Source organism: Ornithodoros turicata, chromosome 1, assembly GCF_037126465.1.
Source record: "Ornithodoros turicata isolate Travis chromosome 1, ASM3712646v1, whole genome shotgun sequence".
NCBI classification, from domain to species: Eukaryota; Metazoa; Arthropoda; class Arachnida; order Ixodida; family Argasidae; genus Ornithodoros; species Ornithodoros turicata.
The window spans coordinates 4,355,931-4,428,019 of record NC_088201.1 but is presented as its reverse complement, the minus strand read 5'-3'; the positions used below and the strand labels follow the sequence as shown (position 1 = coordinate 4,428,019).

Sequence of the window (72,089 nt, the reverse complement as noted above, 5' to 3'; positions counted from 1 at the left end):
CTACCTCCATAGGTTGTTCTCTTGCTTGATGACAATACACACACAGTTTCAGTCATCTCAGTGCCAGATGGCATCCCTGGTGTGGCAGTGGAGGCCGTTCTTACTGAGTACGGTCCTGTCACCAAAGTAGCCCGCGAGACCTTCCCTCAAGGAGCTATAGGGGGTATTGAAACGGGCAACCAGCACGCTTTTATGAAAATCCGGACCCCAGTTCCGAACTTCATAAGTGTGCGTGGTAAGCGTTTGACCGTCAGCTATGATGGTATCAAACGAGTTTGTATGTGCTGTGGCACTTCAAAAAACGCTGCGCGGTCCGAGTGCGTGCTCGCTGTGGTGACTTTGGGCACGAGAGGTTTTATGCTTCATGTAAGCGCTGTGGTGAGGATCATGCTGTATCCGAATGTTTGGCTACAACATGGGCATCCCGTGTTTCTGGTATAGCGGGGTGCTATCAACTGCTCCCGCTGGAGCGCATCCTGTGCAGGCGCTAGCAGAGCAGAGTGCCACGGCTGAAGTGGTAAGTTCAGCGGGAGGGACTCACGATACCGTTAGTGTGGAGGAAGAACCTCTCGCTGTTAGTGCTGGCAGTAATGATGGTAGTGGAGACGCAGTTAGTGGTGACGATGCGGATACCGACGACACCGTTGCAGGTGTCCCTGTTGTTAGCGCCATTAGCAGTCCTGCTTGTGCTGTTAGTGTCGCAGCTGTAGTAGTGAGTGGCGGTGCTCTTGATGCAACAAATGCTTCTCAAGTTGAGCGCACGAATGCTGTCGTTGGTGGCATTCTGGCAGGGTGTAACTGCCAGATTACCCAAGTTATCAGTGACGAGGATGACAGTGTTGCGTCCTCAAACTCCGAGCGCTCGGTGATTGATGAGGACCCTATAAGATAGTGCACGTGGGTAATAAGGATTTTCCGGCCTCTGTCGCTAAACGTACACGTGTGTCCTCCGACGGCTCCGAAGGGCATGATGACTCTCAAACGGACGATGAGTCGTAGTGTTCAACTCTCTGCATTTCCTTCCCTTTCAATGTCTATGTTCAGTGTTGCAACCTTAAACGTCCGGGAGTGTAGCAGGGAGGCCAAGCAGGTGGAGGTTGTCGATTGGGCAGAGTTGGCGGGTGCGGACATTATCCTTCTTCAAGAGGCTGGTTGCCTTTCCCAGTAAACCAAATATGTCCCAAGGATATCCTGGGGAAGAACTGAATTTGACATTTGGATATCCCAGGGATGTTCGTGAATGTCCCGTTTACGCCCGTGCGACGTCCCTGGGGACAGACTTTCTTCCTCATTTTGCAGTCCGGGGGACGTCCTATGAACGTCTCCGTTAGATATCTGGATGTGAATGGGACGTTTATCGTTCTTTCTGGGTAATTCTAGCCTAATAGTTTCTTAGGTCTCCCTTCAACTCCGCGTAAGCGGTGGAGGGAGACGAAAGTGAGCTGGTCGTGTGTTTGTGTGTTGTGTTTTTGCCTAGCGTTCTTTTGATGCTCTCCCACTGACTCCACTGACTATCGACTCCTATTCAGCGTCGTTCATCATCTCATCATCAGGACGCATCTCATCCTATCCATTGTGCCTTTTGGGGTAGTGGGCCGCACCTCAGGTGGCGAATTTCCCCAATTCATCGTCATTAATTTATCTGTTGTTGTTGCTCCTTGCGATGGTGCACGCTTTGCGTATTCCGGAACACAAGAACGCAGACCTGTCATTCACTTGGATGCGAGGTTTTGCAAACACCAGCGAGCAGACGACACACAGAGGCGGAGAGAGAGAGAAAGGTAATGAGATTCCCATTTTTAAACAGGGCGACAAGTCGCCTCTCTTAAATTGCCGTCCGATCTCCTTAACAAGCATATGCTGTAAAAATCTTGAACATGTCATCAATTCGGCTATCTCCTCTCATCTTGAAAATAATAATTTTTTCTTCAAGCACCAGCACGGTTTCCGCAAGGGTCTATCGTGTGAAACACAGCTGTCTTCGTTAAGCTCGGACGTACATTCTAATATGGACCAGGGTATACAAACAGACGCCATCTTCCTAGATTTTAAGAAAGCGTTGGACTCTGTTTCACACTGTGGCCTTATCCATAAACTGTCATTACTTAATCTTCACCCGGATGTTGTCCAGTGGATCCAGTGCTATCTTTCCGATCGAACACAGGCCACACTTGTAAACAACTCCCTTTCTTCCTTTGTCCCTGTTTCTTCTGGTGTTCCGCAAGACTCTGTTTTTGGACCCCTTATGTTTCTTATCGTCACTAACGATCTTCCAGATTCTTTAACATGATCTGTCAGACTCTTTGCAGATGACTGTGTTGTTTACAGACGCATCCACACTCATTCCGACCATCTGTCTGGCCCTTCAGCAAGACCTTGACTCCAGTACTTGCATGGTGTTCATCATGGCTTCTTCCCCTGAACTCTACAAAGTGCCATCATCTTCCTTTTTCTCGCTCTAAAAAACTCTTAACGTTCCAATACCACATTGGACACACTCCAGTTCCCTCTTCTTCCTGTTACAAATAACTAACCTCTCCTGGGCTGACCACATACACAATGTCGTGAATGATGCTAACCGCACGCTCGGTTATCTTCGACGCAATCTAAAACAGGCACCGACCGATGTGCGATTACTTGCTTACAAAACATTAGTGAGACCCAAACTAGAATATGCCTCGACCATATCTGGGATCCCCACCAAACTGGCCTTATATCAATCTCCTCGAATCTGTCCAAAACCGTGCAGCTCGTTTTATTCTCTCTGACTACTCCTATCCTTCAAGCATTACATCTCTTAAGTCGTCAATTCATTTGCCTCCGCCCTCCCTTCGTATTTTGTATTCTTATTTTCCCCGTACTATCGATGCTTGGAATGACCTTCCCCAGTCTCTCGTCTCAGTCTCTGACGCTGCTATATTTCGTAGCAGGTTGTCTATACACTTTGGTTTTTGATCTGGTTGTTGTGTTTGGTTTTTTGCCGCCACTACCGCAAGTTCTTGCTTTTATGCAGTGATGGCCAGTAGTTAACCACATGTAGTTAAACTGCCTGATTGTAGTTAAAAAGTAGTTATCAACTACTTGCAGTAATGTAGTGGCAACTACTAGTTAAACTACTATTTCAATAGCTAGGTTACTGCAGGCGCCAACTACTTCCGACTTTGCCGCCAGCTTTACGGCACGATTGTGCTTCCGACTTTTACCTTGAGCTACTTGTTTGATGAGAACAGACCCAGTAAACCATTTACATCCAGGCAATATCTATGTGATCTCTAATTCCGGATATTCGGATATCTGCTGGAGGTTCGTGAGGATCCAAGTTACATCTACAGGACGTCCGTGAGATATACATTTTAACCCTCCTTTGTCATCACAGATATGTCCCCGCAAGGTATTTTAGTGGATATCTGGACACAAATTGGACGTCACAAGTACTTCTGACTTAAAATTTAATATTAACTTGCACATACTTACTTTTAGTTTAATATATATATATCTCAGATGACGACGCCTCGCTGATGTAAACGGAAAGTACATATTTATTGCCAAACATATTACATAAGTTAATTATCACATGTTTGTTGAAATGAACGCCTCGAACATCAACAACAGGGAAAAAAAACAAATCCAGGAACTGTAGTGTGCCCGCCAGCGTTCGTCCACACTCCGACACACGGTCCATTAAGGTCCACCCTTTTGCCCCCTCCACCGCGTACGCATTTTTGAAGGGAGGGCACAGCACAACAGTCTTCTGTATTGGCATCAGAGCGGAAGACCAGCCACACAGACTGGCTCCCTCTAACGTTTCACACGGACTAAACTAAGGCTACGTAGATGCCAACTCTAGAGCAATATGATCTCTAGATTAATATGTGTGCTGGACGTCACCATGCAACGAACGAAGACTCGCGGAAAGCTGCGAACGTGACAACGGCACACTGTACTTGGCCACCTAAAAGTCCCTCTATCACCTTCATCATCACCTATCACGTACCTCTATCATCTTCAAAGAGGACCGAAGATCTCTGCCACCGTCTTGCAAAGTGCACAGCTCCCAGCATAGCTCTCTCTCTACGAAGAGCGCGACGAACCCCTGCTCGAACAAGATTTAGCACTTCTGCTACACTACGGATGCGGCCACCCTGTGCTGCAATGCAGCGAGAAATCCACACCTGGTAGTTAATCTCAACTGCCAGAACAGTCTTGTATCGCCAACTGTAGGATGGGACAAGCGTTAGCTTGCCCACATCACGCAGGAAACGTCTTTGCTGACAAAATGGTTAGACCATACATACTGAAATACAAGCTGCTGGGGCACATTCGTTGAGTTGTATTGGGCCGTGATACATTTGTAGCGGTGAGGAGGTGCTTCTTTCCAATTAACCCGTGTCTCTGCAGAGTCAAGGCATAACCAATAACGTGTCTCACATTCCTTCCTGTCAAATACTATGTTTTTAATTCAACCTTTTGTCTATAATGCGATTAGCTGTTTAGTGGAGCTGTAAAACTGATCCAATTCCATTGTTGCTTGACGAGCATTACGCATAGATAAATACTTTCACGGCAAGCAGCACGCGAACGATAAACATATATAACGATTTTCCTTGTTCCCCCATATCCAGTTAGCATCCAGTTAGAAGTTTTTGCTTGCTTTCAGCACAACAAAAATGTGGCTGTCAGAACAAGATGTCATAAACTTCACATTTATCTGTATATCTCCAGGCGACATCCCTGTGACGTTCAACCAGTGCCCAAAATCTCGTGTACTGGATCTTACATGGATATCCCAGGGATCTCCAGGCTGCATCCTCCAGTCAAATATCCAAAACGCGATATCCTGCAGATGTGCCTACGACACCTGTTAATTACTGGGTAAAACCGAAACGCGAATGTCGTTCTGAGACATCCAGTAGATATCGCATGGTTGTCGAGATATTCAGGACGTTCGCGATCTTATGGGGATGTCCTATGGATATGAATGGTTTACTGGGTTCCGGGCGTGCGATCAAGTCCCTTGAGCGTTCACATGAGCTCAGAGCTTTCTACAGTCCTAGCTCACCGCACAGGGCAGGCGTGAGTATTCTAGTGTTCCCGTCATTCCGGGGTACCGTCCGATGGCTCGACACAGACACCGAAGGTAGGCTTGTGGCGGTGGAGTTCGAGTACGGCAGTAGTGCTTTTCGGATTGTTCATGTTTACGTCCCTACCCGTCGCAGTGACCGCTCACATTTCTTTCGCACAATTGACCCTTTTTTCTATGGTAACCAAAATCTACTCTTAGCGGGCGACTTCAACTGCACGATAGACCGACAGCACGGCAGACCAGCGAATACAGAACTTGAGCGCTTAGTGAATTCTGTTGGTTTCATTGACGCTTGGTCGCACGTCAACGGGAATGCCTATGAATTCACCTGGGTTGATTCCCGGGGCCGCCACAGCCGATTGGACAGATTTTACGTCTCGCCAGGACTGTCGGATTTCATCTCCCGCTGTATGACGCGACCTGCTGGGGACCGCACGGATCATGTTGGTGTTCTGTTATCTTTTATCTGGCCTGCTAAATTTTCGTTCTGGCTCCAGTTTTTGGCGCCTCAACGTGTCTTTGCTCAACGACCGCGAAATTAAAAACGGACCTCAAAAATTGGCTTGCGGATGTTTGTTCCGCGCCTGCTTTTAGGCCTAGTCACTGGGAGGCTCTGAAGCTGGATGCAGCACACCGTTTTCGGCGCTGGGGCAGACAGCGCGCGCGTGAACACCGGCAGTGTAGAGATGCACGCAAGCAGGTGTTAGCTGTGCTTCGCCACCCTGACTCACGCAGTCTTGAATCTGCGTCAAATATCGAGGACGTGCGTAGGCGCCTAGCCTCTTTCCGAATGCAGTCCTGGCGCAAATTTGTCGCGCAACGCAATGTGGTGCGCTGGTGCCGGGAGACTTATTGCTCCCGTGTGTTCCGCAAGCGCCATGTGGCCAAAAATCCGGACTTAGGAATAACTGAGCTCCGGTCAGCTGACGGCTCAATTCTGACTGATCCCGGTGACATTCAGGAAGCAATGCGTGAGCATTGCGCGGCCTTTTATCGGGAGTCACCTCACGACGAGCCTGTTGTCAGCCGAGAGTGCCCACTGCCGGCGAAACAAATGGAGCATGTTGACTCAGGGCCGCTCACGCAAAATGAAGTTTTTGCGTCTGTCTCCTCAATGACGAGCGGAAAGTGCCCTGGCATTAAGGGCCTCCCAGTTGAGTTCTACAAGCGCTTCTGGAGCGTGATTGGTTCTTGCATGACTCGGCTTTTTAAAATCTGCTTAACCCGGGGGTTGCTATGCCGCAGCATGCAGAATGGTGTTGCTGTTCTTCTGTGCAAACACAAGTCTCGAAAACTGGATCCAGATGCTTATCGTCCGATTACTTTCTGACGAGCGATTATAAGAACTTAGCTAAAACTCTTCTATTGCGCGTTACACCTTTTGGAGAAGGTGTTACATCCTTGCCAAGCATGTGATGCCTCTTCAGCCTTCCTGAAGCGTGCCTGAGCTCTTCGTGATGCCATCCACTGGATTAACAGTGGCCATGCCCCCGCTGTGCTGGCGTCCTTCGATCAGTCCAAAGCATTTGATCGTGTGCACCACGCATACCTGTTCTCTCGGCTAAGGGCATATGGGTTCGCCGTTTCCTTGGGTCATGGTATGTGGAAACGTTGTATAAGGGCGCTAAAAGCGTTGTCTCTGTCGCTGGCGGGCTGTCGTCCCCCTTTGATGTAACTTGTTGGGTCTGTCAAGGATGTCCTCTCTCTCCCTCCTTGTACGCCATCGCCATCAACCCTCTACTCGAGAGACTGTGCTCGCTTCCTGTTACATTGCCACTGCCCAATGGATGCCCTCCACCTGTTTTTGCGTTCGCGGACGACATCTCTATGATCGTTTCTCGCGAGTGTCCCCTTGGGCATGTTTTGAAGACGTTTGAAGATCACGGAGCTGTTTCAGACCAGGGCCGGCGCTAGGGGAGGGGGGACTAAGGCGACCGCCTTAGGCCCCGCGATGTGCCTTTGCCTCAGGCCCCGCACACCCATAGCACCGGCCCTGCAAAAAGTGCAGCACTGTTTTTAAACCTCCAGCCTTCATGCGGGGCTTCTTTCCGTGTTCCAGTGAGGCGGGAAGTCAAAATTCTTGGTGTGACATCTGATTGCGCTGGCATATCTAGCGTAAATTGGCCACGAGTGTTTAATCGTTATGCAGAGCTGTCTTGTGGCAGCTTAAGTTTGTTGATTTGCCCATCTCTTTTCGCGCTCATCTGCTAGTGGCCTGGTACTACTACACTCGCTTGTGGTTCCTTGGAGTCGTTGCCACGCCGCCACCACTAATTCGTACTGCCATCACAAGGCACGCGTTCCGTTTCTCTGGGGCGGTTCGGTGGAGTGGGTCGCGAGGTCCCGCTTGTACCGTACAAGTGACCAGGGCGGCTTAGCCTTGCACTTCAGTCGCGCGTCTATTTCGAGGCATGCACACTCCCGAACACCCAACGTGCGCATTAGTGCAGTACTCGCTTGGATGTGCCACCAGGTGGTTCGTTGAGAGCCCTTGGTTTCGGCCTAGGTCAGAAATGCTGCCCCATCAATACAGTGCGTGTGTTGACGTTGTAAGGCGTTTACGACTCCAGCTTCCGGACGCTGACATCCAGTTATGGGCTGCCAGCAATTTTTATACAGCTATCAGGGAGTCGTAGTCCGGTCCCGACGGAGTCCACCCGGTATCCATTCGGTGCCGACGAAGCTGTCTTGACGTCGGATCACTGCGGGCTGGCTAGATGCCCGCCGTTCCAGTCTTCAGTAGAAGTTTGCCCACGATGTTCTTACTCTTCGTGAGCGACTACACCGTTTTCACATCTCTCGCTCTGACGGTTGCCAGTCTTGCGGGATGTGTGAAGCCAGAGATGTGTGAAAAGCAGAGGAAAGAAGGAAGAAGTACTTCCATCGACGTTCGGCGGGAGCCAGACTTTTTCAAATTTCGAAAGTCGTCTTTATGATTCTACACTCTAAACCCGGTCCCCCTTATCGTCCCCCTTAACGGCCTGTAACCTGTGTTCCAGGGGTTACATTGGCATTTCCCCCTTATAATCATGGGTTACTTCGTCTAGAACCCATTTCAAGGGTTACATGCGCCCGCTGTAACGCTTCGGCACCGTGATACAAGGGTGACAGTGACGTGTCATCGATGTCACCCTTGAAATATCACCCTTACGTAATTCCAGTCACCCATACTCTCAACCGTAACCCTTATTACGAGGACAAGAACGAATTTGCTACCAGTTTCGCGTCTTCTGCGCCTGCGCTTAAACATTCAAACTGAACGGACGCGGACGCTCGGAGCTTCGAGTCCAGGCTTGGATCAAGTTGCTGCGATCCGTTGGCTTTGAACTCTTCCGTCTTGTTGTTGTTGCTGTTGTGATGTTCACTTCCGAGGACATTCGCGGCAACCTTCGTGGTCGCGGTGCAAGCAAAATGAGTGTGATTGTGCTGAGTTTATGAGGAAGATTGAGGATCATGCCGGCGACCGCACTGGGTGGTGTGTGTTCTGCGGCCATTCACCTTCAACACAGGGGTGTCTTAAATCAATTGGTGAGTGTCTTCCGCAGTTATTAAAGACATGAATTGTGCTGTCGCAAAACAAACAAGGGCCGGTGCTTTTTGTAGATGTGCCTCGCGTTGAGGAGATGGTTGTGGCCACCATTCGCGACGAAACAGTGACTTTGCAACGGTGTGTATCTGTTCTCTTTTTACATTTGTCCCTCTCTTTTAATGTGCGACCGGCTTTTGTGAGCGAGTGTAGCTGTCTGACGCAAACTAAGGCTTGTTCATGCATGTGTCATTTCAAGATGCAGAAACAGTGATGACCTGAGTACACCGGGATCGAATTTCACGGCGCAGTCAGCCTCTGTGTACAACTGTTCGACTGTTCTAGTATGGTTGAGAGTACAAGGTACGGTACACCACCAGGATCACTCAAGCCGCAGAGTGAAGTCTCATGCAATATCTTGCATGTACTTGTCAGCATTTCGTAAATGGTTCCCAGGAGCAGATTTGTTGTCAGTAATTCAGATCCGTCATGTTGTCAGTATTCACATCCGCATTAACAGACAGCTTGCTTGACGAAGCAAACTAATGTTTCCCGACTCTGAGTAGTTGTCAAATAATTTTGTAATTTGCCATTTAGCCATAATAAATGTATGTGTTCCATACTCGGATTTCATGTACAAGTGTGCATGCGTTTACTTTATCACAAACACAATTTTATTTTCATGCCTGTACACTGCCACTTCTCTACACTCTTAGAAATGAACTTCACCGCATAGCACGTTCCTAGCCAACCATCATCTCGAATGATATCGTTATCTGTCCTGATTTGCTGAAAACGGGAGGCGTACGCCATTTTTGTGACAATTATGAACCGCATAAGTGTCACAAAAAAGGCGTACGCCTACCGTTTTGAACAAGTCAGGGCACATAGCGATATCATTCGAGTTTATTGTTGGCTAGGAGCATGCTATGCGGTGAAGTTCATTTTTAAGAGTGTAGAAGTATATGAGCTGGGGCCACACGGCGATGCACTCAGCGAGCGGACTTCACCACAAGCTACACCGCTGTGAAGGGAAGAGCGCTGCAGAGGACTGGTAACCCATAAAGCGGGCTTCAGCGCCTATGGGAAGGGTTACGATTCGTAACCCCTAAGGCTAAGAAACTGCGGCCTTGAGTGTCACCCTTATGTGCAGGCCACGCCTACATAACCCGTACAATAGGGTTAGACCATAACCCCTGATGTAAGGGTTAAAAAATGATCATTTTTTAACCCTTACTATGGGTGACCAGATTTAGAGTGTACCTTCGTTTTCATATGAGATATTTCACAACTGTGTTCAGTTCGTGTAAAATGATTGTGGGAATACAGCTAGCTTGAAATCCATTAGGTTCCGAAGTTGCTCGGTAAAAGTCCGTGCATGATTTTGTTGATTCGCTTGCGGCACACCATCGTCGCTGTATGTCTAGCAGTCACATACTCTTTCGACGCACAGGCGCATTCCTCGAAACATTTACTGTAAAAGTCGTATTCTCCCTTTCACGATGATATGATGCCAATACATATATATATATAATTTGATGCCATCATTATCTTGCTTGATGACAATACACATCATTTGATGCCATTTGATGCCAATATGGCTGGTCTTCCACGATGATGCCAATACATGGATTTGATGCCATTTGATGCCAATACACTCCTTATCCCCTATATGGGTGCGCTTCGTTGAGGTGCTATACAAAGGCGCAAAAAGTGTTGTTTCCGTAGCTGGTGGTCTATCGTCTCCGTTTGACGTTACGTGTGGTGTCCGACAAGGATGCCCTCTCTCCCCCGCCTTGTATGCCCTTGCCATCAACCCTGTCCTCGGGAGGCTGCGTTCTCTCTCAGTTATCCTAAGGCTACCTAATAGATGTCCACCACCTGTGTTTGCGTACGCTGATGATGTCTCCGTCATACTACCGCGCGAGAGTTCCCTAGAGCCAGTGTTGAAAGCGTTCGAAGACCACGGTACAGTTTCGGCGGCAAGATTGAATAGGTCCAAAAGTGTCGCTCTTTTTTAAATGTTCAGCCAACCTGTGCTGCACAGTTTCAAGTTCCTGTAAGACCTCAAGTTAAAATCCTGGGAGTTGTTTTTGACAGTGCAGGGGTCTCAGCTGTCAACTGGCCTCGAGTATCCAGCCGCTGTAGTGCTGTGGTGCGAGAACTTAAGTTTGTTGAACTGCCGATCACTTTTCGGGCACGGCTGTTAGCAGCATGGTATTACAGTCGCTTGTGGTTTTTAGCGGCTGTTTCATCCCCGCCAGCGGTAATACAAGCAGCTATCACACGACACGCGTTCCGCTTTCTGTGGGACGGATCCGTTGAATGGGTCTGTAGGTCTCAACTCCACGGAAGCCGTGATCTGGGTGGCTTGGGAGTATCGGCTGTGCCAGAAAGGTGCTTGGCGCTTCAATCGCGTATTCTCTTTGAGGCGCTCCGTGCGTTAGAGCACCCGGCCTGCGCAATTGTGCAGTATTTCCTAGGATACGCCACCAGGTGGTTCCTCGAAAGTCCCGAGCTTCGCCCCAGGGCAGAAGTACTCACTGCTTATTTTTGTGCTGGTGTTGCTGTCGTGCGGCGCTTGCGTGTCGAATGCCCAGATGAAGACATTTCCTTGTGGAGCGTCCGTGATTTCTACAGGGAAAATCGACCGGGTCCCGCAAGGCCAGCAGTACCAACGAAATTCGCCTGGCGGCGTATCACTGCTGGCTGGCTTGATGCACGGCGCGCTAGTCTCCAGTGGAAGCTGGCCCATGGTGTCCTCCCACTGCGTGAACGTTTGCACCGTTTTCGGATATGTCGCACGGACGGTTGTCCGTCTTGTGGCATGTCTGAGACAGCAGAACATTGTTTTTTGCGATGCCATAATCCACTTTTACTGTAGAGTGATGCGGCGCAAATATTTGGGCTCCCAGCAGTTGACTGGGCCACCGTAAGGTACCTGGAGCCGTTGCCGGTCGCACGCGCAGAGCGGAAGCAACTAGCATTGCTGACTTCGGAAATTAACTTCCAAATTTGGATTCGCCGATGCCGGCTGTCCTTTGGTGGCCCAGATGTTGGGAGCATGGCTATTTTTCAGGCAGTGAGAGCCGGGCTGCGTGGACATATCATCCGTGAGCAGTCATTATTTGGGTCTGTGGAGTGCTGTCGCCGCTGACTTACAGCGACTCGGCTCTCTGATCATGATCAAGGTGAGTGGCATATCAAGTTCTAGTAAGCCCACTAGGACTGTACTGCCCCCCGTAGCGACTCTTCCGGAGTTACAGGATTGTTCGCAGGGTATGGCACGTACAAAAGCAATCTCCCTTTGGAGCGTTGTTATCTGGTATGTAAGATAGAGTTTGTGTAAAAGAGGCTACCTCCATAAGTCTTGCTTGATGACAATACACACACATATCATGGATTGTTCGCATATGGTATGGCCCGTACAAACAGCAATCTCCCTAGGAGCGTTGTTATCCTGCATTTTAGCATAGTGCGCGTCTAGTGTAAAGGAGCCTATACCTCCATAGGTATAGCTCTCCTACTTGATGACAATACAGGTGTATAGACATACATATATAGGTCTCCCCTGTCCTTCGCGTTCACACATGTTCATTATGATGGGATAAAACAATGTTCTGCGGCTTGCTTAAACTGCCTATACGCTGCATGGAGTAGAAAGGGTCAATGTAGTCACGTTGTAGCGTCGAACGCTGCACGATTTTCGCCCGCCTATGGCCAGAGTTATTCGCGGGAACTTCAATTCACGATTTTGGAGGAATGCGCGAAAAATGCGAAAAATAATTCCGCGCAAAAAAATAAAAAATAAAAAACACTTGTACAGTATAAAACTTCCTTGCAGCACCCAGAGAACTGAGGGTCCCATCGTCCAGGTACGAAATATCCTGAACAGTATGTTCAGATTTTCCACGAATATTAGAAGCATACTTTCTATGTCGGCATTAAGTTCCTGACAGTGTCCGTAGATACATCCATTTTTCCATTTTAACTGAAGAGTGCACCCTGGCTGTTTGAAATGCCGCTCTCCAACCGACAAAAGCATGGAGAGGGTTGAGAGGGTGGTGCTCCGGCCCTCCAACAGATGGCGCCACGCGTCCTTAATCGCATTTTCAAATTCGCGCGCATTTTCTACCTCGGGCCGGAAACTTTGGAACCACTCTCGTACATCCACCCGCTGTTTGAGCTCTCTGACCAATGATGTCTCGAAGTATCCACCCCCTTTCCCGAAATATAGGCCACCTTGTATGACGGTGACTCAGGTTGATTTGCTGAAGCGCTCAAGAAATGTAATCAAGACGGGCAAGCGATCACCATTTTGCCTCTCGTACATCTGGGAGCAAAGATAGAACTTTGTCTTTCCGTGTCACCTCCGTAAACCCCTCCCCCATAAAACTATAGGTGCCACGATAATAAGACTCGCGTCCACACCGTCCATGCCGGTCCATGCCCACCAACGGCTGAGCGGCTGTCCTGTGCCTGGCTGTGCAGATGGTCGTCTCCGGACAGGCACGCGATTGGTCAAGACAGACACGTCGCTTTCCGCGCTTGGCGCTGGAGCTCTGAAGAGCAGACGCCGCAGCACGTGCGTGCGGCGATAGCGGCGGCACTCACAAGGCTTCAACCTGTTGAAGAAGACGCTGAAAGCATACTTGGGTGATTCCGTCTCAACTCAGGCGAGGTGGTCCGGGCACTATCGGTAATTTTTATTGAAAAAAATATATGTTGTAGCCTGGGGGGGCTCAGGTTGAGAAGGGAACAGCAAGTATTTTTTCTCTAGTTTCCGTACACTCTTAAAAATGAACTGCACCACATAGCACGCTCGTAGCCAACCATCATCCCGAATGACAACGTTCTCGCCTTAGATTTGTTGAAAACGGGAGGAGGAGCCTATTTTGTGCCATTATGCACGGCACAAAATAGGCTCCTCCTCCCGTTTTCAACAAATCTAAGGCGAGAACGTTGTCATTCGGGGTGATGGTTGGCTAGGAACGTGCTATGTGGTGAAGTTCATTTTTAAGAGTGTAGTTCCCGAGAACAAAAATCCGGAAGAGTACAGCAGGTCCGGCGCACTTTCAGGCATAGCGATTTTGGCGTTCAATATATCTTTCCAACGAACGCGTTCACGGCTTTGTATTATTTTCCAAGTACTGTCAGCTATGTTGGCTTCTAGTGCTTCGGTTCAGTTCCGGCGGGGATTTTGTTATTTTGCAGCAAAAAATACGCAAAGTTGGTGGCGACGACGAAAATCGCTGATATTCTTGCGGCTATTGCGGCACGTGACATTTGAAAAAAATCAGTTTTTGGGCACTCATATCTAAAAAAAACCCACCTCGAACATCCTTCAAACTTCGTGGGCACATGCTTCTATACATGATATTTCACCGAACAGAAAATCGAAGGTTTTTTTTTTTTTCCTTACACAATAAAAGTTAGAGCACGCCAAAGTTTCAGTGTCCGACTGTGGTGCGTGTAATGACCATGGAAGCGCTGCGAGAAGTTCACTGGTCAGTATTCGCGTTTTTCGTGAGACAGTGGATCGGGGTACTAGGAAACGTTCCACAGTTCGCATGGAAGCATAGAGAACAACTTCTGTGTCCGTCCGCGAGTACTTTGCCATCCCCAGCAGCACAATGTACTGAAAGTCGAGTGCAATAGGGGTGGACGGTATGTGTCTTATCGATGTTCCTTAGTTTCACGAGTCTGTTCAAGGCCTTCCACCTACCCGTCCACCCCTATTGCACCCGACTTTCAGTACATTTTGCTGCTTGGGATGCCTTGAGCCACCGCCGCCTCTGCTAATGAACGGCGAGGAGCGTAACGAGATTAGCGCCACCCGCGCTGGAGCCGTATTCGGCTTCAGGTACAAAACCCAAGTTAGTTTGGAGTCACTGTGAGAATGAGTAGGAAGGGAGTTGCCTCAGGACAGAAGCCGCCGATATTTCGAACAGAGACTGTTCTTCTTCTGGGCGAAGAGGCTTCTGAGGCCCAGAAGAAGAACAGTATCTGTTCGAAATATCGGCGGCTTCTGTCCTGAGGCAACTCCCTTCCTACATCTCTACCGGTTCGCTGGATTTCTACCCATCTATGTGAGAATGGGTGGTGGCCCTCTACCTGTTACAGTAGTGATTTCGTTTGTAACAGCTGTGTTTTGACTACGTTTCGACTCGTCGTCGCTCTGCCGTCTGTATCTTCGCCATGAACATGAAAATAAGTAAAGACCGTGTCTACTGCGCGAACTACATGAACAGGCATTGACAGAAGATACATTTCCAACGGAACTTCGCCCGTGTAGCTTCGGTAGACGATGCACTGATGAGAAACGTTCTGACGCCTGAACAGTATTGTAACGTGCGCGAGTCGGATTATCTTTGCCACAACTGCTAATGCAATTCAATCAAACGTAAATAAATAGCGACTCATCTTTACTGGCATGGTCTAGAGAGACGGATGTAAACATCGAATTTTCATTCACGTACTGCGCAAACAGTGACACATATACACTCACTCTACATTTCTCTATATAGTGTCCTTGTGAAGCCGTCGTGCTGCTTTCGACGTCCTGGGAAAAATATTCGACTCTTTGGGTTCTCAAATAGCAGCACGAACAGCACGGGGGGCTGTCACGAGGAAAACGTGAATATCGACCAGTTAACTTCTCGCAACGCTTGCATGGTCATCACACGCACCACAGTCGGACACCGAAATTTTGGCACGGTCTAACTTATATTGTATACAAGGAAAAAAACCTTTGGGTTTCTGTGCACTCAAATATAATATACAGAAGCACGTGCCTAAAAAGTTTGAAGAATTTTGGAGGTGGGTTTCATAAGATGTGAGCGCTCAAACAACGGCATTTTTTCAAATGTCACGTGTTGTCGAAGCCTTCATGCGTGACAGCGACCTGGCATAGACTCCTAAATTTGATACCGAATTATAGAGTTGAGTCTCCGCTACACGGCGTTCTCGTTTCACTGGCACGTACACAAGCGCCGCAATAGCCGCAAGAATATGAGCGATTCTCGTCGTCGCCATCAACTTTGCGTATTTTTAGCTGCGAAATAACAAAATTCCCGCCTGAACTGAAACCAAGCACTAGAAGCCAACATAGTGGATGGATAGACCTGGATAGTTCTCACGCCAAGAGATCGTCGTCATGCAGGTATCAGCGATGGAACGTCTCAAAGCGAAGAGGAGCACGCGCCGCACTCAGACTACTAAGATCATCAATGAAGCGATCGCCCTTAGTGGATAACGGCCATTTCCCCGAGGATGAAGAAGAAGAAGAAGCGACAGCGGCGCTTGCGGATATGGACTCCTCGTCACAGACGTACAGCTCATTACTGGATAGATTGGTTGCCAGCGGTAGGAAGCTTAGCCTACTGGACAAGGAGATCGAGCCCCTTGTTGCGGTCGAGCAGGTGGGCCAAAAGTATTCCACTGTACTGGAATACGAAGATCATGTTATTCGAACAACGGCCTTGTTGAAGGCGAAGATTGAGGACGTCACAGCGGCCACTCGAAGCCCCATGGTAGCGTCCACACCGTCAGCGGGCACAAGAACGAACGGTGAGAGGTCCAGCAAGATGCGACTACCGAAGCTGCAGCTGCAGACTTTCCGCGGGCCGAACGAGCCAAGAAGGCTACTACTACCTCGAAGAAGACTACGAAATGAATCGTGCTGCAAGTCTCTGCCTCAGTCTTCGACCCATTGGGCCTTGTCTCTCCATTCACGATACGCGCAAAAATACTCTTTCAACGCATTTGGTAACTCGGTATTGAATGGGACGAAGACTTGCCACCGGCAACGACGATGGGGTGGATCAGCTGGTACGAGGAGTTGCCGCAAATACAGAGACTGGAGGTACCTCGCTACGCAACCAGAGGAATCGAGGATTGCTTGGACGATGTCCAAGTGCATGTTTTCAGCGACGCAAGTCCATCTGCGTACGGAGCCACGGTTTACACTCGCACAGAAAACGAAAATGGCGAAGTTACCGTGACACTTATGATGGCGAAGTCCCATGTGGCACCACTGAAAATTCTCACTGCCTCGCTTGGAGCTGATGGGAGCACTCATCGGATGCCGTTTGGCGAAGTTCGTATCTAGCTCCCTCCCCCCGCGACCATATAGAAGTACTTGTTCTGGATAGATTCCAGTATCGTATTGTACTGGATTAAGGGCTCAGCCCTTCGATGGAAACCGTTCATTCGTAATCGAGTCATGGAAATTCAAGCGACGACCGACCCGTCAACATGGCCGACATTGTCCGGGAGAGCAAGATCCCGCAGACGTTCTGACCAGAGGAGAGACAACGAAGAAGCTCCTGAACAATGAAAAATGGTTGAGAGGTCCTACATGGCTGGCAATGGCAACAGAATCGTGGTGAACCACACTCCGTCGACGGAGGCTCAGGACGAGGTAGTGGAGTCGGAGAAAGCGAAAACCATTGTACTACTCGTGGACGCTCAGGCTACCTCTACCGCGCTCTTTACCCTTGAAAACTACAGCAGATTACATTTCGTACTGCGGATCACAGCGTGGGTTTATCGCTTCGTAGACAACTGTCAGCTGAAGAGAGTCTGCGGACCCCTGGGCGCCGAAGAAATTCAACGTGCAGAAACATATTTGATCCAAGAGGCTCAGAACTCTGAGTACCGCGGAGAGATACAAGAACTCGGACATAACGGTACAGTGAGTCAGAAGTCACAGATCGCGAACTTTCGACCTGTGCTCGACGAAGATGGCACAGTACGTACGGGTCTCTGGCCGTCTGCAGTATTCAACAATGCCCACGCAGGTGAAGCAGCCAGTACTTCTGCCTCGTGGACATAACCTTGCCGAACTCGTTGTGGAGCCGGCTCATCGTCGGCTGCTACATAGCGGCGTACAAGACACGATAACGGAAGTTCGAGAGCGCGATTGGGTTCCAAGATGCCGACAACTGGCGAAAAAGATTCTGTTTCATTGCACTTTCTGTGCTCGCCACAGAGTCAAACCAGCAGCTGTACCTATGGCCCCTCCTCCTGCCGAACGAGTGAACGAAAGTGGACCATTCGAGGTAGTCGGCATAGACTTCGCGGGGCCACTGTCCGGGAAGTCTTCAGAAGGAAACGACCAGTAGCCATATATCGCACTGTTCATCTGCGCCGTCACTCGAGCCATATGCATTAGAGTTGGTCGGTATCGTGTTTTGCTCGTGCTTTGCTGCTGCTTCGTGTGTTGTTCGTCTAGTGTGAGGCGCCCTTTAGCCTGACGAGATAAATGTGTCGAACTGGTCTCTTGGTCTTTTCTTGAACAACCTGACCACTAAAAACCTCAATGCCGACAACAACACTAAGCTATTAGCTACGCATTTCCTGATAAAAGATGTTTTATGGGGGATATAAAATGGAAGTGTTGAACCGATTCGCGAACCGGTTTTTTGACGTGGCCAAACCGTAACTGAACCGGAACGAAATCCAAGCAACGTGAACCCGAACCGAACCCGCATTTTGCGGTTCGACACCCTGCTTCCGTAGGCCAACGTGTTATGTCCTACACCACGCCGGTCGTAGCCGCTGCGATACATTCCGGGAACAAAACAATGGACGAAGATTCCGGATCAGATCACTCAGACACGGATAGAAAGAAACAAGGATCATCTTCTTTCCTGAGAGTCAGGAAACAGCGATGGAATGGTATGACTAATGCACGGTGACGTTGGCCGAGCAGAGAAAGGAAGAAGTACTTCCGTCAACGTTCGGTGGGAGCCAGACTTTTTCAAATTGTGAAAGTCGTTTTTATGATTCTACCTTCGTTTTCGAGTGAGATATTTCACAACTGTGTTCAGTTCGTGTAAATGATTGTGGGAATACAGCTAGCTCGAAATCCGTTTGGTTCCGAAGTTGGTTGGCAGAAGTCCGTGGTTGATTTTGTTGTAACAACGAACACCATCGACGCTGTATGTCTAGCAGTGACAGACTACTTCGACGCACAGGCGCATTCATCGAAACGTTTACTGTAACAGTTTTTTATGCGTGCCGTGAGCTCGTCTTTGGGTGTTGGCGTTGCGATGGTTGTAGACTAGTGCGTTTGTTGCGTTAAAGGGAGCCAGCCAATATGGCTGGTCTTCCACGATGATGCCAATACATATATACACTCTCGTATAACCCGGGAGGAAAATGGCCGAGACTGGAACAAGAGTCGTTAAAATGGAAATGTCATACGATAACCCGCTGCCAAACTTCGTTCGGGTGAGGGAGTACCTCATCACCTGTGAATAGGATACCCTGGTGTTTATCCATATATGTATATGTGTGCCGCAGATTGAAAAAAGAAGGCCATTTCCGAGCTACATGTACTATACCCCATTCTGCGAACGTTGCTCATGTTCGGGCAACGGGGTGAGTGCAAGTCTGCATGTAGGCGCTGCACAGGAGATCACGTGACTGTGGAATGCGTACGGAGCAGGAGCTATACGCTGAAGCAATCCTGGGACGTCCGCGACCTCAAGCAAGCAGCTTCATACAACCTGCTGCACCTTCGCGAACCGACGAAAGCGTTCCCTCCTCTTACCACCGAGGAGATGTCGGAGCCTCCTGGAGACCAGGACCAGGTTAAACTAAGAGAAGTGCCCGTGAAGGGCCACGCGATATATGCTGTTGATCTCGCTCCTTCGGCTGCAGAGGTCACATCTGGCCCGTGTGGCGCCCCTAGTAGAGAGCCAACAGGTGTCGAGGTACCGGCCTGCACCGATATCCAACAGCAAGGATTTTAGACCCGAACCTCGAGACCGGCGTGCCTCCTTCGGACTCAGCCGTAGACCCTCCAGTGGATAACTCGTCTACAACATCATATACTTCGCCGAAAGTATCAGACGACGAAATGGCTCCGTGTGAAGATCGCAAGAGCGATAATGATCTTATTTGACAATCTGGATCCGGGGACAGCCCGTCTAGGAAGAAGAAGAGGCGGAAACTGAAGTCTGCGTCCCTGATGGAGAGGCAGTTCTCGGGTTCGTCGTCGGACTCATCCGGTGCATTGCAATTATAGTATGGAAGTACGTATACTGGCACTTAACGTCCAGGGTTTTAAAAATCCCAATAAGCAGGCCGAAGTGGTCAATCTCCGCTACAGACTAAAGTGAGACATACTCTTGCTCCGAGAAGTACATTTTCAAGACAAATTAGGTTGCCTTGTTTTTTTTTGTTTTGTTTTTTTAGTTTTTGTGTAGGTAGAGATGCCGGCGTTGGGATACTAGTGATTTTCAGTCGCCATCTTCTAAATGGCAACCACAATTTTTTTGTACGTTTCTCTGGCACAAATCATTTACTGTGTGGTAGCGGAATCCTGTCTCTCAAGTAGATAGAGAGCCACGCGCAAAAATGTGACTGACCTCTTATAGCATCCGCAGCCACGTGGATACGAACGCCAGCGCATGCGCAAGAGGTTGCGCCAGCAACTTTGTGGCAGGGTACAACTTGCTTTAGACAGGCCGTCTTCCTTGTGGTGAACTTTCGGCGTTAAAGAACCATCAGGAGGGCAGAAGTAATCCACAGACCGGCTACTCTGGTGTCACTCATGATCATATAGTTGCCTCGCGATGTGTTATTATTTCTGCAGCAAATACAAAACAAAGAACGTTTACACATTAAAGGAGTACAGAGGGCCACCCAAAATATTTTCAGTTTAAGACATCTCATGAAAGTATACGTGTTAATTTTCCGAACAGCACAAAAGGTTCTGATGCATGCAGTTCTTTTTTTTCTTTTTTTAAAGAAAAATACGTACACAAACACAGTCGCGTTCCTACACTCTCGACCCCCCCCCCCCCCCGGGGTGTAACAAGGAGGAGAGGGACGACTTATGACGTCATACCGTCTGCACGGCCAGTCGAGGTCAGCGGTTTTCGCCAAAATCAAAGTGCAACACAACATGACGTCGTTAATGCGACAACATGTTTTTCGTTCCAGATGGCGTTCCTCTGGACGTTGCGTATGCTTTCGTGCTTGGTGTAAACAGTGGTGCATTTCCTGACTTCCTTAAGAAATTGTAGTGCTTTTAGCGTCTTCGTTATGAGGTCTCCATTTTCCCAGACTGCTAGATTAACGTCGTCGTTCCGCTGCATCTCCAATTTCTGCAGAGAAACCTTTTTGGCCCCTGCGCAACGTTCAGCCATGGGAAAAGCAGGCATCTTGTGTTTCATCACACAAAGACATCGTCTTTAGGTCCTCTCCCTTTAGCTGCACTGTTGATACCTGCGATAACCGAGTCAAAATTCGCGCAGTACGAGCACACACACTGCTGTTGACGTGGGACTGTCTGCACCAACTTGAACCGGAGTGTATAAAATCTCGTTATTCGCATCTTGATACACGGATGAGCGCTTTTAAACAGGTTAAAGGTTTCACGCATGGTGCGTGTCATAAACCTTTTCGTCACAGCCACTCTCTCGCCGTCTTCCAGAGCGTGGATAACATCCTTCTTGCGAGGGCTTTGGACAGAATAGTTCATCTCGTTTTGGAGATAGTATTTCCCCACAGTAACTACGCCAGCTTCGCTGACATGGTGTCCCGTGTGTACTACTCGGACAGTGCCCAGAGCCCTTGGAGCACTTGATTTCTCCATGACAATATTTTATGGCTTCTGGGATAAGTCTCAACGCTTCTTTCTTTGTCACGCTTTCAGGAAGAAGTGTTAGCAGTTCACACCGCTGCTGATGCGAAGTGCACTTCTGGTACGCACTCCTGGTGTTTTGTACGTGTACCTGTTTCTTTTTACGCGAAACGTAGGACGAAGACTTGTTCCCCTTTTTACTGCCATTGGGTTCCGCAGTGGAGTGACATCAATCAATATTCGCAGTGGAGATACTCTCGTTAATTTCAGCACCAATTTCTGCGCTCTGAACGTATTACTCTGCGTTTGGTGGAGATGTGGGATCGAGGAGACCACTGAGAAACTTCGCCTACACTCTTAAAAATGAACTTCACCGCATAGCACGCTCTTAGCCAACCATAATCTGGAATGATATCGTTATCTGGCCTTATTTGTTGAAAACGGGAGGCGTACGCCTTTTTTGTGACAATTATGAACAGCATAAGTGTCACAAAAAGGCGTACGCCTCCCGTTTTCAACAAATCAGGCCAGATAACGATATCATTCCAGATAATGGTTGGCTAAGAGCGTGCTATGAGGTGAAGTTCATTTTTAAGAGTGTATAGCTAAACGGAAACACCCCGAGCAGTTCATGCACAAAATAATGGCCTTCATCATTGACTGCACCACTGCCGTCCGAACCGAGAACTTGCTTTAGTGCATCGATGTCGAGGCATGAAACAGACACGAGGCCGCGCGGCTTGTAGATCCTCCTACACTGTTAAAACAGAACTTCACCACATAGCACGCTCCTATAGCCAACCACCATTCCGAATAATATCATTATGTGCCCTGATTTGTTTAAAACAGCGGGGAGGCGCCTATCTGGGACAAGATATAATCTGTCCCAGATAGGCGCCTCCTCCAATTTTCAACAAATCAATGCACAGAATGATGGTTGGCTAGGAGCGTGCTATGTGGTGAAGTTCTGTTCTAACAGTGCACGATGTCGTCGTGCGTAATCCGCACAGTATAGGCACATTGCGTATCACTCTTAAAAATGAACTTCACCGCATAGCACGTTCCTAGCCAACCATCATCTCGATAGATATCGTTGTCTGCCCTGATTTGTGGAAAATGGAAGGCGTACGCCATTTTTTTTGTGACACTTATGCTGTTCATAATTGTCACAGAAAAAGGCGTACGCCTCCCGTTTTCAACAAATCAGGGCAGATAACGATATCGTTCGAGGTGATGGTTGGCTAGGAACGTGCTATGCGGTGAAGTTCATTTTTAAGGGTGTACCGTGGACGAGTCGAGACATGGTACCATATCGAAGAGGCACACGGAATGGTTTGGAGCCTTCACTTTGGACGCAACCAAGAACACGCGTTTGTTTCAGCTCGACTCGCTCCCCTGGTGATTAGTAGTCACAAGGTGAGCTGGCAAGATCATATTCGTTAGCACGTCTACGAAGCACACAGGAAAGGAAGTGTTGGGTTGTAAAGTACGGCACTCCGGCGACAGACCTATTGAAAACGACCTCCCAAGACGTGGCTTTGGAAGCTGGATTGCGTTCGTCAAAGATACGTTGACGCGTGATGGGAAGATGAATGCAAAGCGAAGCCAAGCTCTACTGCGTTTTTACGATTTTTTCTCAAACGAACGGGCGGTAGTAGGTATCGGGCTATGCCACAGAGTTACAGTCCAGTATGTAAAGAACGGGTAGAAAAAAATGTCTTCCCCGTCACTTGTATACGTAGGGTGCATAGGGTTGTCTCAAACTACGGCCCGAGTGCTCGCTGATGAGGCACCGTCATGCCCGCTTCCATTTTTTTTTCGGCATCCGCTTTGATTTGAAGTCGGAAATCTGTGCCAATGTTCATCACAAAGATGTGGCTTTCACACAAAAAATACGTAGCAAAATCGGATGACCTCGACGGACGGGCTTGCCTGAATTGAGATGAAATCACCCTAGTAGCACCCAGAGGACTGCGGTCCCATGGTGCAGGCAGCAATACAAATATCCTGAACAGTATGTTCACGTTTTCCGTGAATATTAGAAGCATACTTTCTATTTTGGCATGAAGTTCCTGACAGTGTCCATAGATACATCCACCCACTGTTTGAGCTCTCTGACCAATGATGTCTCGAAGTATCCACCCCCTTTCCCGAAATATAGGCCACCTTGTATGACGGCAGCTCAGGTTGAATCGCTGAAGCGCTTAAGAAATGTGATCAAGACGGGCAAGCGATCACCATTTTGCCTCTCGTACGTCTGGGAGCAAAGATAGGAATCTGTCTTTTCCTGTCACCTCCCTAAACCCCTCCCCAATAAAGCTATAGGTCCCACGATGATAAGACTCGCGTCCACACCATCCATGCCGGTCCATGCCAACACAGCTGAGCGGCTGTCCTGTGCCTGGCTGTGCAGATGGTCGTCTCCGGACAGGCACGCGATTGGTCAAGACGGACACGTCGCTTTCTGCGCTTGCCGCTGGACGGCTATTGTCCGTGGAGCTTGAACGTGAAAATGCCGAGTACTCGCCGTTCTTGCGTCAAGAAAACGTCCTATGCGGGTCGGCCTCTAAGAGTTGGACGATGCAACGAATGATCAATTATCTACTGAGTAATTAATAATGAAGGGAAAGGTTAGTAGATGCGTGCGTCTAGAGCACTGCTCGGGCTGCATTCTTAGGCCCGGACCGAGCCCGGCCTTCCTTTCGTTTACTCGCAGGGCACGACGGCTCCATACCGTGCCCGGCCCAAGCCCGAAGAATTTCTAGGTTTCCAGGCCTAAGCGCGGCTAGAGAAATCTGTAGAAATCAGGTGCCCAGTGTAGCGGGCTGTAAAAGTTGAGTGTGGCTAACTAACAGCGGGGGAACACATGTTCGAACCCGACCTATAGGCTCGGCACGGGCCACCGTGGCCCGGGCCCATAATGTCAAACCCGAGCCTAGAGCCCTGCACGGGCCCGCGCCCGACCCGGGTCCTGCCGGGCTTGTTATTGGCTGTGTGCTCCGGCCCGGGCAGCGCCCGGGCCGACGAAAGACGCCAGCACGGCGGGTCGGGCCGACAAACATGGACTTCGACAAAGAAGCAGTTCTACCCAAGAAAGTGAATGTTCCAGTCTACCATGACCATGACTGGTGCTCTGTGTGGCACATTTCGACCCATAATGAGGGAAGGCAGTTACTCCCACTTTCATGAAATACTTCAGCCCTTTATTAGAAGGACTCGATGTAGACGAATTTGTGTGATGACACAGCGTATAAAGTCAACCGTTGCGAGTTACAACATTTTATTACCACGCCGCAATTACAATGGTGCACTAGCACTAACCAATACGAGCGGTACGTCCACACTGAAAAAGTCTGACCATGGAGACAGATGGAGAGATGCACGTCACCGATGACGTTACAGGGAGAACTCATTCTGGTTCGCCGGTCAATGGGGGTCAGCGCCTTGTCCATTCGCCGCCGTAAACCATTTTTGCAAGTTCTCTGGGAGAACTGAGGATAGAAGGAGCGGCCGAATCATGACCGAATCAGGAGCAATGCTTTTCAGAACCCGGAACAGCCGAGCAGCAGACGACAGCGGAGTAGCAGACGACATTTCTCTGGACCAATCAGCGAGCGTGATCCTTATAGCGCGAGGTTCCAGGCAGATCACATACTGGTACTGCTCTCCACCGCCGTTGCGCATGGTCGCTTTTTGCGGCGTACTTCAAATTCAATTTCAGCGATAATTTATGACTCTGCGGTGTGAATTACTTCGCACCGTGCATCGGGTTTATAGGAAGAAAACAGGGTGTTAAAAATGACTTCTGTGCTACTTTAATAGTTTACGCGTGTTATCAGGTTAGTCCAAGTTCGCTGTTTACATTTTTCGATCAAGTTAGTCTAAGCTCGCTATTGACATTGTCCGGCGCGCGACTTTCAATCGGGAAACCACGAAACAGTTTGTTGTCATCAAGCCGCAAACACGAAACATTTTTTGAATTGTTGCGTTCTTGTATTGTTGTTGTGTATTGTCGAAACATTTGTATTGCAAACTGTAGGATGGGACAAAGCGAAACATCCATTACGTCCACCGGGTGGAAAAACAAGAGTCAGTCTAGGATACGTCCCACAACCTGCGTGTATAGAAACAGCCACAGCTTCAACGCTAAACGATGAATACCCATATTCATCTTTTGCTCGCAAATCATGCAATACTTTCATCGGTTCAACAATGGGGTAGAGTATCGCCCCCTGGCGACGAAGCTCCCCAATCATTATCATAAAATAAAGTTGTTTTTCATCCATTAAAGGTATACTTTGGCACGATCGAAGAAAAATTTGCTGCACATCGTAGTTGGTGCGTAACATCCACAGTATACCTGCCATCCAATTTGCTTCTTTCTCATATGAGGAAGTATGCCTAAAATAAGTCAGCAATCAAATCGAAACAGGAAAGTGGAGAGGAGTCTAGAAAACTTCCCCTTCCGAAGGCCAACGCGTTACGTCACCCTGCATGGAGCGGACAAGTACTAGACCAAGCCGGTCGTAGCCGCTGGGCTATATTTCAATTTCAGTTTATTTTTCCTTAACGGAGGGAGGAGGGGCAAAAAGCCAGGAAAGAAACATTGGACGAAGATTCGGGATCAGATCACTCAGACACAGATAGAAAGAAACAAGGGTCATCTGCTTTCATGACAGTCAGGAAACAACGCAGGAATGGTACGACTAATGCACGGTGACGTCGGCCGAGCAGAGAAAGGAAGAAAAAGTACTTCTATCGACGTTCGGTGGGAGCCAGACTTTTTCAAATTTCGAAAATCGTTTTTATGATTATACCTTCGTTTTCGAGCGAGATATTTCACAACTGTGTCCAGTTCGCGTAAATGATTGTTGGAATGCCGCAAGCTTGAAATCCATTTGGTTCCGAAGTTGGTTGGCAGAAGTCCGTGGTTCATTTGTTTGCGGCATAATAACGCACACCGTCGACGCTGCATGTCTAGCAGCCACATACTCTTTCGACGCACAGGCGCATTCCTCGAAACATTTACTTATGTGGCGGTAAGCCTTTACACGTGTTCTAGCTCATCCAGCGTTTAGGAGCCCCGGAAATGACGAGGCCATACTGGAAGTCCTGCGCTCTTGAAGCGTGATGATTTTTGAAGAGTGATGTGGGCAAGCTAACGCTTTTCCCATCCTACAGTTGGCGATACAAAGTCCTGCGGAGGATTTCCTCCTTGCAAATGCAGGCCTGGGATCGCTTTGCCTCGCTCCAGTCAGTTGAGCGTTGGTCACGGGAATCATGCTGTTCCCGCTTCCTCCTTGGCCGTTACTATCGCCGCCCCCAGAGTGTGATTGGGGAGCTGTTGGCGTCTGACGGGTCTGTCTGTGGGCAGCCCGATGGCATTAGGTCGCTCTTTCGAGAACATTTTGCGACCCTATACGTCGCGGCGACCCTGCCCACTGAGGAGGCCCGCTCTTTCTTGCCTTGTGCAAAGCACTTTGCTCTCAGTGCCGACCCTTTTACGCGAGCTGAATACTCGGCTGCAGTCAAGGCCCTGCACACTGGGAAGTCTCCCGGCTCTGATGGACTTCCTGCTGAATTCTATAAATGCTTCTGGTCGACTTTGTCCCGTCCTTTGACTATCCTTTTCAATAGCTGCTTGGCGGGCGGCCTCTTGTGTCCTTCCATGCGTGACAGCGTTATTATCTTGCTCTGCAAAGACGAGTCTCGCAGGCACGATCGGAACGCTTATAGGCCCGTGTCTCTATTGAATATGGACTATAAGGACTATAGGACTAAGGAATATGGACTATATTATCTCTAACGCGCTATTGCAGCGAATTTCTCCCTTTTGGGCCTTGTTATTCCTCCTTGGCAGGCCTGCGCTGTCCCCGGACGGTCCCTGCAGCTCCATGCTTCTGCGTTGCGTGATGCCCTTTATTGGGCTCATAGTCGCATCCAACCCGCAGTTTTGGCCTCTTTTGACCAAGAGAAGGCTTTCGACAGGGTGCACCACGGGTACCTGTACCAGGTCTTGCACGCTTTTGGTTTCCCTGTTACGGTTATTGACTGGATCAGAACTCTGTACGCCGGAGCTTCAGCTACAATTGGGCTAAGTGGGGCTCTGTCTGACCGTTTTCCAATAAAATCCGGTGTGCGGCAGGGCTGTCCTTTGTCACCTGTGTCTCTACGCCATGGTCTTTAGTCCACTTTTGGAGTCTCTTGCAACTTTATACTCCCTTCACGTATGCTCAAACTACCTGGCTCTACAGCTCTTCCGCATTTTGCGTACGCGGATCACCTGTCTCTAATACTTAGAGATGAAGCTTCTGTTGCCGCTGTCTTAGGTGTTCCAGATGCCTATGGCAACGTATCGAATGCGCGCATTAATCGGGCGAAGAGTGTTTTGCTCTTCCTTAATGCTACCCCTTCGTGCCCTGCGCCCTTTGGCATTCCTGTTAAAGACGATGTTCGCATACTAGGGTATAGCTTTAATAGTTGCGGACTGTCGCCGTCCTCGTGGCCTGAGGGTGCACCAGCGCAGTGTCCCTGTTCTCGCTCATCTCAGAGGTTTGGTGCTCCCTATCACGTGTCGAGCGCGTCTTGCCACCTCATGGTTTTTCAGTAAGTGCTGGTACCATGGCAGTGTCGTTATTCCCCCTCGTCAGATCTTGGTCGCTGCTACTCGCACAGCTTTTCGTTTCACCTGGGGTGGCAGCGTGGAATGGGTGTCTCGCGCCCGCATGTGCCTGCAGCTGGAGTTAGGTGGTCTATGGGTTCCACATATGAAGACCAAGTGTCTCGCCCTTGGTCTTAAAGGTGTTTTTGATGCGCTCATGGAACCGTGCCACCCTGCCCATGATCTGTTACAGTTCCTCCTGGGTCCTGATGTCAGGTTCTTTTCGGCTTTTTCGCTGAGTAGGCCTCGATCTGAGTTTGTCGCACCCCAACTCAGGGAGTATGTCTCCTCCATGCGGCGCCTGCGTGAGTCCTTCCCTGGTGAACGCATTTCTACGTGGACTGTGAAGCGTCTGTACAAATCCCTGTTGGAGCTGCTCCCCATGCCTCCGGCGGCTGTGGGCCTTGATGTGCCCCGGCAGGTTGCTTGGCGTCTTGTCACCGCGGGCTGGTTGGACGCACGTCGGGCTAGCCTGCAATGGCGCTTGGCACACGGCGTTTTACCGCTTCGGGACCGTCTGGCTCGGTACGGAGTCGTCACTTCTGTCCTCCATTCTGTGCTTGTCACCAAACTGCGGAACACGCGTTTCATCATTGCCTTGTGCCCGATACGCTGTGGCACAAAGTTGAAGTTCTGTTCGGAGTGCCACGCATTCGGCGGGCTGTCATTCAAACGCTCTTTCAGCCTCCCGTCCCGCATCGCGATAGGAAACAGTTCCTCCTTCTGGCAGTTGAGATTAACTATCAGGTGTGGATTTCTCGCTGCATTGCAGCACAGGGTGGCCGCATCCGTAGTGTAGCAGAAGTGCTAAACCTTGTTCGAGCAGGGGTCCGTCGCGCTCTTCGTAGAGAGAAAGCTGTGCTGGGAGTTGTGCACTTTGCAAGACGATGGCAGACATCTTCGGTCCTCTTTGAAGATGATAGAGGTACGTAGTGCTTCACTTTTAGGTGGCCATGTACAGTGTGCCGTTGTCACGTTCGCAACTTTCCGCGAGTCTTCGTTCGTTGCATGGTGACGTCCAGCACACACATTAATCTAGAGATCATATTGCTCTAGAGTTGGCATCTACGTAGCCTTAGTTTAGTCCGTGTGAAACGTTAGAGGGAGCCAGACTAGAGGGAGCTGGTCTTCCGCTCCGATGCCAATACATATATATATATAGAATTCATGCCGATACACTCTCGTATAACCCGGGAGGAAAAATGCCGAGACTGGAACAAGAGTCGTTAAAATGGAAATGTCATACGATAACCCGCTGCCAAACTTCGTTCGGGTGAGGGAGTACCTCATCACCTGTGAATATACACTGGTGTTTATCCATATATGTATATGTGTGCCGCAGATGTAAAAAAGAAGGCCATTTCCGAACTACATGCACTATACCCCATTCTGCGAACGTTGCTTCATGTTAGGGCACGCTGAGAGTGAGCGCAAGGCTGCATGTAGGCGCTGCAGAGGAGATCACGCGACTGTGGTATGCGTACGGAGCAGGAGCTATACGCTGAAGCAATCCTGGGACGTCCGCGAGCCCAAGCAAGCAGCTTCATACAACCTGCTGCACCTTCGCGAACCGACGAAGCGTTCCCTCCTCTTACCACCGAGGAGACGTCTGTGCCCCCTGGAGACCAGGCCCAGGCTAAAGACCAGGAAGGCCATTCCACGTCAAGTGATCCAGAGGTGCCGCTCGACCCCCCCCCCCCCCCATAGAATTTCATGTGAATTTTTTTGGCGGTTCCGTATGACTCCGAAAGCAACAGAACATTGATCTTTTCTAACGAAATTTAAATTTATGTGGTGCAGAGCCCCTCAAAGATGCAGTGCTTGGCGAAAACCTGTGTCGTTTTAAGCAAGCATTACGGCCCACGTAAGGCACGGATCATGTTAAAAAGCGACTTATTTGATAGGGGCGGGAGTTCATTTTACTGCATGTAAGCAGTTTTCACCATCGCACTCGACGGGATCGATGCTTGTGGCGTGCACGAAATTTGCAAAGTTTGTGCAAGTTCAATCTTTTTTTTTTTTTGCAATATAAAATTCTGAAATATCTTCTTCAACTTTTTTTTTGTCATATAATCCCCACGCTGTGCTTTCAACACAAACAAATCCAACCCCACTGGTGCACCTATAAGCCGCAGTAAAAAAAAAACAGGAAGTTGTAAAAAATTCGACAAAAAATGCACATTTTTTGCGAAAAATTCGGTGTGAGGAGGTCGAGATAGAAGCGTGATCAAAGTGTCATTCGATGCACCGCCTTCCTAGCAAGATGTAGCAAAACAATCTCAGAGGTACTTTTTGTTTAACTCAAATAATATTTTTTTTAATTGAAATTAACTTCGCAAAAACGTGTATGCGCGCTGCGGCGCACCGCACCGAATGAACAACTGAGCGGGTCACTCACAAAACACTAGACGGAAAGAAAACACTAGGCAGCCGCATTATTGAAGAGCAAATTACGGTTGCAGACAGTGTTTGCCTCCTTCGAGACCCGACGGTTGTGCAGTGAGCGCTCATAAAGCTGGCCATCTTGCGCCCTCAACGAAACTTGTATAGCCGGCTCGCGGTGGTGGTAAGTAAGATATAAGTAAAGACACGGAGATAGGGGTCCATTCAGGCTTCATGGTACCATGTGGTTAATTTTTGGCCGTGTGGCATCCGGCGTCCGTCAGTCGAGTCGTTGACATGAGTAGAGTAGTCCCGACATGAACAGTGATCAAGTGCTGCCTGCACCGAACACAAGCGGAGAATGCTTTATTCACCAGTAAGTTCCTGGTATGGTTCCTTTCATTTTTTTTTCTTTTTTTTTACATGTGCATGGGGAGCTGTTGGAGCCTGGAGCGGCCGGAGGGATCTTGGTAGCCTTGGCGACCGACCGACCGGCGGGCGGGCGAGCCGGAATGCTAGGGGACGGCGTCTTCTCTGTGATCGGCTCGCGGAATCTTGTTTCTTGTTACCGTCGAACGTGTTTGTACAGCTAGGAGCGTAACACCTTTCTTCACGCAGCATGGTTACGTCAGGACTCACACTGGTAAGCGAAAGTCAGCGTATTTACCGAGGACTTACCGCGAACGCCAAGCAGACGACCTCGGAGACAATCGTCTGCGCTGCGCTCCCATTCGTGTGCCTGGCATACGTCATCATCGTGTTGGCTGCAGATGGAATGCGAACCTTGGGGCTCGTAATATGTAAGCTGTTTTGGGAAGAGAAACTTGGCTAAATTGACTCTGAAGCGGTGACGAACATTACCCTCTCGGGTACGTTCGTTACGCATACGTTCGTTACGCATACGTTCCCGGATGCGATAGTCCCTTTAAGACATCTGATGAAAGTATATGTGTTAATTTTCCGCACAGCACAAAAGGTTCTGATGCATGCAGTTCTTTTCTTTCCTTTTCTTTTTTAAAGAAAAATACGTACACAAACACAGCCGCATTCGTACACTCTCGACTTGCCCCCCGGGGTGTAACAAGGAGGCATGGAGGTAAGAAACTAAGGAGAGGGCTAAAAGATCGGAAGGCCGTGGGACCCCTCTAGCGGTCGCTCCTGGCAATACCACGCCCATCTAGTTGCCCGGTCACGTGATCCCCACATGTTTCGGTGTTATGGCGGTCTGCGCGGAGGCTTTGAAGTTTAGCAAACTTCATCTTCAGCAAACGCCTTACCTTCAAGGAGTCCATTCGCACAATACTTTGAAGGTTATGGGTTGTTTCAGCATTTGCCGCGTGATAAATCGCAGCAAAATAGCAAAACAGAAGAGAAGCCAGGCAATGTCACGATGACGTACGTATATCTTCTAGCGATTTAGTGATCCATTGCTTCCACACTGAGATGATCTATCTTGTGTTTCAACGGGTGTGATAACTTCGAACTCCAAATATGTTATGAAAGCGGAAACAAGTTATTCGGCCGCAGCTCGTCTCTGTATTCAGGTAAGATACGCCGCGGACATGGAGGACGCCATGTTTTATGACGTCTTGCCGTGACGTTTATGGGTCACGTGTGTGGGCAACTAACCACAATGCCATGCGCGGGTCACAGCACGCTCGCTTGCATTGGGAGAGGCGCTTAGGGCATCTCCTTAGTTTCTTACCTCCATGCAAGGAGGAGAGGGACGACTTATGACGTTATAACATCTGCACGGCCAGTCGAGGTCAGCGCATGTCTTTTTCTTTTTTTCGTTTGTAGTCGGTAAACCTAGAGTCACTAAATGAGCTTCGCTTCAGAGTATCGACACTGAGTTCCAAGAGTGAGCATGCGCCATCTTGTTTCCGCACCCCACCGGTACCCACGCGCACGCGCACCTTAGAGCACGATGCCATCCATCTTGCGCGGGCGAAATGTTCCTTTCGTCTACAAGCAGCAGTTGAGGGCAATGAGCTCACCTGGACATCCTCGGGACGCCCTGGCTGACAATACGTGGATTATCGCACTACAATCATACCCGCTTCTCTGTCCCACAGAGAGCATTATGTTAGACGTGTTTGATCCTCAAGTGGGGATGGTACGTGGTGCGGAAACAAGATGGCGCTCCTGGTCTCCCTTGGCCCCCAGTGTCGGTACTCTGAAGCGAAGCTTATTTAGTGACTCTAGGTAAACCTATTCTCTCGGATAGAAAGGGTGACCGTGGGCATGGAGGATTTCATTGTCCCGCGGGAGCTTCCCTGTGGGCAATGCTTCTTCAGAGCTGACATCAGCCCAGCAGGACAGCTGACTAGCAGACGATACTCTGAAGTCTGAACCAACAGAGTTTATTCACTGGCGTCACCCCGCCGCCATACTGTAGGTCCCTCGAAGTTATGTTCCCGCATTTGTTCGCTGCCATATACTATTTGGATGACTATTAACGTCGAAAACGTGGAAATTACTTGGATATGCTACAAACCACCACGCAGCACAATAACTTAACGAACCAAATATACGGCGACTGCGATATATGGGTGCCGGCTTCCATGGGACATGGCGGCCGATGGCAGCACATCTGCCTGCTAGCGACAGTGGCGGTTTCCTACGGATGACGTCATGTGAATACACCTTATACGCTCTGCAAGTAGGTCACGCTTCCGCACAGCTCCCTTTCCCTCAGCCTCTGACGTAACCTAACGCAGCACATAATTACCCCCCCCCCCCCAGCACAACAAACTGGACGCGGGGAGTCCACGTGGGTCGGTTCATGTGGAAAGGAAGCGTCCCCTCTCCCGCGCAGAAGATAAACTTGCACAGAGTATCAGTATCAGCGAGCGCGGAAGGTGTCATCAGCGCAAGGTCACAGGCTGGTACTGCTCTCCATCACCGTTGCGCACGGTCGCTTTTTTGCGGCGTACTTTAAATTCAATTTCTGCGATAATGGACCATTTCCGACAACGCGTATGCGCATGCCCAGCCCTTGAGTCCGCCATTTTTGAGCGGAAAACATCGCTATGGACCCACCTGCGGAAGACTGTCATGTTCATTGTGGTGAGATAATCGGTTTCCAGGTTACGCGGATGTTTGAGGTCTGGTAACGAGCGTACAATGCGCTTTCATCCGCATATTCTTCTTCCAAACTGCTCTTCCTACTTTCCCAGGCAACGTGCCAGTCCGAAAAGCGCGTCACCATTATTGGGGGAAAGATACGACGTTCCACATTCCGTCGCCAGGGGAGACGCGAATATGGAAATGGTCCATTATGACTCTGTGGGGTGAATTACTTCTCGTGGTGCATTTTACGGGCCTACATAACAGTTTTATACAAAGAAAATAGGGTGTTGAAAATGACTTCTGTGTTACTTTAAAGAAGCATGGAAGGCACTTGGAACATCTTTTTACTGCGTCATATGAGCATATACTGCCTTCAGGAACCGTCACGCAAAATCTTTCATTTGGGAAGCGCGAATTTACTGATAAAATTGCTTTGCAAGAGAGCGCGCAGCGCCTGCTCGCGTCTCGTGACGCGTCTTTTTCATTGGCCATCGGTAATCATCTGCTAGCGAGAACGACCAGTCGAGATATATGTCTGAAAGCGTCTGAGGACATATGTCGGCACAGTTCCCCTAGAAGTCGGCCCAGGACGCACATTTCCCCAGGGCGTCAGTCGTGACGTTGCCCACATACGTGAGGCCGACAACGGCAAGCCCTTTCACCACCACCACCACCAGTCGAGACGCGGAACGGGCGGCACTGCAAAAAGAAAGGACGAAAAAAGAAGGCGCTCGCCTCAGTATTGGCTAAAGGTATTGGTGAGGCACATGACGTTGCAGAATGGCAGCCGAGAGAAGCAAGTTTTCTGACCCGCGAGATTGAAAGCTCTTTTGCGGTCCAGGATTACGCGCTTCAGTCGAAGTTTTTCTGCGAATGTGTGTCCCGGGGCTTGTAATCCTAATGTCTATAGTTCTCCCGATATATTTGTCCATGCTCCTTCTTTCCATGCACATCTGCGAGCGCTCTACTGAGATTGGGCGATCGCCCCCTCCCTGAAACGGCGCTTCAAGAAAGAAAACACCCCACCTCCCTAAAATTGGGGGTCTGGATCTGCCCCTGGTTACAACGTAAATGTACAGACTGCTATACCGGATTGGGAAAGGGGGAATCGCTTCTACGCAAGACAATATAGCAGTGTTGTACCCGTTACCGAAATATGGTGTCGCGATACCGATACTCGTTACTTGAGTAAAAAGTATCGAAATACCGATAACGATACTTCTTTTTTAAAGTAACGAATACCGCTACCTTTACTAAAAAAAAGTAACGCGATACTTTGCCCGATACTTTTGTTTGAAACACGAAGATGATGCAACATACAAATACTGTATCGCTTACGTAAACAGTTTTGCAGTAAAAAGACAGCAGACTTTTATCAATAGCTCGTTCTGGAACTCGTCTTCTGCCATCCTTTCAGGCCGTGGTCTCTCCGGCAGTTGGCAGAGACCAATATGACAATTACGTTAGTGTCAGGCCCACACACCCTGGAGTCCGATTACCAAGGAATCCTATCCGAAGTTAACAATACCACAGTATATGTGAGCGTGACTCAGTGCGACACGGCAGCTAAGCAGTGGAATCCAGAGCGTACTGTCAATGACTTGACCTCTGTTCGTTGACTTCAACTCTTTTGTTGTGGTTATTTTCTCCAGTTTCTAAGAAAAGCAGTGAACATGTGTTTGGTATAGTAATTCTATAATTCCGGTTACGGAGCACTTGGACATGTCCACAGGCTTCTTGCCGAGGGCTAGGCGAACCATTGACAATGAACAAGAGTGAGAAATGTCGTCGGTGAAGAAAGGGTGGGGCACTAAAAAGTATCGGTATCGGTAACGATACGGAGATCGCGTTACCATAAATTTGTAACGGAAATACTCTTCCGATACCAATTTTAAAAAGTATCGCGATACGCACTCCGATACCGAAAAAGTATCGATTACAGTAACGGCGTTACTTGTAACGGCGATATGTACAACACTGCAATATAGAGAACGTTTGTTCGCACAGCGCTCAGAAACGGCGTAAAATATCGTCAAAACAGGAGTACTGGCGTGTTCTCCTAGCTTCGCCCTTGTCAATGACACATTTTGTAGAATTCCAGGACTATCCGTTGATTTGTATTGAGCCCAAAGGGGCCATTTCCATATTCGCGTCGCCCCTGGCGACGGAATGTCGAACGTCGTGTCTTTCCCCCCCAATAATGGTGACGCGCTTTTCGGACTGGCACATTGCGTGGGAAAGTAGCGAGAGAAGATTGGAAGAAGAATGCGGAAAGAGGTGAGAGCGCATTGTACTCGTTACCAGACCTCAAACGTCCGCGTAACCTTGAAACCGATAATCTCCCCACATTGAACATGACAGCTTCCCGCAGGTGGGTCCACATAGCGATGTTTTCCACTCAAAGATGGCTGTCTCAAGGGCTGGGCATGCGCATACGCGTTGTCGGAAATGGTCCATTCGCAAATATTTTAGTGCGCGACACTCTATCGAGATGGCAGCACATGTTCGAGACGCGCCAAACTTTAATTTATTAAAAATCAACGGCTCAACCTTGTCCTCTAAAAATATGTCATTGACTAGAGAAAAGCTAAGAGAACACACCAGTACCAATCTTATGATGATAGTTTAGGTCGTTCACGTGTCTTGTGCGAACGAAAATCACCCATTGACATTGACATAACGTTATGTCCAATCCAATGACTTCATTTGCTTCTCGAAAATAAAGACTTGACTTGAATCCGATTTATTCCATCAAAGCCATATCACTGGCGTGAGGTGCCTCATGATGACCCATGATAAACATAGCGGTGATACAAATGCTGACAAAAGGGAAATAATGGCTTCATTTTTCCCGCGGAGGCAACTAGAATGCAAGGCGTCCCACGCAGCAGCCAATGAGAAGTAGGACCTACATTTTTGCGCGGAAGCACCTGGAAGAGTGAGTGACGCGGCAATGATACCCCTCAGGATCTAGCGTCTTGTCATCCATGTCCATCCATTCCTTCGAAAAGTCTATTAGTGTACTATTAGGAAACTGACGACACAAAAAGAATAGTACGCTCAAACTCTTTATTTAGCCTTCCAAATACAATATACTACAAACTCAAAAGTCCCAACCACAAAAGTCTCATTACTCCCAAAAAACGCACAAGCAAAAGATTCTTAGAGAGCAATAAGTGCTGCACACGCAGGTTTCCACACACAGCAGCTGCCAGTTAAGTTAGGCATTATCTTAAAAAAAAAAAAACGCTCGTACGCTTATATATAGATATACGTATCTACATAAGTGTGTCTTTTCATTGTCACATATACGATAGCACTGAGTCTCTTGCACAAACAGAGCAGTAGAAGAGCAAACATTAGTGGAATTGAGCATCTTAGAGCTATCGCACACTGGGTGCACCAGAGACATAAACGTGGACCAGAAGCCAGCAGGTTACGAGATTTAAAACGCTAGCCCGCATTAAAAACGTAATCACTAGAGATGGGTAAAAGAGCTTTGTGTGTCATGTCCAGTGTTTTGAATCTCGCAACACTGGAGACAGTAACATAGAAGATGAGCACGGTGAGAGTTACTGAACAAGCTTATGTCAGAGAACCATCAACATTAGACTCTGTTCCTTACGCTCCTGTCCACCGTACATGCTACAAACCCCAAGCAGCACAACATCTTGGCCCAATATTCGGCCGACATTGCCAATATTGCGCAGACATTACCAATACCGGTCCAATATTGGGCCGAGATGTTGTGTTGGGGGCTGGCAAGGATGCTTTTCGGTGTTTCCGAGGTGCCATCAAAATTACTGCGAATCTTGTGACGCGACACCACTTTCTCCAGTGGTTTGGCACTTGCGAGGGTAAATAACATTACGTCCGCAGAAACAGAAGCTTAGTAAGTAACTCTGCACCGGAACAACACTAATTATTGCGCGACCGATGGTTACCATTCGAAAGAGCCCTTACTTGCCAACCCTCCGAAACACATTCCTCGGGAGCAAACAACACACGCCTAAGGCCACTTTGCGACTATGCGGAAAGTGAGCAGAAACAAACGAGGAGGGGCCGCTCAAAAATCCCGAGGCGGCTTACGCAGAAGAGACTTTTTACTCTATTTATTAACAAGGTGGTCCAAGCATCGGGAAGTTTGGAGGTAGCAAGTTATACCTTGGCACGGCAAAGCCTCTAGTTTTGGGCCTCTGTTTGCTTCTCGGCCTCTTCATCGTCGTCGTCAGTGTCGTGGTGGTGCGTGATTGTACTGGGGGTCTCGGGGAATCGAGCAGGGGGCACCTGGAAGCACAGGGCCCATGGTGAGATCACACTGGCTTATGAACCTGTCTCTCTTCTACAGTGATCCTGCACGTGAAATGACTGCCTTTCAGTGGCGTTTATGGACTCTGCAACAGAAAGCTTCGCTCACTTGCTCTGGCATGCAGAACTCAGGGTTGCCTACACAACTTGCAAATGGCTGAAAGAATTGAAATGTGGAGACCAATGACGAGCATTGGTCATTGTATCGTGTGCCTTATCTACGAATATGTTGGGCTGTCTCTTTACATTTTCACTTCCTACGATTCATCTTGACAGAGATCCATACAGCAGCAGTTACTCACTGGTAGCAGTTACACGCTGCAGGCTCTCCTTCACGTACCAAATGGCCGGGCTTCAAAATCAAGGTTGCCCACATTTACCAAATGCACAGGTCTTGTATTGCTTTCCACACTGTCATTCTCATAGACCTACCTACTCTCATACTAAAACCTATACTATGCAAAGAAGCATAGCTGGTTGTAATGAAGCATAACGAGGCAGCAAGGTTGAAATGAACAGTATTTATTGATAGCTCAGAGCTTATCTGTAGGTTATCTACGATATCTATTTCACAGCTCCCTCCCTTTTGCTTTTTCTATGGCACTACATTTCGCAGCCGAGTAAATGCAGCTTTGGCACGGCGTTAAAACTTTCTTCTCCAATTACATCCTTTTTGGAACTAAACGAGCACGTTACACGATCTATATAAGTTACATACGATCTTATTTCATTGCACGATTTCGACGTCCATCGATTTAAGTACAAACAAGGAGTAATCTAAACAATTTTTCCTCATCATCTCAAAATTCCCGGATTCGTAGACGCCCCAAAACTTTGCTTTCCCATGGTCCGGCGTCAAATCCATGCACAGCCTCGGAAACGACTTCCCCCGACGCCGCTATCTTTGCTCGCAACTAGGTACGTACTTACTCACTCGGCTAAAGAAAAAAGAGTGAGAGCGGTTAAGCATGTGGTCCTTTTATTCTGTACCCAAGGACCGTTTAAAGCTGCAGCGTGGGTTAAAGCATCAGGCCGTCAGTGTGCCACCTGCTAAGGGTTGCACAAGAGAAAAGAACCTGAGTTACCGTTATTTGTTGTGCCGCTACGCATGGCGGATGTACCTGCTCGCTTTTTGAGAAGCGACGCACGTGTTCCGCGGCTGGCTTCGCTTCGGGCTCTGGGTTGTCTCCGTTCATCTGCAGGTTTGGATCCTGTTCGTGGTCCACGGTCGATTCGTGTGGCATCTACACAAGAATGGAAACATCGTTACCGATGTCGTTTCCAACCTAATTCACGCAAACTGTTGCGGCACAGTCGGGTTAGCGCCCCTCTCCAGGAAATACAAACACTATGCTGAAATGGTTTATTTTGGAGAGAATTCGACAGTAGAAATGAATGGATGACGTTGCCCGTAGTGCTATGCTGCCGTCCTCGGGTGGTCGATGCATTTCGACCGCATAAGCCCTCAGCAGTTCCGGGCAGGATCAGATATGGACGAGCCAGGAGTACAGGTTCAATGATAGAGATTATTTATTGACAGTATCTGCGTGTCGTCTAGCAGAGGCCAACTTTAGCAATACATTTCTAGGACTCGCTACAGCTAGCAGACATTGCTGATTCGAGTTGCAACGGAAGAAATCAATGTCTTTGTTTATGTCAGTTTTTTTATCTTCAAAACAGATTCACGAGCGGATGGATTTTTATTAAAGTGCCACGCAAAGTTTCCTAGCTGCGCTGTCTTCCGCAAAGGACATTCTGCAGAATGTGCGAAGCTATCACGTTAAAGAACCATCGAGAAGGCAAGGTTAATCCACAGACTGCATTGGCCCTGATCACAGTTTTCGTGCAGCGTAAAATTGAGAAGCTTCATCGTGCATTCAAACGTTTGAACAACAAACCCCTCTACTAAGACATAATTCACTGGTAGATAAGGGAATGGAAGAGCGTCCTTTTGCGCTTCACTGCGACCAGCCACGACAAAAATATGTAAACCGAAACCAATTAATTACTGCAACAAATGACCCGCTTCGGTGGCAGATTTTTCTCTAAAAGGTGTCCACTGAAGGTCCCAAAAGGGGTAGCACCCATTTTAATGCCGATAGCGCCCTGCTTTAGAAGTTACGTTTTTTTTACGAAACTCATTCGAATTTTTAATTAAATAATGAGCGCCTCCCACTCATTCACACGGTGTGCAGCTTGTAGGTGGTATCGGACAGATACTTGTAAAAAAGAAAGTTCGTCGATTGGTGCACCAGTTCGCGAATTATTTAGCCCGGGGATTTAACTGAAACACCCGGTGTATTCTCTCATTGTGAGCAGAGAAACAGCCTTCCTCTTCACGCACATTTTAACGCTGAAAAGGAGCTCATCCCATACATACCAGCATTGGTGGTGCCCGGAACATGTAGCTGAACGGGTAGTACATGAGGTTCACAAATGTGTAACCGTAGATATCGGCGTATCGGCAAATCTGGTTCGCAAAGAATGTCTGCCTTGAGCCTGCAGCGGGGAAAAGTCACTTAGCACACATTGCGGCAAAATACCTCCCGCGTCACTGACCGCTGCGGAACAGGCTGCCCAAGATGCCGTAGCACATGTCGAGCTCGTGCGAGGTCTCCTAAAATGAACGAGAGGATTTGTGTCAGGTTGCTGTTACTCCAAAATACTCCAACGATGAACAACATTTCAAATACATAGATAAAATATATCCGTTACTTGTCCCACGGGGAGCACCAAAGTAGACAACATTTTTCTCATCGAGTGCAAGAAAATCGTGTAAAAATTTTGGAGCATTCAAATTTGTTTACGCGAATTAAGAAAAATTTAAGCCCGTTCGCTCTCGTACGGGGTTTCTTAAACTGGGTTCCGCAGCCAGTTGTGCAGCATTATGGAACGTGCACCACACAAAACATTTTCGTGGAAGCGTTACATGGATGATTTTCTCAATATAAACCCTTTAAAGATTGTATCCGTGAGCAGTATACTAATTAGTGGATGTCCCAAGATAGCCCAAAGATGCCAGGGCACTTCCTGGAGAAATGGTGGTGGAAACCTTCAAAGAGTTGTGTATTAGCAACGACTTGGACGGAACAGATGACAACCTGTTACGGGAGAGTCTGACAAAAGAACCCGACTCGGAGTGGGATATCTTTGTACGGTAAATCATTCCAAGTTCACTCTTCCTTAATGATTGAATGCTGTGTACCAGTGGAGATTTTTGCCCTTAGTTTTCTCTCGAGAGCACGCGGGCGGCTTATGCGTGGGATCGGCGTATAGCCCGGTTTATATGGTACTTTTGTCTTGGGGGCAGCGAAATAATAAGAGCCAAACTCACCCTGATGGACTGACGTAACGTACTGATGTCGGGAACATCGGTTGAGCTGCTGTCCAAGTTCCTGCAAAGTACGAGCGTTGAAGAAGGATGTGGAACGCTCGCCCAATCTCACCTATAAATGTCACCCAAGCATATGTCGAGCTCTTGGAGCTTTTCGAAAAGCGTCCACTTTGAGATGCTCACGCGGAGTTCTCGGGCCAGCTCCGGAATCATGAGGAATGTGCGCCAACCTCGGGTCTTCTTCGATTTAAGAATGTCACCATAGATGTGGTCTCCAATGTACAGTACGTCTTTACCCTTTGCACCAACAAATTCGGTGAAGACGTCGCAACTTCCTGCCAGAACAATGCAAGAAAGAAAAAACTTTGCAAACTTAGGTACAATACGGTCTCCCAATCGTGTATATAGTATTTCCCAGGTATGTCTTGCAGCTAACAGGGAAAAAGAAGTACATGTACACAATGAGCACTGTGCAAAGGTTGAGCCACATGTCTCACACTACCACCTCGAAACGATAAACAGTCCCTACACAATATGTACAGGAGGTAAGATACTATAACGAGCCAATACACACATCACCCACTATGTGTTGATCATAAACCTGTCCAAATCTGTGGTGATATGCAAATTGCACATTTTTTTTGACAAACTCGAAGCAGTGTGACACTTGCAAGCTGTCCACGCTCTAATACCCCTGCCACACACGTGCATTCTTCAATGATCATTGAGCCCAATAGTCATTGAACACGCGCTTGGCGCCATCTAGGGTGTAACATGTCAACGTTTCAGGGAGCATTGGATCCAACGCTCTTTGCAAAGTTGACACGTTACACGCTTGGTGGCGCCTCGTGCGTATTCAATGACGATTGGTTCCAGTGATCATTGAAGAGTGCACGTGTGGCAGGGGTATAATGCAGTGGTCCTCAACTTGCGTTATTGGAGGAAATTGGTGATCGCGCCAGCACGACTACGAGGAACCTACTACTAGAAGCACCATTGTAGAAGTGGGTCAGGCAAATTAGGCTTACTAGGTTGCAAGTTGTTAACTACACAGGTGAAACGACAAAGTGGAATCCCAAGTGGGATATAGCGGAACCACTTGAACAGCAAAGTGGTTTGAAATAGAACAATTTTCTTGCCAAAGTGAACTTGGAAATCAGAGTGAGCTTGGTTAGAGCGGTTGTGGGTTAAACTGGAACCCCTTTGAAAGTCAGAGTGGGTTAGACAAGGTCAACTTGTGGTGAGACATGAGGAACCCTAAACAGGAAATGGAAGGGGAGGCAATCCGATCCAATCCGTGTCTTTGAATCATTTGAACGTTGCGTCTGTTGCGTAGTGTGAACAGGAATGCACGCACTGAAACGTAATGGAGCTACTGAACCTGACCACAAATAACGACAAGGTAGGCAGCGACTTTTGTTGGGGTAACCAACATGCACTTTGTAAATCTCAATGTTCACTAACATTTCTTCAATATTGCGGGTCTGCACACACAAGTATAGTCTACATTACTGGTCAACTCCAATAAGAGCATGTCATAAGCAAAAGTGAGCACACAGCACAGGTAATATGAGACAATATGGACCTATCAAACGACGTTTGATGGAGATTTATTGCCAAAGGGCAGAAGAGATCGTGTTGAAATCAGAAGCCATCTTCTTTTGTAGACAGAAGCGACGTGGGCAAAGTTACGCAGAACGAGCTTCCCCCAGAAAAGGTCCGAGTCATTGCTGGTATGTAGTTGTTATTATCGCGTCGATATTCTCCCTCAAGTAGAGTAACAGGCACATTCTATTCATATGCGTGCATGTGTGCTAATTTAATCGGTGTTTTGATCGGAACCCTTTCCATATCTATGTCTGCCTGTGTACTTCAGAGCTGCCTTATGTTACTTGCATTGCTGCAAAACTAGCTGCGAGAGTAAAAATCTGAAACAAAAGTACTATGCTGTAAAATACATGTCTATGACTGACTATAAGTAGGGCCTGACTTTTTCGGGTTTTATTTTTGGCCAAATTCGGGGGGTAAAAATCGGGTGATATTTTTTATTTGAAAATTCGGGTGTATTCGGGTTAAATCCCGTTACGGCATATTCTGTCGTCAGGAATTCGGGTGATTTTTATTTGTTTAATAAAAATTTGTCTTAACATGGAGCTAATGTTTAGCAATGTTATCAAACTTTATTTTAATGCACGCTTATGAGTGTGCCACGCGACCCGGATGTTTTCGGGTAGATTCGGGTTAAACCCGAATTTTACAGATTTCGTTCGGGGGGTAAATATCGGGCGGATACGGGTTTAACCCTAAAAAGTCAGGCCCTAACTATAAGCTGGTAATTGAAGTGGAACCACTTGCAAATGGGTTCCAAAGTGGAACAGAATGCAAGTGGTTTTCCAAGTGGAACCACATGCAAGTGGGGTCCAAAGTGGAACAGCATGCAAGTGGTTTCCAAAGTGGAACCACTTGCAAAGTGTTTTTTTTTTTTAAGTGCACTATTTCCAAGTGGTTTCCCAAAGGGGTATTTGTTTCATGAACAACTTGCAAGTGGTTCCACGTGCAGATATTTTTCACTTGGGTTTGTTTGATTATTGATTGTTGCCATATTCATCGGACTGTTTGAGAAGCACTTTGATGCTGCACTGGCAATGATTCTCAATGCCATTCCTGTTGGACTTTCACTCATGGGGTTGAGAACAACTGCTCTAATGCAATAGCTCCTAAATATGCCAAAAGCCACACACCTCCTGAATAAACCTGGCCAGGTTGTAGTGGTCCGATGTGAGTTCCTATACGCAGTGCTCCTGTGCTCTGTGTGGAACAAGGATGCAGCATTCAATGTTCAATTTCCGCACGCTCTAGTCACTCCGTACTTACAGTATCCACCTGTCTGAGAATGGTGCCTTCGCCAAAGAAAAGGGGCTTCAGGGCATCAACTACAATGAAGTCAAAGTACGACTCCCAGTTCCTCTGAAAAAGTCAGTTCCCGAACAAGACGATGTTAAACAAGTTCTACCCGTTCGAAACCGCCGACTATAAACGCTCCGACGCAATGAAGCTTATCTTTTTGCAGAGCGTTTATTGGAGTTTTAACTACACTGCTCGAAACAAGACTGTGCAATATATACATATCTGCTATATCTGATCCGGAAAATGCCGCCTGGGGTAGAACTCAGATTTTTTTTTTTTAATACAGAAAGTGGGTAGAACGGATACGTACACTTTTAGTGTTGGGGAAGTCGAACAGGTACTGCATAATTTTCTGCAAAGAGGATATGCGAGTCATGATCGTAGCCCCTTCCACATAGGAAACAAACAAAAAAAGAAATTGGACGCAGGTCTTACAGTCGTGTATGCATAGTCGCTGTTGGTGAGCAGAAATAGCTTCTTGTTGTGCGACCGCATCCTGAAATCGTGGTCAATTCAGCTTTAGCAGCTCATGTTTTATCACTCTGGTTGTCGACTGGGACTCACCTATCAAGAAGCAATGGAAGCCTTTCATCTTTCTCGAGATACTTGTCAAGGTTATTGACGGTCGCAGTCTTCAGTTGGCCCTAATAAGGAATCGTACGTGTCACACGTGGAGTCGTTCTTGTCATAAATTAGAGGAGTCTTATTCTAATTTTAAGTCCATAATTCGCCGTGAATTCGGGCACCGCTTGTGCATAACAACGTCAATATTAACATAGCAACGCCTGCTATAATAGGGAAAGACACACACGGGTTTTATTGTATGTCACATGATAGTAGGCTTTGTTTCAAACATACTGCATCAGGTCCACCATGTAGTCCTCCCAAAAACTCTGCTACATATATTCGAATGTGCTCTAGATACAAATGTGACACCGATTTCAAGTAAACAAAAAAATTGGATGGCAACTGTGTAGCAACTACTTGTGTAACTACTTGTGGTGTACACGGTGTGGTGTACTTGTGGTACACACCATGTGTATCCACATTGGTTGACTGCCAACTTCACTACAGACCTCTCCAGTATCATCGGGCGCCCTCAAGTGACTGTCTACCAGTGATGGCCACTAGCTACTTCTACAGTAGTTTAACTATAACTACTAACTACTTCGTGATGGAGTAGTTTAACTAGTAGTTCAACTACTTTTCAGGGGAGGTAGTTAAAACTACTTCTTTAACTACTGCGACGTACTTTAACTACAACTCTAACTACTTAATGTTGTCCATCGACACCAATCCCATTCTATAGTGTTCTTGGACACCTAAATATGAACCACAAGCAGCGATAAAAGTGAAGATTTAGTACACATGCACGGCACAATTGCTCTGCACCTCTGTTCTCATCAAACAATCAAGGTATCAAGGTAATCAATCATCAATCAAGGTAAAAGTCGGAAGCACAATCGTGCCGTAAAGCTTGCGGCAAAATCAGAAGTAGTTGGCGCCTGCAGTAACCTAACTACTGTGGTTAACTACTTGAAATAGTAGTTTAACTAGTAGTTGCACACTACATTTCTGCAAGTAGTTGATAACTACTTTTTAACTACAATCAGGTAGTTTAACTAGTAGTTCAACTACTTTTCAGGGGAGGTAGTTAAAACTACTTCTTTAACTACTGCGATGTACTTTAACTACAACTCTAACTACTTAATGTTGTCCATCGACACCAATCCCATTCTATAGTGTTCTTGGACACCTAAATATGAACCACAAGCAGCGATAAAAGTGAAGATTTAGTACACATGCACGGCACAATTGCTCTGCACCTCTGTTCTCATCAAACAATCAAGGTATCAAGGTAATCAATCATCAATCAAGGTAAAAGTCGGAAGCACAATCGTGCCGTAAAGCTTGCGGCAAAATCAGAAGTAGTTGGCGCCTGCAGTAACCTAACTACTGTGGTTAACTACTTGAAATAGTAGTTTAACTAGTAGTTGCACACTACATTTCTGCAAGTAGTTGATAACTACTTTTTAACTACAATCAGGTAGTTTAACTAGTAGTTTAACTACATGTAGTTAACTACTGGCCATCACTGCTGTCTACAATGTATATTAAAAATCAGAACTCTGTAATCGAAAACCATGAATTCAAATCTGATGCTATTTGAATAATGCTTTTCTATTTAATAGTTCTTAGTAATTAAATTTTTTCTAATTCTGAATAATTTTGTAATGCAATTTGAATAGTACTCACAGACAACTGAGTATTTGCAGCTTTCAAATATTTTTCAAATGTTACTGAAACGAAGTGCAGCACCTTTGTTGGTGCACTCTCACGTCATTGCGGACGAGAACGGGGCAGGGCAAAAATTCACGTATAATAAAACGTGTTGAGCAATGATGGTGGTGACACGCTGCCTGTTATGGCCCCAGTATCAATGCGAAGCAAACTGGTATATAACAGATACTGACTCTATCTTAAATACTTCTGGGAGCAACTTGGTACTTTAAAAGTCAGTATTTATAGTACCTTAACTGTAAATACTTTTACGCAGTACCTTGAAGTCATTTTTTAACTCAGTCCTAAGATGCTCCTCTTTCATTTATTTTTTTCGTGGGGTATAGGAAGGTTGAGAAAAATTCGAGGGCGGATCAAAAAGTCATGTCTCCATGACTGTACTTTCCTATGTGCTGCAGCCTCTGGAAGGGTTCCTGTACAGTATTATACTCAAGTTCAACTCTACCAAATTCGTGGCGCTGTCGAACACTATGACGTCATTTGTTTACAAACAGGGAGAGGTCAATACGTATACGAATTCGGTTTGAAACTGAAATAAACAACTTCAATTCAATTCGCAATGTCCGTGAAATATTTTGTTAAATTTTGGAAATTTTGCTATTTGCACAGCTCTACTAAAAATGCTTACATAAGTATGAATGGCATCAACAGCCCCTCTGACGTCTTGGAAGATGGACTTGAATGACATGAAAAGGTTTCCAATTTTGACGCCAGTCTTCGTACTGCAGATGAATTGAGGCACGTTAACACCATTTATCAACGTGAAAGCAGTTGGATACTTGCGGTATGTATAGTGCTGATGTGCAAAAGAAGTCCACCAGGCAAGCCAGCAGGTACGTCTCTAAAAAAGCAAAATGTGCCGGGATCAGGTACGTGTCTGGAACGTACGTTTCGCTGTGACTGTGTTTGCTATGCACACTAAATTTACAAAATGACAACCATTTTGTGGCCTGCGAGCCGAGTGGAACTTTCCAGTTCAGTAGCTCCACATGAAAACACAGACACAACCTATATTAAGCAAGAGGAAACATATCCGTGAGACGGTGCAGAAGTGGATGGATTTTATTTTTTCTCTCACCTGGTAAATTGAACAGCGTGTTGAGCACAAACACCCGGGACTCATCAAGTTTGATGAACTTGTTTGGATACAGTTTGTAAATTTCACCTCTGGGAGCAAAAGAAGAAAGTGAAACAACTGTCAAAACAAGTGTTGAGAGTCACGAAATAAGCTTCGCTTCACGGTAGCGACAATGAGTTCCGAGGACGAGCAGGAGAGGCCATGTTGTTTCCGTCTCACCTGACGGCACTCACGATGCCGTCTTTCGAGCACGCTCGGAAATGTTGCTCCTAGTGCGAGCAGCTCACCGTGGTAGATACCTTGACCTCCTCCAGACGTTCTTTTAGACAATACATTGTACGGACAATACATTGTACATGACAATACGGCCTCCAGGGAGGGCATTGTTATGTTAGCTATCTCTGCTCCTCAACTGGGGATGGCGTTTGCGCGGAGCAGAAACAAGATTGCTTCCCTGCTCGCCTGTGGAGCTCAGTGTCGCTGCTCTAGTTGAGCAAACGTCGCTTTTATTAGGCGTGTGCAAATAATTTAATGCGACAAATATAATTTCGAATAATGCACTATTTGAAATTAGAATCAAATTCTGACGTTTAAACTCGCGGGTCAAAGTTGAGTAGGCATCTGGAACTCGCTCATTCATTTGTAGGGTAAGCCCTTCATCTAGTTACACGTCGTTTCTCGAAAACTAGTTCATGTCCACTCCTCCTTGACATGTATCATGTATCATGTTAACCAGGCCAGGACCACCCTGGCCACTGTACAATGTGTGTTAACACATCTTGCCTCACAAGCAACACTTGCCACCATTCTAAACCATGCAGTGAGTGGCCCAAGCTTGCTATGGGGGAAATCATGAAGTTTTATTGCAATTGCAAATGGACAAATATGTGGTTTCGTCTTTAGGACTGGTTGTCTTTGTCGTGTGCCTGTGCCCATCACTCAAGTTTCTGTTAAAACTCTACAAACCTGCATGAAACTTGCCACAACAACTCACGTTTTTAGAAATTGAAATCCGTGGCAGCAAACCAGTATATTTCCATAGGGGTCTACTTTGAGCAGGTTTCCGTACTGTGTGTCAAACCAAAGGCCTCTGAAAAAAAAAACGACAAAAATGTTAGATGCTTTTCACTTAGCTGCTAAAATCTCTTGAACTGTGTACGAGAAAGAGACACACACCTAATGGGGAAGGTTGGATCGTACTGGAACTGCCTTAGTTCCGATGGGTAGCCGATGGAAACGAGCTGGTCCACCAGCAGGTGGAACTGAAAGGCCTCATAGTCCGGCGATTTGTACTCTGAAAAAGATATATGAACATTTTTTTGAGCCTAAGTTTTCACAGAGCTTATAATTCGGGTCTGAGGTTTTTGGGTAATATTTTTTTGAAAAATTTGGGGTGTGAAAATCGGGTGGAAAACAGCAGCACCCGATTCGGGTGAATTCGGGTGTAAAATTTCTGGGATGACACGATACACGTACAAATCAGGTTTATTAGGCTCGTTATTACATATCACGAATGTAAAAAGAAATCAGCTTCCAAACTAAGTAATAATACTGTCTGCTACAAAATGAGGAGGGTGTTAAAAGGTCCATGGTAATTCAAACCTGCAAACGCCAGTTTGATCTAAACACTTGTTTACAAAAAGCATTGCGCTCCTCTGAACTCATCTGTTACCTTTCAGGCCTCTACACAGCTTGCTCAAGGACCTTCCTATATCACAGCCTGCCACCTCTATAGTACACCTTCGTAAGACTGCTGATATATTTCCGGTACGGATTAAAGCACTACTTTGCTTAACCTGACGCTGTTACAAGTCTACACGTGAGAAACGTCAACAAGATGCACAGCTTCCGCTTTCGTTTCCGCGTCGAAGTAGGAGAAAAGAGTGTCGGAGTTCCGTTACGTTCGGTGGTCCATCGACAATTATGCGTACTTTTGCTCCCTACATCTCTTTTTCTTTTATTTTTTATTTTTTTATTTTTTTTTCAGAAATATCGTTTGCTTCTCGAACACCTCCTTGAGGCAGGGCCGGTGCTGGAGGTGTGTGGGGCCTGATGCAAAGGCACATCGCGGGGCCTGTTTCACACGATTAAGTGCATACAGTGAACCCTCGTTATTATGACCATGGTCGTTCCCGAAAATTTTGGTCATAATGCGGAATTGTCATATTAACGGGAGGGATTTGCAGAGGTTTCACAGCATTGTTCCCCAAGAGTATGGTCGTAAAGCGCGTATGTCAGATTATCGGGGGTCATATTAACGAGGGTTCACTGTACTTGATATTAAAAAAAAAAGAAAAGTAATCCCTGGTTGAGAGCGTCATAGCTTTCACGCTGCCGTCACATGAGCGCTCAACGTCGTGTCTTCACCTACACTGATAACCGTAGGGAATATCCTGCGACGCAACCACAAGATATTCCGTAGCAGACGACAGGAAACCACGCTGACGGTGTCGTCTGCTAAATGCGCCAGTACGCCACTTACGGTATTCTGCACCGCGTGAATGCTCAACATAACACGGGACGGAACTTTGACGAGCTCACTAGTTCATTAGTAACTAGTGAGCGTATTCAGCGAACGCGTGAACGGACGCGGCAGACGCAACGCGCAACGGCCGGAAGCCACATGCGCCTTCCCCCTTGGGCTGCGGTTGTCTCCTCCTTCCGTCTCTCTCCCACTACCGCGCAGTCATCCGTCGTGATTCCGGGTCGCGCGACAGAAGCACGGAGGGTTCCAAGGATTCGAAAAGATATCGTTTTTTTTGTGTGTGTGTGTGGTAAATTCGAGGAAGAATCGGGTAGAACCCGAAAACCTCAGCCCTTACTTACAATCGGGTCATGAAGGTAAAAAAATACGATTCTTGGCATCTCAATTGCGAGTGCTGCCTACTGACTTTTTCTTATTACATTTGGTGCTAACAGTGTGAGGCAGCTGCGGGCTATAAGCAGTGCGCGAATAAAGAAAATAACGAAAGAAAACGGGGAAAGCCAGCCTCACGGAATATTCTAGTGGAAGAAAAAGCGAAAACACTGCCCACATTGCCGAAGTTCCATCCGGTGTTATGTTGAGCATTCACACGGTGCGGAATATCGGGGTGCCGTACTACGCGTTTAGCAGACGACACTTAGCAGACGACACCGTCAGCGTCTTTTCCTGTCGTCTGCTACGGAATATCTTGTGGCTGTGTAGCAGTACGTAGCAGTAGCAGAAAGTACTTACGGGCCAACGTGTAGTCCATGTCGAAACCGAAAAATTTAATTTTTTCCAAGTGCAGACTTCGGTTGACAAAGATTCGGTGCTGCGGCGCCCTGTAGTATTTTTTGGGTGCTCCCACCTGCGAGCCATCGTCCATGTTGAACCCTGTCGGGACGCCATCGGCTATTGTTTGGGATGCTCGGTGCACCTGCAGGTTCAAAAATACAACTACCTTTAGTTACTTTCGTCGTTTAAATCGTTTAGGCAGACGACTCCAAAAACTTGCTTCAAAACCCCGTAATTAAACGGGTGTTTACTAAGGACACAGATAATACTTTGCTGCCCTTATCATTATGTCCAGATATAGGTACAATATAAATATACCGATAAACGGTACTGGTTGGGGAAGACTTTGCATTGGCAGCACTTTGGTTGGAGTACCAGGCAGAATTTTAAGCCTGGGAAGGAGGGCTTTGAAAGAAGATGTTGGAATGAAAGTTACTACAAAGATATCTGTTACACTTTTTTTTTTCTTTTTTGCAACACATCCGCGCATTTCCTGCACGAAATACGCATAAAATTTGCACAGACTGGTCCGGGACACATCTAATTCGTGTGTGACAGCGACCATAACAAGTGCTGCTTTTTTTTCGAGTGCCAATCACACAATCCAGCTGCGCACCGCCTCAAACTGAACCTCCATTAAACTAAATTCAACGCAGAACATCAATCAAACTGGAGTGAACTCAATATTGAATGAAAAGAAACATTTGAAAGCATGCGCATGCTTTTTATATACGACTTTGGCAGCACCGCCTAACACCCGGGCTCCATCTACCTCCATACGGGGTGGCACGGCTTGGACGGCGGGTTTCGCCTCCATACTCGAGTCGCAGTACTGACGTCGGCCCTCGGTCAGGATGTTGTCACCGTCGTCCGCACTGTAGTTGGCACTCCTGAGCATGACCACCACGGCAACGGCCCACCTTAACAACCAAGAGCGCGCGCCCCACGCGCCCCATTTCGTTCAGTAAACGTTTAGCGGCACATCAGTGCAGTATTTTGAGACAAAATGCGTCATCTTTCCAGTGTTTCAAATATTACAACACTTCGCAGAAATCTGTGGTGGTGGTGGTGATGCAAGGGCTTGCCGTTGTCGGCGTCACAGAAAAAGAGTTGGCCAATCACGGCCAACGGTTACGGTCTTGGCGCGCACTCTGGTAGACGAGATATCATTCGCGGGAAATTCGAAAGAAGCAGAGAGAGAGAGTCCGAGTTATGTACAAGAACAGTTGTATTTTCATCCAGTGTTAGTAAAGTCAGCTTGCTTTTTCTATCTTATATATTTCCAAGATGAAACTGTAAGCAAGGGCAACAATACCGCCGTATTAATATCATACATAATAAGCATTAATATACTAATTAATATAATAATACAACGTTAATATAATAATACAGCCGTGCAAAATAGGAGATAATTTCGGTGCTCACGTACATTGTCAAACAACGTTCGACGAGAACTGCGTATTTTTCTTGAGTTGCCATTCATATTTTCGGTACACGGTTTGGAAATGCGCAGCTTATTTATTTCTCTCGGTGCGTTAAGTGGAATTTATTAGTAATGAATTCTGCACACACCGTCCGGCTCCCACAATAACTACACCGTTCCTGTTTTCTTTTTCTTTTCTTTTTTTTCGTGTATGCTTTTATTTTATGGTAACTACGGTCAGTTCTTTTCTGTGCTGCCCTCCGTGATGTGGTCTATAAGGTCAATGTCTAGATCTGAGCTTGAGGCCCCTGTAATCTACTGCATACCTTTGTGACACGTTAGGTGAATACCCCGCATGTGTATAACGACTACGATCACAAAAGCTCTATGACAACACGGGGGTATCCCGTAATCCCGCAGTTAAGAACCCACAGGTCCGAAATCGGCAGAGGGCCATCCAAAAAAAATTCAGATTAAGACATCTGATGAAAGTGTGTGTGTCATTATACCGAATAGCGCGAAAGGTTTTGATGTGTGCAATTTGTTTCTCAGAAAAAAACTCACATAAACATAGCTCCGCGCCTTCACCCTTAACTCGCCACTCAAGCTATAACGAGGATGAGGAGGTATGATGGCACGTCACCGATGACGGCATAAGGAGACTCGTTCTGGTTTGCCGGTCAGTGGGGGTCAGCGCATTGTCCCTTTGCCGCCGTAAACCTGTTTTGCCAGTTTTCCCGGAAAATTGGGGATAGAAAGAGCGGCCGAAGCATTACCGAGCAAGGAGAAAGGCTTTATCAGAACCCCGAACAGCCGAGTAGCAGACGACAGCGGAGTAGCAGACAACATTTCTCTAGGCCAATCAGCGAGCGTTCTCCTTATAGCGTCAGCGCGAGGTTCCAGGCAGATCACAGGCTGGTACTGCTCTTCACCACCGTTGCGCACGGTCGCTTTTTGCGGCGTATTTTAAATTCAATTTCTGCGATAATTATGACTCTGTGGTGTAAATTACTTCGCATGGTGCATCTTACTGGCAAACTTAACAGTTTTATAGGAAGAAACCTGGGTGTTAAAAATGACTTCTGTGCTACTTTAGAACACGCGTGGGGATGTCAACCATGCGGTTGACATCTCATTCTATAGATTGATTATATAAACGAGTCCATTTTCGTAAGTGTAACGTTCCTGGGGGCCGAAATGCGATTCCATTACCATCCTATCTGAAAAAAGTCCACGCTGAAACGGCATCCTTTGAAGGTTGTACTTTCCAAGGGTACAACCTTCAAAGGTACAAAGCTACGATGAAGCTGAGAGGCACGCATTTTACAGAGCCTACAATGTTATACGAAGCCTAATAGATACGTTTATTATACCTATTATCAACAATTAGATGTAAGAGTTTTGCTTCTGCTCTAATAAAATGGAAGACCACTGAAATGCAGCACTCTCTACGTATTTTACCGCGTCTTATGTAAGGAAAGTCTTACGCAAACATTCGCTTTTGTACTAATTTTGAAACGCCTACACTCTAAGAAAAAAAGGAGTACTTTTACTCCTTTTGGGGAGTAATTGCATTGCCACAAAAAATAGTCCCTTTCGGGAGTAAATGCACGGGAGTAAATGAATGTCACAGAGTGAAGACCACATTTCACGCGCTGTTGTAAGAGCCTCAGGTACATAAATGGTGCGCATGCATGAAAATACTTTGAAGCAAACCGTCAACCATGATATATCGAGTTATATAAAATCTTGCGCCATACTAGGGCACAATTTGCGAAAAAAGATGCGCTAGCTGTTTCTTACTCTGTGTGGCTGGAAAATTGCTACGTTGTCTGAGTTATACAGCCTTATGTCGTTCAAATTGAAGAAGGGCACATATTTACGTAGACTGTTGCATTCAGGAGACCATTCGCGAAGTTTAGTGACAATTTGCAGTCCTGGGGAGTAAATGCCGGGACTAAATGTTGGGTTAGGGGACTAAAATGGGGAGTAATTGCAGACTAGGGGAGTAGAAGCTGCAATTACTCCCCGTTTTACTCCTTTTTTTCTTAGAGTGTATACCCCTGAAAGCAGAAACATCCCTTTCAATTTACACGCGTTCAACATTTCCGTATACAGCCGATTTTAGCGAAATGCGCAGCACCGGAATCGCTGAGCCGCTGATTGGTTCTTGACTCCGTGAGAACTTTTTTTATGAAAGACCAGGGGGCACCTGTATCACCTAACACCGTGGGAAATATAAGCGCCGCTGCTCCACGTTCCTTTTTGGTATGCGGAGTCAAGTTGCCATCCAGTTAAGGTTACAAGGGTCAACGACGGAGTTTTGTGACAGAATGGGCGTAAATGCAGGCTAGCATGGTTTTGTGTTCTCTAAGATAAAGCGATCAATCGAAAGATGCGTTTCGATTTTTCGTAGCTGACCTTTTTCTTTCTTTTTGTTTACCCACAAACGCGTTTGGGAGTACCAGCGGCATGGCAGAGTGGGCTAAGGCGTCCGCTCGTTGGTGGTAACCAAGGTCGTGCTGTAGACTGGGAGGTGGTGGGTTCGAATCCTACCACCGGCTGTGCTGTCTGAGGTTTTCCCTGAGTTTTCCAAAGACTTTCCAGACGAATGTCGGCACAGTTCCCCCTGAAGTCGGCCCAGGACGCATACTAACCGCATTGTCCCCCACTCCTTCCTGCTATCCTCTCTCCGTCTGTCCACATCTGTCATCATGTCGGCACAGTTCCCCCTGAAGTCGGCCCAGGACGCATACTAACCCCACTGTCCCCCACTCCTTCCTGCTATCCTCTCTCCGTCTGTCCACATCTGTACGTGGCTATGAGCGACGTACAGATGTGGAGAGAGGAGTTGCTTCGCGGCGCTAACACCCAATCAAAAAAAAAAGTTTTGGAGTAGCCAGTTCTGACTGGGTCGGGACTAACCTCTCCATATTTTTCTTTCTTTTCCATTTCTTTTTTTTTTTAATCCAATCCACGATCCACGCTGTCGCGTGGCGATCGCCTTCGGCGCCAAGCCTGGGAGGTGAAGCGGCGTTCGCATCCCGGTACCGGCAGTGCTGAGGTTCCCCCTGAAGTCGACCCAGGACGCACCTTTCCACCTATCCGTGTCTGTACGGCGCTCATAGCCACAGTTGCTTCGTGGCGCTGACGCGGAATTTCAAACAAAATGTGAAGATGTTTTTCCCACAAAGTACGATTCATGAGATAGTGCACATTTTGGTTGGCAAATACCAACCACGACCTACTAGATTATAACGACCATGTCACAATTCGCGACCCCTATGAGGAGGCCCGTCCGCACGATCCGCCAGGGGCGCTACTCATCGGCACGCCACGATTGGACGACGGAAATTTGAATTCTGAACTCGCAGAAGACTACCGTAGCAGACGACAGCGATAGCTCCTATGAAAACGCGTAGAATGATGATGATAATCAACCTCAGAATAAAACATCTCTGGAACGTCCACCGCTTGTACAAAAATACTAAGGTAAGCTGAAGTATAAAGTACCGTATTTTCACGCGTATTAGCCGCGGCTTATGCGCGATTTATTTTTTTCGCGGACGCTCTGCGGCTTATCCGTGGGTGCGGCTTATCTGGTGACTATTTTTCCCTGGTACCTTCCCCATACCCCGGGTTAAACGAAAGGGCCGACAGTTGCTCATGTTTTTCGGAACAGGACCGCCCTGCCAGTGCACGAACAATACCGAACATGGGCGGGTCCACTCCACATTCGAGTGGACTAACCCGTCAATCCACGAAAAACACGCAACAAGGGCACAATCCGATCTTAGTGGTAGAACACTAGAACTGACCTCCTTTGTTATACTTCATGCCAACACCGGAATGTGGACAGGGTTTATGGCCTTCCCCACGGTCTCCTTTGTCGGAAGACGCACAGGAAGGGTTCAATACACCTGTCATCGGGATAAAACGTGGTCAGCTAAGCGTCAGTTCTCATTTGACGAGAGCAGCAGCATTCGTGGACACGGGCACGGCAGTTAGAGGTGGGGCATGGCTCCAACGCTGAGGCACAGCCACGACAGCGGCTTCAAACTAAAAGTCGTCAGGGCAGAACAGGGCAGCTGGCAAGGAGTACGGCGCTCACGAGCGTTGAGCGTCTCTGTTGATTTTGTATGTGCATCATTGGTTTAGCGCACAAAGCAGTCGCGTCGTATTACCCGCGGCTTATCTGCGAGTGCGGCTTATCTGCAAAAACATTTTCAAAATGTATCTAAAAACGAGTCCTGCGGCTTATCTGCGGTGCGGCTAATACGCGTGAAAATACGGTATATTGTAGAAGTTGAGGAAGCAATAACTGGGACGATGAGAAGCGCCACCGCTAGCTTCCAAAAATGCGGCGCTGGGAAGGGGTGCCCACGACATGGTCGTGGTACCAACGCATTTTTTTCTTTTTTTTTTTTTCAAGGACTGCAACAATAATCTCAGAAATATCAAAGTTCCGATCGGTGACGGTTGGGACCACATTTGACCTCTTCCCCAACGGTTTATAGCGGTGCGGTGGAGCAGATTTGTTGTGGTCATAATCGTTTCGTATATAGTACACACTCAATTCAAAGGCTCGCCCCAAGCTCAGGAACATGTTGGCAACGTCAAATGAACTACGCAGCATCGCAAAGCGAGATCATTTATTCGCCAGAGAATGAGTTCGGATAAGAGATAAACTGAAGTTCTGAGGCTGGAACAACATAGAGGGGACAGATACAAACAAAGCCTCAAATTGCCTAAGAAATCAACGATGAAAGATGAATCTTTCATCGTTGAGTTCGGATAATTTTGTCGGCAATTGGAAAGTGGATATGTTTTCTGTGAATGCTACGCTATTTTATATCTTATGTGCCGAGGATATTTCCCACGAACTAGAGCAGGTCACCGCCAATTGATCAAGTGATCAGCAAAGTTATATGCAACTAAAGTTTATTTATAGGCTTAATGAATTCAATCAATAATTAATAATAATAAAGTTGCGCATATATGTACACAGCATCACCAGTGAATTGATCCAATCTAAAAAAAACAAAAAACAGGAGCATATATTCAAAGCCGGAAATATACAGGGTTAATTCTGGAAATATAAAAGCAACTGTTGTGAGAGCAGCCCTGATGCAATTTTAAAAATTCCACGCGTCAAAATCCATCCGCTGAAATAAATCACAGCATAGTCACAGCACAGCGGATAAACCGTTCATGTCACCGGAACACACGCACATACACCACATCATGAAAGAATCATGGTTCCCAGACGAATGCTCCGTACCAAGATTGAAGAGCGTACTATTTTCCGATGCGAACGTAGCAGGTATCCGCTGTCCACCAATCAGAGTGCGTGGATTTCGAAAGATTTATTACAAATGGTTGATTTTGCAAAGTGAATTTTTCCGAGTTTATGTCGACGCCGTGGATATGTACACGATTTGATTTTTGAAAGTTTGTTTTGGAAGTTGGATTTTTAAGATTTTTATTTTTCAACGTTTTGCTTCTAACCAGTTTATACCAGCGTCACTCCATTTGAATCCAGCCTCTTTAAAAAAAAAAAAAAATCTGCAACGAACACGTACTTTGAGATATACATTACCAAATGTTCATAAGGAAATGAGCCGAAACCAGAACTACAGACTTCTCGAGCGCAGAAACGACATGACCTTCGGCTTATTGGGCCGGAAAGTGCTACGTCAGATCAGCGCCGCCTACCCCAATCAGGTCGATCGCTACAAAAACCCCGCGAACGCCCTTTCCTTGCTTTTTTTTTTTTTTTTTGCGCTCGAGAAGTGCGTTGTTTCGATTCATTCGTATAGCAAAATTTCGCTATTTATATCTCAAAGTACGTGCTCGTTTCAGCCTATTTAAAAAAAAAGAGGATGGATTTTTTTCTTTTCAATTACTGGCGTTACACGCGCATTCGACAGCAGAATCTCCGTCTGGCCGCATAACCTTACCTGTGAAAACATCTCCCGTAAAAATTCAGATTATGTTGCTACGCGAGAAAATTTAGTCACGAAACATGGCCAGAATCCATGACGATAACATGCCAGTCCAGCGACTCCAACCACGGCAAATAACTATGGTTCTGGGTTGTCGGAGTTTATTATTTCCCGAGAATTCGGAGCTTTTCGCCGTTTAGTTTTTCCAGTTATTATCCGGAGAGAAAGCGACAGCTATGAAACGCTTCCTGTTAGATGCAAAAATACTCCAAAAGCCGGGAGACGTCATAACTGGACAAAAAAGTAGAGAACTCCGACTCAACTAAACAAAATAACAAGTTTTACACAGACGTTGCATGACGGACGAAACGTCTGAGTAAAACTTGTTATTTTGTTATGTTAAGTCGGAGCGCTACTTTTTCGTCCACCTTCCTGTTAGGCGGCTTGCAAACTAGAGACGCACAGGAGCGAGCAGTTTTCGCGACAGCGCGTCGAGAGGGTAGGCAAAAGAAACAGAGATCCTGCCGTATAACCAAGGTAAATGACTTATACCTTGACGTTACCTTCAAGGTATACTACTTCACTTCAAGGTACAACAACCAACCAAACCGAACCAAACGGGCGTTTGGTTCGAAATCCTAGAGATGCTGCCAAAAATGGCCTCAATAAGGGTAGCAATATTGCGAAGTAATGGCCAAGTTGGTAGGTGAGCACCGAACGTTCTGGGAATGTCACCTGTGAGTCAAAAACTGCTAATTGAAATGGATTTGTTGATTTTATTTATTTATACGACACTGCAGGCCGTGTTCGGCCCTAGCAGGAACGTACATAAAGAAACGTTACAAGAAGCATTAATATCATATATATCAGATATCAAAGCACGTACATAGCATACCATATCACACATATGTTACATTTGTGCAAGATATGGACAGAAAGCTTTTGATGAATGGAATGCACTGGGGGATATCTATTTCCAATCATCAATCGTTTTTACAAAATATGAGTTTTTGAGTCTGCTTGTTCTGGCATATATCGGCGATAAACTTGTTTGTGTTTGTACCTTGTCTGTCTGGTTTGCGAGTTAGATGCGTTAGTTAGGTTGCGCGGGGTTCATACCTGACCTATGAGTGTAAAGGTCGTCCATAAATTTCAGTCTGGCGCATTTTCTTCGTTGAGCTAGCGGTTCCAATCTAGCATCCGATAACATTTGTGAAGGGGACTCATATCTTCCATACCGGTTAAAAATGAACTGCTAATCTTTGAATTTTTTTTCTAATTTCTGAACGTCCTTTAGGATCCCATACTATGCAAGCATAATCCAAAGTAGAACGAATTGTTGATTTATACGCGGTAATCTTCAGGTTCCTGGTAGACTTAATCAGTTTCCGCTTTAATAAACGCAACTTATTTCGTGCCATAGCATATCGATGTTGTGCGGACCACGTTAGGTTTTCATATATATATAGTTAGTCCAACGTATTGATATTGGACCACCTTAGTTAAACGGGTGCCACTAATATTATAGTGGTACTGTAGAGGGCACTTTTTAGCCGTGATACAGATATAAAGTTTTTCTTTTTTTTTTTTTTTTTTTCAATATTTAGCACGATATCCCATTCGAGACACCGGAGTTCTAGACGGTTTAAGCAGAGGTTGAGATTTTCCTGGTCCTGTACTGTTGATACCCGGTTGAACAGAATACAATCGTCTGCGAACGTACGTAGCGAAAGTGTTGTACGTAGCGCCGCTACTAGTAGCGGCGCTACCGTATCCGTTACTTTTTTCGGTAGCGGAGTAGAGATCGCGCTACTTTTTTAAACTGGCAACGAAAAAAGTACTTCCGCTACAAATTTGCGGTAGCGCAATCTTTGAGCGCTACCGCTACTTTCCGAGCTGGGGTTCGCGACAACTCGACTTCGACCCATCATCTAGCCTCCACTCTGCCTGCCTTCGATCAAGCTGCCCGATATCACAACTCATTCTGGCAAGACCGGGCAAATAGCCGAAAGGAAGGCACAGAGGCCGTTATCTTACAAAGAGGATGTGCCCTCCACGTGTTCCCTATTTGGGATGAACCTTCTTGAAGATTTGGTGCATTGTCGGAGTTGTCTGCAAACTGACGTCACTCCATTCTGGAGCCGTCCTCGCTAGCTATGAGTCATGACATTCCAGATGACATTGCACCACGTACGCTTAGGTGCTTGACAGTTGCCATTTCTTGTCCGCTGCAATGGAGGGACCATGGCCTGTTACAGTACAAAACAGTAGCGTGGTGTTCAGATGTCTACTGTGCGCCTCGGTGGGAAAGCTTTATCTGTGCGTCAAGGAAGTCAACGTCCAATATGAAAAAGCACACTATGGTATGTTTACTAACTTCTCGTTCCGGGCAATCCGAGTTCTTTTTGTGACAAAGCTGTTGAGCCTTTTATTGGTAGACTTGCTTTGTGCTTTATTTGCTTTAGAGGAGGAGAAAAAGATATGCAGGATACCGAGTAGGCTTTAGTAAATCTGTAAAAAAACGGTTTTCAAAATTTTAGCCTTCAGGCAACCTACGTGTAACCTCCATTGGACGTCGATTTATTATTTTGAGATATTGTTTTATTTTATTATTTATTATTTTAAGACGTCTGAAGTACGTCATCAACGATGCTGTTTGTTTCTTTCCTAAAAAGTAGCGCATGAAGTATCGCGTTACTTTTTACGGGTAACGGTAGCGGTATTCCGCTACTTTTAGGTACGTGTAACGATATCGGGATTTCGTTACTTTTTGCTCAGGTAGCGCGTATCGGTATTGCGCTACCTTTTTCGGGTAGCGGGTACAACACTGAGCGAAACGTCAGAAATTCTGGCAAGTCATTAATGTGTAACAAAAATAACAGTAGCCCTAAAACAAAACCCTGAGGTACTCCGGATCTTACATCATGAGGCTCAGAGTGGGTTCCATCTATATGTCTACGAATTGCCTACGATTGTTTAGGTATGCCTCTGAATCCCACTGAATTATGTTGGAAGGAATACCTATACGGTGTTAGTTTCAGAAGTAGTTTGCTCTGGGGAACCTTATCGAAGGCCTTAGAATAATAATAAAAAATATTACATTACATTATTGTTTGAATGAAGCTCTTATATACATCATAGACAAGGTCGTTCTTCACCCGTATCCCTGACAGCAATACCTTCCGCTTTCTAACCTTACAGACTGTACATTGAGCACGCGCACGACAATGTAACAACGAGATCCGTCAACCTGTTCTCCAACGGAGGTTGCCTATGTAGCGGAGGAGGAACTGGCAGTCTAGGCTGGGTGCCACTGCATTGTGCGTTTCTGTTGCAAGTGAACCTTTGTCCTTCCGTGTCGTCCTTGCGTTATTCATCATATTACGAAGTCAACATGCTCTCTATCTCTTTGCACTCTGGAGCCCCAACTTGAATCCGCAATGAAATGCAATCCCTCCCAATGGAACAACCTAATCCACGATGGTGATCCCGGATGGATTCTGCGGCTTTACTCTTTGGAACGGGCTGTAGCTTGCGCTACCTAGCCTACAATTAGAGTATTATAGTTTGAATAATCATGTACCTGCGCCTGCTAATCTTCGTAAATTTATTTCAAGCCCACCAATCGTTTAGGCGTTCCGTCGTGTTTTGTGTTGCCAAAAAAAAGTTCACTTCGTCTCTGTCGTTTCGAAAACCCAGTGCTTCCTCCCCATATTCTTCGTCCTGCCCACATATACCACATGTTTTGACTAGAGTAGCTTGATGGGCTCGTTGGTACATGACTCGGAGAACAAGGAGCAGTCAAAAACAGGGACAACGACACAAGAAGACACACAAACAGAGGCTCCACTATCAACAAGTTTTTACTGAACTACACAAGCACATTTATAACCAATGGTGTAGAGGGGAAAAAAAGGGGGCAAAAACGGAACACACGTGGGGGCCATAAAAACACGAGGAACAACCGGATCTAACTACTCAACTCCTAACTAACATCTAACTACTTGGAGTTGAGTAGTTAGATCCGGTTGTTCCTCGTGTTTTTATGGCCCCCACGTGTGTTCCGTTTTTGCCCCCTTTTTTTCCCCTCTACACCATTGGTTATAAATGTGCTTGTGTAGTTCAGTAAAAACTTGTTGATAGTGGAGCCTCTGTTTGTGTGTCTTCTTGTGTCGTTGTCCCTGTTTTTGACTGCTCCTTGTTCTCCGAGTACCACATGTTTGCGATTTCCGAATACTGTATGTAGCTACATTGTTGGTAGCACCCTCCCCGATTGTGCTACAGATATCCAATAATTGCTCCCGCAATTCTCCTCTGCTCGCAGTCATGATAACAATATCGTCCGCATACTTCAAGCCCGGTATGTGTTGTTTGTTTCCACTCTTGCCCATCTTTCTTAAACGGGATATCAAAGCCTATTCCTACCTGTTGGAGCGTTTTTATTTTCCTATATTTTCAGTCAAACTGGCTACCCCAGTACACTTAATACCGAAAGTTCAAACAGATGATGAGATGATGAAAACACAAAGGGGTGATGCTCGGAGAAGAACAGAGATGATATCAACATGTGTATGTCGATCACGTTTTCATTCATTCCAAGGTTCCCAATGTTCGCAGGGGCCACGTGCAGCGCCCCTAGTGGACGGAATCCTCCCGAATAACCTTAAAAAAAAAGAGGTCAACAGACAGAAACAGGGAATACATAACGGAGTCTTCTGAGATGAAAACTTGCAATTCACTTCGGATTGCAAACGTCAAATACCTGGGGCTCAACTAAAGGCAAGGTACAAAATACAAATGCAAATAAAGCTTACGCGAGGCATCATCACGGGAAGCTGCTGGAACAAGGAATGAATAAGCCAAGGTTTTCATTATCACGGTCGTATTGTGGCGCCAAAGTGCGGGTCTTATCGGGCCCTTAGTACGATAAGGCAAAAAAGTTTTAGGAGAACGTTTCCAAAAGAACGATAAAGCAATAATCGTCTGGTGCCTTTGGAGCGGCTGACATCACATTGCTGATATCTGATTGATGGGTTGTCCCGAAAAAAACTGGTTCCTGGTTGTGTGGGCGGACACACCCGACCGACCCAAGCAGCACAATGTACTGAAAGTCGGGTGCAACAGGGGTGGACGGTATGTGTCTTATCAATGTTCTTTAGTTTCACGAGTTTGTTCAAGGCCTTCCACCTACCCGTCCACCCCTATTGCACTCGACTTTCAGTACATTTTGCTGCTTGGGGAGTGTTACCTCCCGATTTATTGAAATTGGGAGACATATTTTTTCGTGTGTTAGTGGATCATAAGATCTGCACGTCATTCCATGAGTAATATAAAGGCGATATCATTCGTTTGCACTAGTTCGGTAGCGATATCATCCACTGCTGGATGCTAGTATAGTCTGCTGTTGGTTAGACACGGATTTTACAGCTGTCCCGCGCACCTTTTCTGTGTCGAGGTTTATGGACAATAAAAGGTGTACACCCATTCATTCATTGTTTCATTGCCCATACAACTCCGCTCCTGCTGAAGATACGGTTAATGGAAAGTATGATAGAACAACGGTAAAACATGTGTCTGACCAACAATAGGAGAATAGGTTTTTTTTTTTCTCTCTTTCAAATTCTACGGCTGTACGGTGTGGAATAATTTGCCAGTAGACATTAGAAATCGCACTTCTTTCCATCAATTCAAATACCAGTGTCGAAAATACTTCCTCTGCAACTAGTTATATCCGTAAACTAGACCATGATTATAATCCAATCAATGAATGTATCGTTATCAATGCCTGTAATCAATGTCTGTAACTAGTGTTTGCTGATGTAATCTTTCCACAGTGTCCAAAAGTGCATATTTACGCAAGATGTGTTATATCTAGTGTTTTTGCCCTCTCGGGACAATATGCTGCTATGTTTTCTTCCTTTAATTTTTTTTTTTCAGGGACTGTATAACAGGGTCCGCCCTAACAGTCCCATATCTGACTCTGTATTCGGCTAATTAGTTTACCAAATAAAGAAAGAAAGAAAAAAAAGAAAGAAAGAGAGAAAGAAATACTAGCATCCAGGTTGAAGTTGATAACTACCGTATTTTCACGCGTATTAGCCGCGGCTTATGCGCGATTTTTTTTTCTCACGGGCGCCCTACGGCTTATCCACCGGTGCGGCTTATGTGATGACTATTTTTTCCTGGTATTTTCGCCACACGCCGATTTTAACGAAAGGGCCGACAGTGTCTCTGGAACAGCACTGCCCTGCCGATGCACGAACAGTGCGTAACAGGGACGGGTCCACATTCGAGTAGATTGATCTTCCTAGTGCATTCCCCCAAGTAGCTTTAAGGAAAGTGGTGACAGTGATTCACGTCTTCTGGAAGATCACTGACCCATCAGTCCACGAAAAACACCCGGCACAATCCAATCTTGGTAACTGACCTCCTCTGTTGTACACTGTGCCGATCCCGGAGTATGGACCACAGGGTTTATGGCCTTCTCTATGGTCTCCTTTGTCGCACAAATCAGTCGTCTCGTATTGCCCGCGGCTTATCTGCGGGTGCGGCTTATCTGCCAGAAAATTTTGAAAACGTCCCAAAAAACGCGTCCTGCGGCTTATCTGCGGTGCGGCTTATACGCGTGAAATTACGGTACATCCGACGACCCCCACGTACGGCGAACGGGAAGACTGAGCCTCGGGTTACGCGTAGGGTTGCCACCAGGCCGGTATTATACCGGCACGGCCGGTTATTTGCTTCTTCTGCCGGTTGCAGGTAGGAAGGTGATACCGGCAGCCTTTTGCCGGTATTTGTCGCTCAAGACCTTCCATAAGGGCTTTTACGGGGTTTTTCCTTCAACATTCCACTAGAGCTTGAATAAATCTGGAGCACAGACAGTCACCAGTCGTTTTCTTGGTTATTCATTATTATTATTATTATTATTATCATTGTTATTCATTACGCCTTGTGTTCGGAGGGTACAAGAGCAGTGGTTGTGCAAAGCTGTTGGTGGTTGTGTCGAGCCAGCTAGAACGTTCCTCACCCACTTTCCCTTTCCCACGAGTAGTTCCTCCTTTCCCTCTATTCCACCTCCTCTCCCTCAGCCGGTATTTTTCACTCCGAAAGGTGGCAACCCTAGTTACGCGTCTTATATATGCGCGTTGGTACGAATACAATACTTCCTTTTATAAAAGAACACGGGTCCCATTTTCACAACCTATATCTGCCAGAAATATGCAGAAAGTAGCGGGACATTGGAGAACCGCTTCCTAATCTTGTCGCGTTGTCTGTGCTCAAAGAGAGAGAGTGTGAGGCAGGGAGGAACAGACGCAATCCGCTCAATACGACCGGTGCAGCGAATGTAATCGCTTTTATGTTCTTCATTGAATGAGGTGCAGCTTTTATTGTGCATTAACATCGATGGTAATTCAAAAAAAAAAAAAAGTCAATGTCTCCCAATTTCAACAAATCAGGAGGGCGGATCATAGCACTTGGTCGGCTGTCCACAACGACGACCCTGTATTTATGGGCACACGGAACCCCGCGGGACCATTACTTCCACGGACGCAACCAGATACCATGTTTTTCGGGACTTTTTTTTTTTTTTTTTAAACCCCTGACTGACTGACAGCGATATACGGAATCGGGGGGCGATTCTCTAAAACTCCCCACCGTTATGGAAAAGAGGACAATTGAAGCAATAGAAGAGTGTGTTTCTCGCAATATGGATCAAATATATACATAGGGCCTGACTTTTTCGGGTTTTATTTTTGGCCAAATTCGGGGGGTGAATATCGGGCGATATTTTTCATTGGAAAATTCGGGTGTATTCGGGTTAAATCCCGTTACGGCATATTCTGTCGTCAGGAATTCGGGTGTATTCGGGTGATTTTTTATTGTTTAATAAAAATTTGTCTTAACGTGGAACTAATGTTTAGCAATGTTATCAAACTTTATTTAATGCCCGCTTATGAGTGTGCCACGCGACCCGGATGTTTTCGGGTAGATTCGGGTTAAACCCGAATTTTACAGATTTCGTTCGGGGGGGTAAATATCGGGCGGATACGGGTTTAACCCTAAAAAGTTAGGCCCTATATATACAGGGTGTTCAAAATTAAGCTTTCACTAGCACTTTATAAATAGGCGAACAAAAGAAAAACTGGTGCTATTTTGCTGTTCCTTGAGTAAGAAACAGGTGCTACATAATTAGCAGCACCTGTTTCTTACACAAGTAGCGTAAAGTTATCATCCGGTTTCCTGTCATCGCTGTGTTTGCGTAGCGCTCGTGAAAGCTTAATTTTGAACACCCTGTATGTTAGGAGGAGTAGAAATTGGTCGCAAGTCCTTCATCCAGCTGGGACGTCACGTGTTTTCGTCTCGCGACTGGTCGTTCTCGCCAGCCAATAGATATGTCCGAAGTATATATAGCTCGTTCTTGGATCTTGGTAAACGGTGCCTTCAAATGAAGGGTTATGATGGTGACCTGGTTAGCGTGGGACAATATTTTACGGCACATGGCACTGGCGTGTTTCTACATCGGAGCGGTCCCCTGTTAGATACTGTAGAAGTGTTTTCTTTCGCGCGGAATTATTTTTCGCGTTTTTCGCGCACACCTCCAAAGTCGCGAATTTAAGTTCCCGCGAATAACTCCTGCCATATGAGGGCGAAAATCGTTCGGCGTTCGACGCTATACCGCGACTACCTGATACTTTCTACTCCATATAGCATAGGCAGTATAAGCAAGCGCAGAAGATTGTTTTATCCCATCGGGCAAGATGAAAAGAAATGAAAATTCATCATGCTTTTGTTACTCCTATAAACGCTTTGCACTATACATGCAATATACCACTATACCACGAAGCCAGAACATGCCTTTCCCCGCATTCTCAAAACCAGCTTGAATGATAGTACCACATCTCAACCGAACTGGTCAGTGCCCCGAGTGATAATTAATAAGAACTGCTAATATAAACTGGCTAACTTGCACACGGCCTCCTACAGGGTCCCTAAAGGCCATTTGACAGGACCTTTCCTCCTATCTCTGTGAGGAGAAGAAAGGAATAGACCTCGAATGCCGCAATCCACGTGAACAACGGATGTCTTAGTATGTGCCGAAGTATGCCCGAGTATTGACGGCGGCACGATATGCAAGAGCAAAGCACTCCCGGAAACCTGTGTCGCGAATTTAAGTTCTCGCGAATCAATCCTCAAAGCAGCTCTGCTCGAAAACGCGAAAATATTTTCCACGCGGAAAAAACCACTTCTACAGTATTAGGAAGATGTGGAATAAAAAAAAGTTGACCGGCTATTCAATCCATCTCTCAGTATATGTGCCCATTGGCACTCCTGTTTGCTGCTAGGATGTCGCTCCAATGGAGAAATGCGACACCCTGGTGTTCCGTAAAATTTTGTCCCAAGCTACACCGGTGGACATGCATATATTACTCGCGTGAATGCAACATGGCCTACATCGGCAGGCAGACAACACGCGCGGCAATAAAACGGCAAAAACATCATGGTGCCGTACCTTTCAAGGACGTCCTCTCATTGGTTAGTTTCCTTCTGACGAGAGAGGGACTTCCACCATACTCTCAACATCCGCTCATCAACTTGCACGCCAAACCTACGCCATTAATTCGCGTGGGGTATCATTGGCAGTGACGGGTAACTTATTGAGAGCAGCGTTGAAGAAGAAAACAGAAATGCGTGCATTGTAGGCACAGTGACAATCTGCAAAACGTTCATGTTTTATGCGACTTAGCTGCCTCCAAGAGCTTTCTTTCGCAAGGTCATATAGTGAAGCAAAATTTACATCTGCGCGTCGTTTTCTGTGCGTGTATTTCTCTAAACCCCGATTAGAATTTCCAAACTGTTGGGTCAAATTCGAACAGGTGGCCCCCCCAAAGACCAAGAACAAAATACTAAACTTAGATAGGAATCAACGACGAAGGATGAAAGTCACTGAAAAGGTTAGCCAGCTGTAGGGATCGAACCCACATCTTCTGGATTGCCGGTCCAGGGCTCTACCAATTGAGCTAAGCTAACACGCCTCTCCAGTGACTTTCGGGGTGCGTCATCTTAAGGGACGACAAACCAGCCACTCACTCTCACTCACCCTCCTTTCACTCTTACATTTTTGCTCACTCATACACACATTCATACGACGGAAATCGACGCAAGCGGCACCTGTTGAACAAGAGATAAACTGATGGTCTGAGGCTGGAACGACATAGAAGGGACAGATACAAACAAGGCCTCAAATTGCCTAAGAAATCAACGACGAAGGGCGTGTTAGCTTAGCTCAATTGGTAGAGCCCTGGACCGGCAATCCAGAAGATGTGGGTTCGATCCCTACAGCTGGCTAACCTTTTCAGTGACTTTCATCCTTCGTCGTTGATTTCTTAGGCAATTTGAGGCTTTGTTTGTATCTGTCCCTTCTATGTCGTTCCAGCCTCAGACCATCAGTTTATCTCTTGTTAGATAGGAATGTCATTCCAACTGAGACGCAAATATATGCCGGGCGCTACTTTTGTCAACTAAACCGGGAATTCTGGTCACGTCTACGCTTTAGTTGAACAGAAACGTACACTATAAGAAAAATGAGTAATTTTCGTCCTTTTTGGGACTAAATACATTGCCGGAAAGAATTAGTCCCTTTCTCTTCTGTCGACCTACCGTGTCCTACACTCTTAAAAAAAAAAAGGGTGTACTTTAACTCCTTTTCTTGCCACATATATAACACCCTTTTGGAGAGTACAATTACTCTCAAAAAGGGTGTCTCCTCACTCCCTCAAGGGAGTAGCTATATACTCCCTTACTCCCTGCCGGAGAGTAAGTGCGGAATGTCCTTCACCTGTCTTGTCACGCCAGACGACTTGCTTGCCGCCATCTGTCATTGCTTTGGGGGCGAGATCCTGTCTATATCCGCTCTGCCACTCTAAGAAAGAAAAAAGGAGTAAAACGGGGAGTAATTGCAGCCTCTACTCCCTTAGTTTGCAATTACTCCCCATTTTAGTCCCCTAACCCGACATTTAGTCCCGACATTTGCTCCCCAGGACTGCAGATTGTCACTGAACTTCGCGAATGGTCTCCTGAATGCAACAGTCTACGTAAATATGTGCCCTCGGTCAATTTGAGCGGCATAAGGCTGTATAACTCAGCCAACGTAGCAATTTTCCAGCCACACAGAGTAAGAAACAGTTAGCGCATCTTTCTTCGCAAATTGTGCCCTATGTATGGCGCAAGATTTTATATCACTCGATATATCACGGTTGACGGTTTGCTTCAAAGTATTTTCATGCATGCACACGAATTATGTGCTTGAGACTCTTATAACAGCGCGTGAAATGCAGTCTCCACTCTGTAACATTCATTTACTCCCGTGCATTTACTCCTGAAAGGGACTATTTTTTTGTGGCAATGCATTTAGTCCCCAAAAGGAGTAAAAGTACCCTTTTTTTTTTCTCTTAGAGTGTGAGCTGCGTTTTGTCCAAGTCTGCCCCTACAGGCAACACAGCACAAGATATTGATTTTCTCTTACATGGTTTCGTTTTAATAATAATAATAATAATAATAATAATAATAATAATAATAATAATTTTTATTAGTGCCCAAGCAAGTTTCGTGGCTGAGAAGCATCCCCGGGTACCATACTGACGAGGGTGCCTCAATACCATAGCTTCCTCTGCATCGAGGGATCTATAGCATTCAGTCATCATAGTTCTGACTAAAGCCCCGTAATTCTGACAGATCAAAATTGCACAAATAGTCGAAATGAAAAGTTGAGCGCGCAACCTCGTGTTTTCGCCACCGCGGTCGTTTGTGAACATTGTCGTCTTCGTGAAAAAAATTTCGTTTTGCCCTTTTTTGATTTTCGGTGAGCCGGTGGGGGTTCAGATGTCATTATTCGCAGTCACACAGCCGCCCGTGAATAGTGTAGATAAATGCTTCTCCCTGTTTATTTTGATCATTTGCAATACAAATACACGAAATAATCGACGTTTTCATAACTTTTTTTATGCCTCTCGTCCTTAAAGGGATAAATAAATAAAAATGACGTTTGTCACGTATCAAACCCCATGAAGCCAGTGAGGCACCATCAAACAATCAAATAAACATCTTTCAGGTATTCGAGAACGCTGCTCCATTGCAAAAAGGCCTCGCAAAGACCATCACAAGTCAATGAGTACAGCTGTCTCGCGACGTAAAATACCGAATTATTATCATTATTATTAAAATGACGCGTCAATGAAACGGAATAAGTGCCAAATGTCCCATTCCTGTTCCCGATTAACCGGCTCTGCATAAACAACTCGCACTCGCTAAAAGCAGACGACACAGACCAAAATGCGGGCACCATACGTTTACCCGATATCGTCTGTCAAGCCAAGTTTCCTAGTGCATAACTAACTAAACGACCGAAACGACGGCAGACCACGAATAGCTCTAAGTTGCTAAAAAAAGAGATCCCCTCCCCCCCCCCCCCCCCCGCCCCCGCTGCAAACGAAGAGTAAAGAAAGCTAATCTAGTTCGCAGTTATCGAAAAATAAGTCAACAAAAGATACTCCTTTCGGGGCGAATGCCTGATATTACGCGCAAGTTCTGCTTCTTCATTGCCGACGTAAGGACAAGTCGAGCAAAAATTCTCAGACAAACAATTGCTTTTTCCCGACACAGGTAAAAATGGTTCCATATAATGTAGAACACAAGTGCCGATTAGGATTAGTATACAATGTGAAGCTTGAAAAATTCTCGAATTTCCAGCGATAAAATTGTTAAAAGCGATAAAACCCCAGTGCAGGGGACACAAAAGGACGACACACACATATGAAGCACTGCTTTTATCGCTTTTAAAATGTACCACCAAACAGCCCGGTTTTTATCGCTATGTAACAAAACTGTTCACTTTTTTCACCGTGTTGTGTCATCGATCCGTGACAATGTGAAATCCCCCTACAGAAGACGTCAGTGAGAAACTTGCCGGCACTGGGCAGGCACCAAGTTACCCTGGCGCAACCTAGCGCTAATTGCTGAAAGGTGAAAGCTCACGCTTCCAATCGCTTGACGAAATCTAATGAACACTCTTCAAATTAACAAAAAAGAAAAAGACAAAAGAAAAAAAAAACGGAGCGAAAGCAGACGACAGAACGTTCTCGTACGTCATCTGCCGACGTTCACTGGCAACCTCAATCCTTCTCAGAGTATGGCGCGCGTTTTTTTTATCTCTACGGTTTTTCCTCGATGCGTCCACACCGGACAAGCACTGTACCCCCTGACGCAACCCACTTGCGCTCATCAGATGGCACGGCGGGGAATGCCTTTCTGGCGCACAGACTGTGATAACCGGCTCTTATCTCATCTCTGTCTCGCCCCACCAACATCAGGCGAGGTTTCGAAAGAGAACACGCACAAGGAAAACCCTTCCAGCTGGTGAGAACACAAAGTGAGATGAAACACAAAAAACTGCGTACTTTTTCGCACACAAACGTATTAAGTGACGCAACTATCGCTTGCACATTTGAAACAGACGACAACAAGCAGACGACACGGACTGATAGGCAGACGACAGTGCAGAAGACAGGAAAAATGATTCAAAGTGGCGCGGACTTACGTCATGTTCGTACACCCGAGCAGTATTGCCCGATGTTGGCATGACGATGATGTGTCTGAGTCGAAACGTCACCGGACTCAGCAGGCGATGTCCTTTATACGAGGATTAACAAACCCTCGCAGTCGAGTTGGTTTTTTCACGCCAGATGACCCGTCAGCCGTTGACGCGTACGATTTGCGAATAGACGGCACGAAGCGTCGTATGCAAACACAATATAAAAAGCACGATCCGGGAGCTCCGACCGTGGCCACCAAACTGTTTCCGAGAGCGAACCAGCGAACGTCGCACGTTAGCTTTCTCCGCGTCGGTTGACGTCAACGAGCAGGAAGTCTGCTCTGATCATCGAGGACGGGCGTTCTCGTTGAAAAACTCCCGCGGGATCACGTGATCAGGGAGAAGGCGACCGCAGGTCAGCGCTCGCAAACGGCACCGTGCGTCTCGGATCCGGTTCAGACTATAGTTAAGACCTTTAGTATATACGCCAGCGTCGCAGAAGTATAAAAAATGCAAACTGTCACAAATTGCCTTTCTTTTTCTTTCTTTCTTTCTTTCGGGACGGTTATCGCGAAATCGGTGCCCTCATTAAAATAATCAACCACGCCATGCAGATACTGGGCG

The 72,089-nt window shown here is 46.7% G+C and overlaps 1 protein-coding gene across 1 annotated transcript; it reads right to left on the bottom strand.

Annotated features, from left to right (window-relative positions):
- Positions 1–36,374: 36,374 nt before the first annotated feature.
- Positions 36,375–71,819, bottom strand: LOC135377346 (cytosolic purine 5'-nucleotidase-like). The gene is made up of 18 exons (XM_064609702.1): positions 71,472–71,819; positions 50,468–50,651; positions 48,427–48,544; positions 48,245–48,340; positions 47,251–47,339; positions 46,956–47,013; positions 46,801–46,894; positions 44,436–44,515; positions 44,307–44,367; positions 44,182–44,223; positions 43,839–43,931; positions 43,706–43,772; positions 41,077–41,299; positions 40,965–41,025; positions 40,190–40,247; positions 40,011–40,129; positions 38,716–38,874; positions 36,375–37,609 (listed from the first exon to the last, which is right to left on the bottom strand). The coding sequence occupies exons 1-18, from the start codon at positions 71,511–71,513 to the stop codon at positions 37,505–37,507; spliced, it is 1,749 nt and encodes a 582-aa protein (XP_064465772.1). The 5' UTR covers positions 71,514–71,819; the 3' UTR covers positions 36,375–37,504.
- Positions 71,820–72,089: the final 270 nt, after the last annotated feature.

What these genes read in the sequence shown, in the direction of transcription:
- LOC135377346 (XM_064609702.1), bottom strand. Translation starts at nt 71,513, where the DNA reads ATGCCAACATCGGGCAATACTGCTCGGGTGTACGAACATGAC. An exon ending in TTGATGCCATTCATACTTAT is followed by an intron (nt 44,516 to 46,800) that starts GTAAGCATTTTT and finishes ATTCCTTATTAG; the next exon opens with GGCCAACTGAAGACTGCGAC. An exon ending in CTTCCATTGCTTCTTGATAG is followed by an intron (nt 44,368 to 44,435) that starts GTGAGTCCCAGT and finishes CCACGATTTCAG; the next exon opens with GATGCGGTCGCACAACAAGA.